The sequence below is a fragment of the Pipra filicauda genome, unplaced genomic scaffold (assembly GCF_003945595.2).
Source record: "Pipra filicauda isolate LSUMZ 115617 unplaced genomic scaffold, ASM394559v2 scaffold114_size2234877_pilon, whole genome shotgun sequence".
NCBI lineage: Eukaryota > Metazoa > Chordata > Aves > Passeriformes > Pipridae > Pipra > Pipra filicauda.
Window position 1 is genome coordinate 2,022,127 of NW_024103596.1, and position 69,395 is coordinate 2,091,521.

Consider the following 69,395-nt stretch of genomic DNA (forward strand, 5'->3'; position numbering starts at 1 on the left):
TATAGGCTCTGTCTGTTGTCTGACTACATGAAAGCCTTAGTGTAGGACCGTTTATTCCCTCTAGCTCCCTTGTAACCACAAGTTTTGTTTTTTCTATCTGTACCTTACTTACAAGTGGGACAAAATACTGTGGGAAGGGCTGGCTGATGCTGCCTGGGACAGGCTTGTCCCTGAGAATCACCTCCACACAAGAATGGTAGCAAGCTCCAGCATAGGATAATGAAAGCTATTTTACTTTCTCCCTGTAAACTTACTGTTCTTTATACACATGATGAAGCAACAACTTTAAATGTTTGCCTATGTCTTTTTTTTAACAATCAAATAAATACTAATCTGGAACATCTTAGCACAGAGTGACATAAATTGAGTGGTCCAGAAATGGGGCTGCTGCTGTGTGGGTTAAACAAGTTCCAAGGTGGCTTTTCAGTCACTAAAATCATAAAATCTAGAAAGAACATCTGTGCCCGACAGGCAGATTTCTGTAGTCCTGCAAAACCAGAGCCACTTTAGAATTCTGCAGAGCTTAAATGAAACACTCTAAAACTTTAGAATGAAAATACAGAATTGAAAATTTCATTTTATTGAATGAGACAAGGAAAAAATCTACAGGAAATGAAGTGTTCTAGAAGAAAACAGAACAAAATTCCCTTTAGCTTTTTGGGCAGCCCCGCCCTTGGCAGACCCAGCCCAGGTGCTGGCAGGCTGAATACACTCCTGTGCCCAGTAGCCCAAGGAGTGCCACTGAGCCAATGGCCCCTCTCCTTCTGTTTTTGGGATCTGGAAAAAAGGCAGGTTTTGTCAGTTCAGCAGCGCATCACTGAGAGACTAGCCCATCCTGGAAACTGAAGGGGGAGCAGGAACTAAAGATAAATCCCAAGGCAAAACAGCAGGCACCAGCCCAGGCCATGTACCTGCCCTCATAGCATAGCTATCCCTATTGGATGAGTGTTCTTCCCATCAGCAGGAAGAGTGTGCTGCAGTGTTAGCAGCCTGTGGACCTGCACCCTTTCCTGCACACCCCACTGGAAGCTTTGTGCTGCCTCCCTGGTGTTAAGCTGGAGCAAAGAGCCTCAAGGTCACTGTAGGAGACTTAAGATTCCACACACCCGCTGTGTGCTGCAGGGTAAAGACCTACCTCCCGTGTAGTAGCCATGGGCATAAAGGATTCTCCCAATGATCCAGGCGATGCCAAGCCCTGTGGCAGCCCGCTGGAGAGAAAGGAGAAGCATTAAAGTTTTGGAGACTTGAGCAAAGTCGTGCAGGCAGCAGGTGCCAAATCTCATTTCACTACTGCCCTGAGCCAGACCACGGGCCAGGATCTTGGAGGCAGCTGCTGCCCCAGGTCAGGAAGTGTTGCAAACTTCCACCTTGCCTCTTAATCTATAGCTGGCTCCCATTTTCCAGATGTGCCTATGCTGCTTCCTTCCGTCTCCAAAAAGGAGTATTCAGGAAGGACCAGGTTTGTCTTTTAGGGGCAAAGATAAAGGTGTTGGCCTCTCCCACACAGCTGCTTCCTCCTGAGTTGTCTATATCTTTCAGTTAAAAATAATCCAGGCTTTTTTGACCTCCTTTGGCAGGGCTTGGAAGAACCAGGCAGGGAGGGATGGAGGGACCCTTCCCTCTTGTGGACCGGAGGCTGTGAATGCTTCCCTTTTGTCCAGCAAGGCACCCTTAGGGGAAGGAAAGGGGTCTAGTAGCTGCAACAGCAGTAATGAGTTTATTAAATACCTGTGATTCCCCTGCACAAGTACATTTTTAGAGGGGGCACTGCTGTGCTGTGGCCAGTAAAGGGGCTAACTGGGCCTCCTGCCCAAGTCAGGCAGCAAGAGCAGAGTTTTGTCACGCAGACCTGACCACAGTGTCACTTACCGGGTGGTAGATTCCACCGGTGGCTAAAAAGAACAGGAAGGCGGGATAAACTTCCAACCTGAAAATAAAAGTGAGGAGGTGGTGTTTGTGCTCAAGTTGCTTACAAAGAGGAGACTCCCAAAGGGCAGAAGCTGCGAACATCCCCTCCCAAGGGCTCTTTGGGCCTGTTGTGAGTCTCTGTGCTCAATGCTGTGACTGAGGAAAGAAGGAATCTGAGCATGCACAGGCTTTTAGGGGCTTTCCCCAGCCTGTGCATGTCTCCAAAGGCCACCCACCCACTCTTTCAATTTTGTGCCCTAAGCCACAGCTAAACGCTACCCAGGAGTTGTGTCTCCAGCACCCCTCTGATGTGCTGTTGCAGCCTCTCCACAGGAGCAGGGTTGACTTTGGCCTCTCCCCAGGGAGACCCGGGCAGGCTCTTCTGGAAACAAGATTCCTTGTGTCTTAAGATCCACCCATGGAGGCAAGTTGCTGGGAACTGGGGAAGAGGAGGCTGCTTCACAGCCCATCTCACAGTTTAAGGCACAGGAAGGAGCCAGTACAGCCTTTCTGCTAAGCATTACAGGGCTGTGTGCTGTCCTCAAGTGCTGAGCCTGAACTGGAGCACGTGGCAGCTGCACCTCTGTAGCTGTGGGCCCTGCCCACAGCCCTGTGTGTCTCTAGGCCTGTGTTCATACATGTTACTCACGTGTTCTGGTGTGCACGCTGGATGCAGTTGAAGATACGCCCGTTTTCAGGGTCTGTGCTGTACATGGTTGGATACTGCCAAAAAAATAAACCAGCAGCAAAACATGAGCAGGCACAGTCTGGGCTTGGAGCCTGTTCTCCAGCACAGGGAGTGTGCCCTGCAGCACCTCTCTCTCCAGGGCTGCCTGGGTGCTTGCTGTGGCAGGTTAGAGCCTGTCTCCTGCCCCATGGCCCACAAAAGCTGTGTTGAAGGTCACTGCCTTCCTCACTGCTGGAGCTGCTGCCTGGCTGCAGAGGCTTCCCCAAGCCTCAAATCCAGCCCTCTGTGCACCACGTGCAGTGGGAACATTTGCTACAATCCTGACTTGATGTAGTAGGAGTAGGATCACCCCAACAGGCACCTGGGGCTTTTTGCCCATCCCTGCTTGCCACTTCCGTGGTGAAAGAGCAAAGGAGCTCGAGGGTTTGTGCTCGAGCCAAGTGACACAGCAGCTCTGCGTGCAATCGCCCTGACTCACAATAGGATTGGCTGACCCCACCCAACCCACAGCCCTGCCTGGCTTAGAGGCTCCTCAGTGGATGCTGAGGGAAGGTCACCTTGAAACACTTCCTGTGACAGGACTCACATCCTCCCCCTGACTTTGAGAAACCCTCCCATCACTTTTGTTCCACTGACTCCTTTACCCCCCCCAATGCTGCATCAGCCATATTTGCAGCCATGTGGTTTCTTGCCCACTGATGTTGCCAAGCTGTCTCAGCTTGGTGCCAAGTGCCTGATGTCCCACATCCTGAGCTCTGTTGTGCTGTCTGGAGAGCCATGACAGCTCCATCCCTTCGGCATCTGTGTGGTGGGGCAGGAAATGTCAGCAAGTCACCCCAAAAGAAGCAAGGTGTCACCTAGCCTGTCTGCAGCACCCCCAGCAGACAGGCTCCGACCTCCCCATCCCCTCAGCCTGAGCACTCACGTCCACATTGTACTTCTTGCGGGCCTTGCCCACCTTCACGGCGAGATGCATGACCAGGACGAAGCTGGCAGCCCCGGTCAGCATGACGTACCCATACTCCTTGGAGAGAACAGCCATCCTGGTGCTGTCAGAGAGAGGGAGCAGATTAATATTTTGGGGTGTGACTGGAGAATTGGCAGCGTACAGCGCATGGATATGCGTGCGTGGAAGAGTTGCTGAGCATGGATCCAAGACCTCCCAGCACGGGAACTGGCTGAAGGAAGAGAGAAATGGTGAGTGGGGGGATTTTCAGCTCTTGGAGCCAGCTGGGCATTAAGCAGCACAAAGCAAGAGCTTTCTGCACAGTTCTTGTCAAGCAAGCCTTAAAATCACCTAAGCATTAGTGGGAGGCGATGTCTAGAGGACACTAGTCCAGCCTGTGGCTCTGAGCAGGACAACAGCCATCAATGTGTCCCATCAGCTCTGACTGTGCTGGTTGTGTCCCATCAGCTCACACAGTGCTATGCTGCAGGGATACTCAGGAGACAGGGAGAAAAAACTGATTGCTCATGAGCTAGGGGACCACCTTCCAACCCCAGAGCTGAGGGCCACCAAATGAAGTCAGGGAACACACTGGAAACAAACCAAGACAGGTGTTTTCTCATGCAGTGGGAACCAGACCTGTGGAACTCCTCGCTAAGGCACAATGTGAATGCAGGCAGTCCTCATAAATTCAACAGGAAACTGGGCAAGCTCTGGGAACAAGAGGTAATTTGGACATTATGATACAGAGAAATACAAACTAGCTCAGAAACCCCCTGAGCTGAAAGGAGCTGGGCTACATAAATGGTTATTTTGTACCATTAAGGTGAATACTAATAAACCGCACCGCAATGGCAATAGTAACCTAACCTTTTGGGTAAAGAGGCACTGGCCAGATGAGCAATGCTCGACCCCACAGCTCCCAGGAGCCCTCTCAGTCACAAATCAGTGACCAGCCCCAACAACACACAGCTGCTGGCAGTTACCAACATCTGCACAAGCACCTCTGCGGCAGGAGATACCAGGGCCTTTGTGGCTTTTGTTAAACAGTTCTGTGCTTCCTCAGGCAGCCTGAGACAGAACCATAGAGCAAGAGGAGCATCTTGCAGCCTCTGCCATGCTGCCCAGCATCGCATGTTCTCCGTATTTCCCACTCCCCATCCTGCCATCAGCCTGCCCTGCTCAACACGGAGCTCTCTGGCTCCCTCCCAGCACAAGAGAGCACAAGGGTCCTTCCCCACAACCATATTGCACAATTCCAGACCTCAGAGTTTTTCTGGGTGACCCAAGAGGGTGCTGCATGACACAGCTCAGCAGAAGACAGAAGAGCACCAAGATAATTCCCTCTCCAAACCAAACACCAGTTGGCGCCTGTCTCCAGATGGCGACTGCACGACTGCATGATATAGTGAGGTTTTGGTGCCTCCTGCTCTCTCCCCTCAGCACAATCTGTCAGTGGGGGGGGAAAATAGGCCACCTCAGAACCAGTGCAAACAGCCTTCCTGTCACAGCAATGTTGAGCTTTATTTCTCATTTGGATGGAGCAAGGTGAAGACAACAGCTGGCTTTGTCCGCATGAAGTTTGGTAAAAAATTATCAGTAAGAACATTAAAAGCCTAAAGTAATAAAGAAAAGTCAGCGGCATGCGCCTGTAATTGAGGTTAGCGCTTGATAGAGACACACTGAAAATAGAACATGTTCCCACCTAGTAGAGCAAGTTGATGGTCACATTTCCCCCTTTAAATTACAAGGTTGTTGGAGAACCAGGCATTTTATCTTCCAGCATTAGATTATATCTGGGGGTTTATCTTGGGAGCAAAGAGCTCAGCAGAGCATTAAGCCAGTTGAGTCATAAAGTTGCTATTCCTACACTAGTGGTATAAAAGTGTACCTCAAGCCTTTACTCTATTGATTTGGAGCCATATAGAGCACTCCAAAGTCACCCAGGACCTTCTACCTCTCCCATGATCGTTTCCGGGTTCTGGTGCCCGGAGCGTTTCTGAAACCTTTGTCCCCAGCTGCAAGGGCTTTGCTGACATGCACCGTCACGGGCACAAGACTCGATTTCTACTTTCCATGCAGCGATGTTTCAGGCTGGAGCCACACGAACAAGAGATTGTGGAGCACGACAGGGCACAGAGCGGGAGCAGTAGTGCTCTCAGAGGTGCTTTTACTGCAGAATAAGGGTTCTTACAAGTTTACCATAACACTGCAGCTACTGTGAGTCAGCAAAGCGCATTAAGGCTCCTCGAGCAGACCCACGCGCAGATTCTGACAGGATTTCCCGTTTTAATCTCAGGCTTTCCAGGCTTTCTCTCGAGCCAGGAGAACCCTTTGTCGCCCCGTCCCCCCGTTCGCTCCAAGGCTGAGCCCTCCCAAGCCAGGCGGGGCCAGGCTCAGCCTAACCCGCCCGTGCAGGGGGGCAGGCAGACCCCCGCGCCCTGCTCGTCCCGCAGCCACCTTCCCCCGGAACCTCCCTCGCGTGGGAGGATGTCCCCGGCGCTTCTTCCATTTTCCCCACCGTCCATCGGGACAACCTGGATAACCGAGCCCTGGGAGCATCCCCCCCGTCCCCACGACCCCGCTGCCGGGGTGCCCGGCCCCGCACTCACCCTGGGCGCGCTGCGGGACAGAGCCGGGGACTGAGCCGGGAACGGAGCGGGAGCTGTAGCGGCAGCGGGAGCGGGGCCGGGCCGCCCGCAGCACCGCCCGCAGGCGGGGCCCGGGGCTCGGCCAGGCACGATCAGTCTCACTGCGAGAGAAGAGCGGGACAGGGATCCCTGTGGCTCTGCAGAGGGATTTGCCGGTGTCCCCCGGCAGCTCTACGCGTGTCCCTAGCACACGCAGACATCGTTATCCCGCAGCGCTGCCCTGCCCGCTCCTCGCCCTTTTCGCCATCCCCATTATAGCTTAGACAGATCTCAGCTCTCGTTCTGAGTCTACAGTTTAATGGCTCTAAGTTTGGTAATTCGTACGGTGCTTGCTGAAATCTGCTTTTCCCTTTCATTTCACCAGACCCTGCTAGTGCCGGACGGAGCAGCCAGTGTTTCACGCGTGGAGATGCCATGCTTGGTTGTGTAAGCAGGTACTTGCCCTGGCAGTTCCCAGTGCTAGTGATAAGAGGGAGCTTGCTTACATCTCACTTTATTCTGGTCTGTAGATGCAATCCTGGCATTTTGACATGGACACACAAGCCATTTCCAAGAATACTTGGAGAATGTGTAAGCAATATTTTTTACTTAAATCCTATTTTAGGGTTATGTGACACCAAACCAGAGCTGGACTTTCCAGTTCTGTAAATGTACATAATTCAGTGGAGGACGTACAGGGGGTCTGGCTGCAGAGGGACAGAGGGTTCTTCTGCTGTCACTGGTGTAATGGGGAAGAAAGTAGGAACCACTGGGCTCCTGGGCCCCTAAAAGTCCTGGTTTTAACTTCTTTGCCTTTCTACAGCAGAAAGTTCTTGGATTCCCTGGGACTCCAGTAAGCTTTCTAGGCTGGTTCCAGTAAGCTCTGCTGGTCTTTCTGGCCAGGAAGAAACTGGTGACATCCCTAACTACAGCACAGTGCCATGGCCTTTCCCGTATTTCAGTCAAGCCAGTGCCTATGTCCCTACTTTTCTGTGGTCTCAAGGTAAAGTAGGAGTAGAAATGCCTGGCACTGTGCACACCTCTCACTATCCCCTCCAAAATGAACATTTTGCCCGTGTCCTGGGTCCCAGTGGCAGAAGAAAAGTGGAGGTAGTAGCAAAGCAAGTGAAAGTGGAGCGCAGAGACTTCCTCCTCTTGCAGTGTTATTTCACTTCCAAAAAAAAAAAAAAAAGGCATTTAGAGTGGGACATCATGTGGGAAATCAGGCAGGAAGGGCCTGCCTTTGGTTCCCACAATGGGAGTTCAGAAGGGCTGGTCCTAAGTGGCTGTTTCTTCTTCCTCCTCCTCCTCCTCTTCCTCTCCCTTTGAAGCATGGATTTTGTAGATAACAGCACAGATGCCGGCCAGCCAGGCTGTAATGGTGCCAGCAAGGAATATGCAGAAGCCAACGAGGCACAGAAAGACGTAGTCTGTCTTGTGTAGCTGGGTCAGGCAGGTGAAGTGAAGCTGTGCCTCCACTGCCTGCATCCTCAGGGCTTGCAGGCCTTCTGGGGTGTAGCAGGTGATGTTGTCAGCATCTGCAGAGGGAGAAGCAGAAGCAAGACTCTCCAGCCTGTGTCTAAAGCTTTAGTGAACAGGAGTCCTGCTAGAGAAATGGTGGAGAAGTTTGCTCAATGCCTGAAAAATGTATACACACTTCACACCCCTCTGTCTCAGTGGCTTGGGCGAAATCTGAACAGCCAAACTCATGCTAAACCCATGCCAAACCACAATTCCCGGGTTGCCAGAATGATTTCTGTGGTGTTGCTTCCACAGGAAGGTATTGCCCGCTGGATTATGGCACTGCAGCAAACTGCTGTCCCTGCACTGCTCATCTCTGCTGATTGAGCACTTTCATCTTCATGTGAGAGCACTTGTGTGTGTTGGTTTTCTCATTCTCAAACACATTCTGAAGTGAAGAAGCCTAAATTATGCTGGAATAATGAGGCTGCTGCTCATTTGACAAGTAGGGTGGTTTGCAGTTAGGCACAGCCTTGCCTACTTTGTGAGAGAGGCAGAGGCAACTCATCAATGATTCCGTTCCACTGAAATAACAACTATGCCCTGTCATATTGAATACCTGCAGTGATAAAACAGGTGCTGGCTGTTCCCTCTCAGGCTAGTGAAGGGTGAGTGTGGTGCCTTATAGAAGCTGGGTGTGCCCTCAGCCATGGCCCTCTCCTTCCTCTGCAGGTTTGGAACCCCCCAGACACTGTGCTGGACACAGGCTGGGCACTGTGTGGTGCACAGGATGGAAGAGCCTCAGGGAAAGGGAGCAGTGGAGGGGAATGAGCCACGGGAGACTTATATCCCATGTTGTTATATTGTATATGGCTGAGTGACATCACTGCTGTTCACAATGATCTCACTAATGGTCCTGGGTAAAACTTGAGAGCTCTTATCTCTCTTTTACTCAAATCCATCCAAACTTGGGCAGCTTTGTGTCAGCCCCCAGGCTGCACAGATCCAGCTGAGCCTAAAACATGGGTGCACAGGCATTCGTGAAGCATCAGTAGCTTTTTGAAGGCCAAGGTGGGGATCTTCTTGCAGCAGATTCCAGAGCTCTGTCCCCGTGTCCCTTTGCACTGGATCCATCAGCTCCTGGAACAACCCTCATTTTAGGGCTGCCTTTCCCTGCCCATGTATTTGTGATACAGGGTGTCCATCCTGTGCATGCTTTCCAGCAGCCCTCCTGGAGGCACACAGCCTCCTGTGGACTCTCCCACAGCATCTCACCAGGACAGAGCAAAGCTCAACAGAGCAGGGAAGTGAAACAGCCTCATCGGCTTCCTTGGTTTCTTTGGATTTCCCGTTTTCCAGAGCACAGGGTAGGGATCTATACTCATACCTTCCAGTCTTTGCTGTCACTGCCTTTCCTGCTCCTACCCTCTCCAGTTGGCTTCAATGAGCTTTAATCTCCTGTTGCAGGGTTCAGTGGGTTATCTCTAATCTCACTGCGAAGAACTGTACTTTATTACAGTGTTCCATAATTGCTTGTAATCTGTATGTGGAAAAAACCCACTTTACTGCCTATAGGGAGCTTACTACATCTAATAAAGACATAGAGATGTCTTTAATTTGGTTCTTTCCTAACACCAGCACCCCTGGTTTGTGCAACAGCACAAGATGGAGCCCTCAGATGACATGCAGTGGCACAGCCCCATAAACTGAACTTTGGGCCAAGATAACAGAGGGCCCTCTCCGTTCCACACAGATCTGTGGGAGCAGGGAGGAGAGAGGTTCTGCTCACACAGCCCTCACCTGGAAAATGAATGTTGCTCTCTGTCATCCAGGTGATGAAGTCCAAAAAGGAACAGTTGCAGTGCCACAGGTTGTCACTGAGCCCCAGAAACCTCAGGTTGGGCAGGTCCCGGACGGTGCTGGTGTCCAGGAATGTTAAGCCTGTCCGGCTCACATCCAGGTGCCTCAGCCAGGTGTTGTTGGCAAAAGCATCCTTCTCGATGGCCACAAGGTTGGGATTGTCCGAGATTTTCAGCACCACCAGACTGAGGAGGTGTGAGAAGGTGCTGAAGGTGACCTGGGTGAGGTTGTTGAAGCTGAGGTCCAGATAAACAAGCTTGGCCACACCAATGAAAGTGAAATCCAGGTCATCCCCCAAGAGGTTCTTGCTGCAGTCCAGGTACACCAAATCAGCCAGGAAGCTCAATTCCACTGCCGGCAGGTACGAGACATTGTTTGCCGCCAGAATCAGCTGCCTGGTGTCCAGAGGGATATCTGCAGGGAACTCCTGCAACTGCTGCCCGGTGCAGTTCACTTCCAGGTACTGACAGCTACACCTGCTTGGGCAGTTGCTCCTCTCTGATGCCATCCCCATCCCCAAAAGAAACATGAGGCTCAGGGGCTGTGGTCTACCCAAAGGAGACATGGTTTGAGACATTCAAGGCCCCTCAGCCCTTTGGGGGCTGCGAGCTGCCCTATGAAAGCTGCGCTACCCTCACAGCCATGCCGAGGAGGTGTCTGGCTGCAAGGCTGTTGGGAAGCACTTTGTGTCCGTGTCTCATCTGACCCCTTGGCAGAGTGCCCAGCTGGAAACTGAGCCTGGTTTTTACATCGGCAAGTGTGGAACAGTGGCTGGAGCGTCTCTGCCAGGTGACACCTCCGTGATGTCAGTGGCATGCAGAAGCTGCCTGGTTTCGGGGACACTGCTGTGACCTTGCTGACCTGCTTCCAGCTGAGTGGAGGTGTGGCAAGCTGTGTGTGGGATAAAAGCACTGAAACTACGTAGGGAGAGCAGTGAACAGTGCAAATGTTGTCAGAAATGGTGTCACACTGCAGTAGGTGCTCACTGGTTACTGATTAGGAAAGAGCCCCGTGCAATGCTGCACTGGGTTGGCATCGTCTTATTGCAGGAGCCAGGAGGTTCTTGTCCCACCTGCAGTACTACGTCCAGGTCCAGGATCCTCGGCACAAGGAAGATGTGGACCTGTTGAAGTGGGTCCAGAGGGGCCATGAAGATGCCCAGAAAGCTGGAGCAACTCTGGCGAAGGAAGGGGACAGGATGAGAGAGCTGGGGCTGTTCAGCCTGGGGAAGGTTCTGCGGAGACCTCATTGCAGCCCTCCAGTACTTATCCAGGGCTTATGGAAAAGAGGGAGTTTTTACACAGGCAGATGGTGATAGGACAAGGGGGAATGGTTTTAAACTAAAAGAGGAGAGGTTAAGATTAAATATTAGGAAGAAATTATTCTCTGTGAGGGGGGTGAGGTACAGGTTGCCCAGAGAAACTGTGACTGCCTCATCCCTGGAAGTGTCCAAGGCCAGAGTGGACGGGGCTTGGAGCAACGCGGTCTAGTGGGAGGTGCCCCTGTCCATGTCAGGGGGGTTGGAACGAGATGATCTTCAATGTCCCTCCCAGCCCCAACCACGCTGCGATGTCCCCGCAACTCTCCGCTGCCAGCCGCGTCCGAACGCACCGCGCTGGCCCCGCCCCGCCCCTCCCCTCACGGCCAACGGCCGCCGCGGGGGCGGGGCCTCCACAAACCACGCCCCGCCCTCCCCGCGACGGCGCGGCGACGGATAGGGCGGGGGCTCCCTAAGCCCCGCCCCTCCAGCGGCGGCGCGGCCGCTGATAGGCCGGCGGGCGGTGCGGGGGCGGCGCGCGGGGCATTCAAGCGGCGGGCGGGCGGCGGCGCGGCCGTTGTGTCCGGGGCTCGGGCTGCGCCTCCTCCTCCGCCGCCGCCATGGAGACCATGACTTTCCCCCGCTACAGCCCCGACGAAATCATCAACTCCCTCCGCACGTACGTCCTGACGGGCGCCGAGGGCCGAAACCTGGTCAAGAGCGACCTGTTCGGCACCCCCAAGGTGGGTGAGGCGGCGCGGGGCGACTCCGCGTGTCCCCCCTTCCCCCCCATCCCCGTGTGTCACAGGGCGCTGCCCCGGCCCGTGTCACCGCGGGGTGGGTGCTCCGGGGTTGGTTTGGAGTCCCGGGGCTCTCCTCGCCTCTCGGGCCTCGCCAGGAAATGGGGGTGGTGTCATCACAGTACCTGGCCTGTCTTTCCTAGTTCTGTGGGAACTGGGTTAACATAGCGGCAGTGGTTGGTAAAGTCTCGTAGTTCCAACAGTTTGGCTGATAAATCAGTGCTTTAAACCGGCCCCGGCTTCTAAACCCGTCCCTGCTTCACCCTCTTTCTTCTTGTGTCGCTCCGACCATTAATGTTGCTGTTAATGAGTGTCCTTAGCGGAAGAAAAGTGGCTTTAAAGTGGAATTGGTGCCTCAAGGTGGCTCCCTGTGCTTGTGCCTGTGGAGGGAGGGGTCTGGCCCTAGTTGCTTAAGAAATGACAGGATGATGGTTTTTAAGAAACAAAATTGATAATGGATTAGAGCTATAAATGAAAAACTATTTGGCTTATAGGTATTTTCTTTTCCCATTTGTTTTAGTATTGTGATGAAGGGCACTCTTTGCTACAAGATTATAGTTTCTGTGACTTTTTTTTGGTGTCACTTGGTTTGAAAACTGCTCCATGAGCAACAATGTAATGAAAACTGGGCCTGGCATACATAGTCAGGGCTGTACTTGTCTGAGCTGCCTGCTGTCCCTTAAAACTGAATCATGAGCAAGTATTGCTTGAACTGCAAAATATTGAAAACTGAAACTTATTTGTCTTGGTGGCTCAGTGAAATCGACCTCCCTGTGTTAAAGGCTGCACTAGTTTTATGGCCTAGCCTGGGAGCCCTGAATAATCAAACATATGGAATACTGATTCATGTCCTTTCTTCCTGCAGCTTGACGTTTTACACCTGATTTACATGAGAATCCTGCAGAAGGTGTATGCAATCAACCTGGAGCACTTCTATGTGGTATGGCTGTGGTGGCAGGGTAATGGAATGTGAAAGGAAAAGAATATTGCTTTTAACAAGTGTTGAAGTTTCTCACTAGCAAATGGCAAGCAGCCTGGTATTTTGTGTGTTGTAATTGCAGCAATGGGAGCTTAGGAATTCTGCCTCTGTTGCAGAAAACTTGTGTGTGAAGTGCCATGGGCATCTGAGTTTGTGTTCAGGGCAGTTTCTTAGACAGGAGTGGGATTGCAGTACTGCAGCACAACCTTCGGCATGGCTCGTTAACCAGAGGTAAATGAACCTGGGAGCATCATCTGTGGGCTGTTGCTGAGGCCTTGAGAAGTTGCTTTGGTCATTGCTCTTCATCTGGATATTAATTTCAGCTCAAGATACCTGCAGGAATAATGGTTTTGTGGCTGTGCTGCCTCTAGGTTTGCTTCTTTTCTTTTTCCATGGAAAGTGGACTCCCTGCTTCACTGCAGGAACTAGTGGGCATGAAGAGGAGCTCACTTACCTCTGTAGGCTGTGATGACAGGCTTTGGAGAGCCCTCTCCTTTTGTGGTTAAACTGTGAATTTTGTTATTTGAGATGCTGAGGGTACCACAAAGGTCTGTAAAGTCCAGGAAGAACTGGACAAGCTTAAGAAGGGACACCATACATACTGAAAATACATACTGTGTCCTTGAAAGTACATACTGTGTCCTTGGGCAATTGCCTTTGCCCACAGCTGGAGGAGGTTGGACTGATCTAGAAGGAAAGTAAGTATTGCTTTTAATATTTGATCATCTTCATTCTCCATTAACTGTGAGAAAAGTAAGGAGAGGCCGATAACTCGCAGTGAACAAGGTACTTGGTCTTCTGTCTGTGTTAGGCAAGAACTGATGCCTGAAAATGAGAATAAATAGTGTTGTCTCATGGCATTTTTGGATATGCTCTTCCCTTTCAGTTTATGTGCACAAGGTAACTGTTCTTCACAGGGCATGACATTAGCTGGGGTACTGTATCGTGAGATTTAAAATATAAGAAAAATGTGACAGTGTACCACTACTTTCTCATTTTGACTTCCTCATAAAACAGTTGAGTGTGTCAATTTTGGCGTGTTTAAAGAAAAAGCTTCTTGCTGGTAGGTGTGTAATGCAGAGACTGTTGTCCTGCACCAGTTATGAACAAATGAAAGCAGAGTTTAGGTTGAGTTCCAGAGTTTGTAATGTTGCTGCTTTAGTTATTGTTGTCTTGTATGTTTTTCGGCCAAAAATGACACTGATTAACTTGATGACACTTTTCAGCCTTTAATATATGTTCCCTGTGGATGAGAAGACAATCCTCAGAGAGTGTAACCTATTGGAATTATCTTATGCTGTGGAAACCTGTGTAGTTTTTGTTATAATTATTCTCTACTTATGCACTGACTCTCTTTACTCTTTAGATGCCAGTCAACGTTGACATAATGTATCCACAGATATATGACGGCTTTCTACCTGTCTGCAATTTGTATATTCACATGTAAGTAAAAGATGCTGCATCTGTTCAGTTGCTATTTTTTGTGAAAGTCCAAGTTTTTAAAAGCTTTGGGGTTATATGCCTTTGTGCTGATGGTGATTCCACTGCTTGCTGGCTCTGAGCAAAGTGAAATTTGCAGATGAACAGGGGGCAGCAATATTTGATAGAGCAAAATTCCTATCTTGTAAAAATGAATGGGTTAAATAATCCAACCTCACCAAGCTGGAGCACAAATCCATACTTGGAATGGCTGGAGGGTCATCATTATCTAGAGCAGAAATCTTATGTTCCTGTTGTGTAAATTTGCTGTCTGAAGTCTGTTGGAATCTTGTGAGTGTTATAGACTTTAAGCTTTATTTCAGTTGTAAGGGGAGAATTGACTAATAGTTAGGTGTAGGAGTTCCCTAATTAAGCTGAAAAGTTGTTCTACAGGCAAGTATTTTGTCAATTGAAATATCTGAGATGCTGTAAGAATGCAAACTATTAATGCTGATCAGTGTGTGGAGTCCTGCTGTGTTACTCTCCTGAGACTTGTGCTTGCAGTGCAAATGCTCTGGGATGAGAGGACAAGACATGTTTTGTAGTAAATGGTTATGGCACAAAAGCTGAGTAATGGTCACCACAGATGAGGTGTGTCTTGTTTTCCTTGCAGGGAGCGCTTGCTGCCGGTGTGCCGGATTAATGATTTCCAAATTGCTGATATTTTAAACCCAAGTAAGCAAGTGCATTATAATTCTTGGGTTTCCTGGGGTGGTGGGTGTTGCTTGATATCCAGGTGCTTTTTCTTATTTGGCATTACCAGATGGACATCTAGTATGGTCCCTGGGTTCCAGCTCCTCTTCTGACCCTTGTTGTGGCCCTTTGACAAGTTGGTTCTACTGAGCAGTTCTTATTCCTTTTGTAGGCTGATCCAGGTCAATAACTGAGGGCAGTTTTAAATGCTATGAGTCTGTTGAACTGCTGATCTGGAGGGTGGACTGTGACACACTTAAAATAGTGTAAGAATAGATGGTAATGAAAATTACCCTGACAACTTTGGAACCCTGTAGGATTTCTTATGCTGATGCCTGTGTAGGAAGTGATTGGATTTTTGCTTCACCCTTTTAAGTACCCAGCTGTGGTGACTCTGCTATAACACAAACAACTTGAAAAAGATTGTTGTGAAGAACTCTTTCACTTCTGGATCTGTCTTGAATAAAACATATTTGTAATAATCTTTCACATTGCTTGGAATAAACCCAAGAAGTCCCTGCAGTTCAAATTGCTGCCTTCAGTTAGTCTGAGAGTTACAGAGGGGTTATCTCCTCAGAGTTGTAGTTCAAGATTGACACTCCTTCTCCCTGCCTTCTGTTTTAATGGGAGGCTGTGTGTTGACAGTCTTTTACCCAGGTGCCATTATTCATTTGCTGAATTGGACAGAACTGCTAAGAGTTTCCAACTAGCTTGGTGCTAGTTTTTGTGTAGTCTGAAATCTTTCCAAGGTGAGCAGGGGAAGAACTAATTTGAATTCTGTTTTGTAATTTCTGCCTCTTCTCTGAACTATATTTTGCCCAAGTTTTCATAAGCAATTGCAATGCATGTGGAAACCAGCACAGTGATATCTTGCAATTCCTATTTCAGAAACAAAGAGGACTGTTCGCTTCTTGAGTGGCATCCTTAACTTTGTGAACTTCAGAGAATTCCGGCGTCAGGTCTACTTGGAGTTACAACTGAACTATGTAAGGCTGGGTGCTGTGTTACTCCAGATGCCTATTTCAGTATAATTAATGTTAACCTGGAAATGGGAGCATAAAGGTTGTGGTTTAACTTCATGTTTGTGTAACATGTTGGAATTTTAAATGTAGCCAAGTAGTACAGGAAGGTACCAGTTACTACTTAGGATATTACTGAAAGGGTTTGTTTTTTTTTTCCAATAATTATTTGATAGTTTAGCCTGGTAAGTGAAGGATTGACACTTTGCATTGTTTTGAGAAAAGATGGGTGCAATGGTCAGTGGGCTGAAGCTTGAATTGCAGGTGGCTTCTCTTCTGGATATCTCAGCAGTTCAGAGATGCATTTCATGCAAAATAATGATGAGCAAAGCTAACAGAAGCTCAGAGAGAAGCTATATTCCTCTAAAATAAAAAATATCTGAATATTTAATTTGCAGAAAACAGCTCTGGAGAAACACCAGCAACTGGAGGCTGCGAATCGTGAGGCAGCAATGAAGCTGGAGAAACTGAAGTGAGTATGAGGAGTAAGCACCAGGAGAGGCACTACTTGACTTGCCTGTTCAGGCTGGATCAATGGGACAATGCCAGTTGTGTGAGGTTCAACAAGGCCAACCAAGTGTGGAGTCCTGCTCTTGGGACATAATAACTCTGTGCAATACCACAGTCTTGGGGAAGAGGGGCTGGAAAGCTGCTGGACAGAAAAGGACCTGAGGGTGCTGACCAACAGCAGATGAACATGAGCCCAGGTGGGCAAGAAAACCAGTGGTACCTGGCTTGTGTCAGCAAAAGTGTGGCCAGCAGGACCAGGGCAGTGATTGCTCCCCTGTGCTGGGCACTGGTGACACCACAAATCCTGGGTTTAGTTTTGGGCCCCTCACAACAAAGACATTAAGGGACTGGAGTGTGTCCAGAGAAGGGCAGTGGAGCTGCTAAGGGATCTGGAGCACAGCTGAGGGAGCTGTGGGTGTTTTTTCTCTGCAGGCAGAGAATAAAAATGAGTTTGGGAATATATGGCTGCTTTGAGAGAATCCTGTTATTTGTATATTGGGGACTAGGGTGAAACTTCTTGCTGTTACAGTTAGTTTGTAATGATGTCTTTATCTCTTCAATAGCTGTAGGAAGCCCATTTTTAACTTAATAGATGGGTAAAGTCATCTGCCTTAGTTATTTGACATGTTTGCCACAATCTCTGTTTCAAGCCATTTAGTCCTGCTGCCTGTGTCTTTGCACCATTAAGTTTTGTTTTTGTTTGTGGGTAATAGGATGAAGAGATGGCTAGTTTCCAAGATAGCTTTCAAAACAAAGTGTTTTTTCTGACAACTGCTTTTGGTGTGTGCTACACAGGAGGTTTTCTAGCTAGTATAGGTCTACCTTGATACGAGCTGTTTCTGTGGCAGGTAATATTATTCAAATTTCATAAATGAAAATCACCACAAAAATTGATGGGAGTGTTGTTCTTTTGTGCTTTGCTTAACGTGATCTTTGAACTTAGTCCTCTTTTGTGCTTGTACCACTTCTTGCCAAAATAGCCCTTTAGATTATGCTCCGAAGTCTTGCAAGCAAAGGAAAATAAGATGTATTAATTTGAGGCTGTCTTGCTCTGTTTACTAAATTTACTGACTGTAAACTCTCTGGAGAGAGTGATTGTTGTGTCTACTGTACTCTGGCTTGACTGTAATGATGCTGAAGCTGTGCAATATCTTTATTTCTCACTTAGCACCGTTCCAGCTGAACATCAAGAAGAGGTCAAGCAGCTGACAGAGAGCATTCGGGACCTGGAGCACCTGCTAAGGCAAGACTATCGCCGGAAACAGGTATCATCTTGTTATATATTTCTCTGAAACGCTGCTATGACTTCGAATTGTGGCTGTTCCTCACTTCTGTTGATTTTGTTCCCTTACCTGTAACATAGAGGGTAAAGGAGACTTTTCTGACTTAAAGGTCATTGCAACGCAGTGCTGTGTCTGGCCCCTCTTCATTTTGCTTTAAGGAATGTGAAACATTCTTGAAATCAGACTTGGGGAATGCAAAAGTATATTCGGCTCTTTCTTTTGGAAATTACTTGGGAGATACCTGTGTTACTATTTGGAACTGTGATGTGTATTTTTCCCTTTGTTTTCTATCTGAATTTAGAGAATTGGAACAGGAGGTGAGCCATGGCAAGAAATGAGGCCTAAGAAGGGTTACCCAAGGGAATGCCTGGCAAAAACAGTGGGGTTAATTGCAGGGGTAACTTTTCAGCAATGGAAACTTGCCTCTAAGGTCTCATGTGTAACCTTTTCAGCTTCTTTTGGGGAAAAAAAAGCAATAATCTGTGGTTAGGGTTTTTTATGTCAAGTCATGTCTCTACTATTAATATTATTAACCATATGCTTGACTTCTATATTATTTGGAACTTTAAATTAGATTTTTTTTTTTTCCTGAAGAACAGGGCATCTGTCAAAGAAGGTTGTGGGGGTATAATAATGCTAGAGTCAGTAGGAATAGAGGTAGTCAGTCTTATCCCTGTTCCTAACTACCTACTGCTGGCTACACCCCTCATGCTCCCAGTGGCATTTGCAACAACATCCTTCTTTCCTGCCTTTGAAGTCTTATAGACTCCAGTTTTGTCTGCTGGTTATGACACTCCAAAGGACCCATAAATGGGATTTCTCCTGTAGACAGGTCTGATAGAAAGGTAAAGCAGGTAGCAGTTGCAGAGATGCTTATTTAAAGCTTGTTGCTTTTTTAGACAGCTCTGCAAGAAGTGATTTCACAAAAGAAGATGGATATTGCTGAGAGTACCCGAAAACTGGTGAGTACACCTCTGTGTAAGTGCAGGATGTAGCTTCCATCTCAGATAAACTAATAGATCACCTCTCTTTCTAGGATAAAATTTTTCTTGGAGGTAGGTAACTTTCAGGTGGTGATCAATTAATTTTCTAAAGAAAATGACTCAGCTTAATTTTTCCCTTCCATGGGAGCTTTACTGCAGAAGCTGGTTTTGTCGTTAACTTTAAATACACATCTCTACAATGTCAAGCTCTCTGTGTTCAGGAAACTGATAAAGGGCAAGAAATCTGGACTTCTGAGAGGCCATGGGCTTACCTTAAGTGCACAAAGTGGGCTAATGAGGCAGGACTGACATCATTTGTGGAGACAAAACAGGAGGTTTTGAGAGGTTGCGCAGGAAACTTTTTGTTCTTCTACTAGGCTAACAGAGCTGGCTCTGAAACCCTCCAGTGACTGCCTAGGTGAGGTATTCTGAGGGAGAGTTGCTAGTAATACAGCAGGCTGGATGGGGCTCTGAGCACCCTGGTCTGTGGAAGGTGTCCCTGCCTATGGCAGGGAGTTGGAACGAGATGATATTTAAGGTCCCTTCTAACCCAAACCATTCTAGGATTAGCTGGCAGACTCCTTGTGGAGTACTAGTTAACTGCAGTTCGTGTGACTTAGTATTTGCACCCCTGTAAGCAAGTTAGGGCAGCAAAACGGACTGTTATCTGCTTTGAAATGTTAATGCTGTATAGAGGAATTTATTCTTAAAACCTCTTAATGAGGAATGACTACAGAGCAAAGAACCTGTCTAGTTATAAGATCCTGGCAAACAATGCTATACAATTCCTCTTTGTTCACCTAATTGCTAATATTGAAAGTGTGTTTATCTTGTTAACCAGAATGACCTTAAAGTGGCTATGGCTACTTTGAAAGAAGAACAAGAGCAGCTGAAATCAAAAATTGTGGAGAGTCCAGAGGAGCTGAAAAATTACAAAGAACAGATGAAAGAGACTGTTAAGAAACTGAAGAAATCCAAGGTGAGGTCTCCCTCTGTCCACACAAGGAGGTATTCTATTAGAAAAAACACACGTTTTACTGAACTGTCATCATCTAGAACTGCTTCTTGAATGACATGTAGTAAAACATCAACAGAACAGTTGTTAGTCCGAAATGAAATCATAACTTCAGAGAACTGAAGGTTCATAATGGAGTTGGTTGTTTATTTTTGATTTTTTGTTTGTCTGTTTTTGGGGTTTTTTTTTTTGCTTGTGCTGGTGGCTTCTTCTTTTAAGCAGGATTGCAGTCAGTGCTACTTTTTCCTCAATGAGTAATTGTTTATTCGTGAGGCTAGATGTAGAACTCTTGAATCTGTAATGTACCTGTCTGGCTGTTTGCTCTCAAGAGATGACAATATTTGATAGCTCCCAAATGCCTTTGGATTTAGAATATGTGCTTGGTAATGGTTCTGTTATCATTCACTGTTTCTGGAATTGATGGCTGTCTCCACTAGTATGCTAATCACTGAGTTCCCTTCCTAGCTTTTTTTATTTTATTTTAATGTCCAGTCTTTTAATTTTTGTGGTTCATGATTGTTCATATACCTCTTTAGGTACTTTTGTTCCAAAGGTGTAAACTTTATTTCTGTAATTCGAGGTATCTGCTCTTATGATACTTTATGAAACTCTGATTTTACCAGTATAGAATTTCTTCACTGTACTAGTTAGTTTGGTGTAAAACACTGTGATTCCAAATATGTTGTTGTGTTTGTTTGTTTGGTTTTTTTTTTACAAAATTAATATCTCATTTCAATAACTGTTAAATGTTACTTCTAGTGTCTGGTAAACAATGAGGGTATGGGTATAAAAGTCAATATGCTTTAATTCTATATAAAATAACTCCAAAGCTGTTTATTAATAGTCTTTTCTCTTTAAAGGAAGAAATTACTCAGAAATATGAGAGTTATAGAGACTTAGTTGAGATTCTGCCATCGTGCCAACTGGAGGTGCAGTTATACAAAAAGAAGATGGAAAGACAAGGAGCAAATGTGGAGAGACTGGCCAGTGTATTATCAGAGGTTTGTATTATCCAAAATTACATCTGATTAGGGTGAATTTAATGTCTAAGCAAGACAGGTGATCATCAGTAGATGTCTGTACTGTGAAAGTTTCCATCTCTCCTCTTCCCTGTAAAGAAGGAATTTGGAAAACTTGAAAATGTCATTCTTTATAATGTCAGTAAAACATTGCTGCTGCTTTGCCGTGTGGCACTAGCTAATGTACTATGCACTAGCTATTGACCACTTTGAATAGTCAAAGCCTTGGTTGCCATAGAAACCTGACCTAAAATAGTTTGAACTGTCTTGGGGTTGTTGGTAAGAAATGATGGAAGAAGAAGAGTGAAATCGAGTTTCTTCTGCCTCGAGAGTGGAAACTAAGAGCAAAAAAATTGCTACTTCAGGAAGAGTCATGTCTTAAGTGCCCTTACTAATATTACTAAGGCAGACATTCTGTGATGAAGTGTTTGTCACAATACAGTACCTTGCTATTTGCTACTTGGTTTTGGGAGAATGCAATTGTTAGGAGCATTTGAAAAATGCTGTGCAGTCTTTTTGGGTGTTTGTATAGCATGTGTTCCAATTACCCTTGGCAAAGAGTTAGCAGAAGTCACAGTAACTTCTGAAAGTCATTTTAAGTAATGGGATCTTGTCCATTTGGATGTATTTATAATCAGATAAAGAACTGGTATTTCACTGGGAGAATGAGTCAGCAGTCATATTTCCAAAAAGCAGCAACCTAGTTCTAATCTTAGTACGCTAACAGGGAATGTTATCTTGATTATTTTTCCCTTATTGAATTTATTTTTGTCCTTATGTACTCCAGGTCAGAAATATTGAGGACCAGAGTGACAGTGCTCAGATAGAGCTGAAAAGGGTGAAGACAGATGAAATGTCCCTAAAGAGACTGGTCACTGCAAAACGTGAGGCGCTGGCTACGATCGAGCTAAAGATACAAAAGAAGCGTGAAGATGTTGAGCAGCACAAGTGCACTGTGCTTGAGTAAGGATGAGTTGATGTTTCTGCCTGATGCTCCTTTATGTCTTCTTTCTGTGCTGCCAAAGTTCATGTCTGGTACAAACACACAGCTTAGCAGTAAGAAGAAAATGAGCAGTGTGGGACAGCTTTGTATGAAGACCAGTGATGCTTCAGGCAGGGACTTGGGGTCTCAAATCAATAATTGCAATGTGACTTGACAGCAATTCTTTTATTGGAGCACTAATTTAATTTATAATGCTTATTCTTGATTCTTTTATCTTCTTAAAGAGAATGTCACATTGGGATAATTTTCCAACTTATCAGACTTCAACAAAGCCCCATTTGCCTTTCATGAATTTTTCATAATTTCCCTTGCCACTTTTGCTCATTATCAAAGATGTTCGAGACCCATGGGGAAATGGGGCTCTCATCTTGGAGGAGCATTATCCTGACATGATGCTTCTGAAACAAAAGGAAAAGTGTCATTTGATCAAAGCCTCTCAGCCCCTCTTCCTTCCTACCGTATGCTAAAGGCAGGTTGCACGGCCGTGTTTGCAGCACGTCAGTCACTCCTGCAGCAGCAAACTGCAGCCTTGTAAGGTCGTGGCTTCACTGTGAGATTAGAAGAGCTGAACTGTTATAGAGAATTTATTACATAACAATTTTTCTTTTTTTTTTTTTTTTGTACATGGATAGAAAAGGGAATGTAGAAAATTATTGGCTGAGTAGATTAACTGTGACAGAAGAGAGCTTCTTCCACAGAGCTGAGAGAGTCAAGGAAGATTTAGTCATGCTTAAGGCTTGTGTGGTCTGTAGAATGGCAGAAATATTCCCAGGCTGCCTTTGCTCCCTATTTAGTGTGTTGTACCAGCTAAAGGAGATTATTTGGAAGGAAAATAGGTTGGACATTAGGAGGAATTTCTTCACAGAAAGGATGGTTACAAATTGGAATGGTCTGCCCAGAGAGGTGGTGGAGTCAGTGGCCCTGGAGGTACTTAAGGAAAGACTTGGTGCCCTGGTCTAGTTGTCATGGTAGTGTTGGATCAGAGGTTGGACTTGATGATCTCAGAGGTCTTTTCCAACCCAACTGATTCTGTGGTTCTGTGATAAAGAACGAAAATAATATAATCTAATGCTTCTTTATGTCAAAAGTTGCTGCTGATTTCTGGTTTTAATGTGTTAGGTATTTCCATTGAGTGATAAAATTAGATACTTTGATAAGCAAGAGGGGAAGGGAGGTGACCTTAGTTTGAAGATAAGAGTTTTTTTGGTGAATAAGAGAATGTGTCCTGACTGTTCCCTTGAGGTAGGAAGGTGTAAGTGGGCTCTTGCTAAGTACGAGTTTATTTCAGCTATTCTTTACAGAAAGCTGTTGCTACACTTCCAGCTGTATTTATTGTACAAATGCTTAGGGCAAACTGGTAGGTGGGTTTTGCACTTGAAGTCAGAGTAGATCCCCTGTTCCCACACTCACCCTTTGCTGATGATGTGGCAGCTCAGCTGGAGCTACTTGCATCTCCCTGCATGCTGGGGAAATATTATTTGGTCCTTGAGACACAGTGGAATGATGGACTGGAAGTTGCAGGTAACAGATGTAGATGTATAGGATTAGAGTTTGGTGGGGTGGGTCTAGGGCTAAGGAAAATGTGTGACATCCAGTTATGCTGAAGCATCAAGTGCAGCTGTGTTGCTTTTAACCTGCATCACTCCAAGACAGGAAGGCAATGTCCAGCTGCCTGTTGGGTTTGCTCCACTGAGGTCACTTGAGTTGCCTTGATTGGCAGCAACTGAGGATCTTCAACATCCTCCTTTAACTCCACTTTGAATTTCCCTTCTTGTACCCAAGTTGTTCTAGTTTAAAAATTGGATTAATTTCCAAGCAAGTAAGTTCTATACATTGTTTCTGGAAGCTACTAGTTTCATGCTCCTAAAATGAAAGCTTTGGTCCTGGTGGGGTTAAGCTTAATCTAGGAGTCAAATGGCTCAGTACTAACTTTTTTCTCTCACCTTTAGATATTGTAACAAAGTCCAGGAGAAGAGAGGTGCTGTATATGATAAAGTGATGGCCATTCACAAGGAAATCCAACAGACGAGGTACAAAATTGAGGAGCTGAAGGATAATGCTGGGAAAGAAGCAATGAAAGCCAAGGTGAGGTTTCTTTACTCCCTCCCCACAAAGGAATCCTCTTTTTGGTAAAGAATCAAAAGTGATTTTTAACTTGAGCTGTGTACATAAAGGAACAGTTACTGTAGTATGGGCAGTACAATAATCCTCTCAACAGCCTCTCTCAAACACAGGACCACTTGCCATATCACAAATACTTTCTTCCTAGAGTTTTATTAAGATGTCTGTCAAACTCAGCTTTGGAAAGAGGCAGAAATCCTGATGGGTTGAGAGTGAGGGATCACAGTTTGCCTGTAGCATCTCATCCTATCTCTTCATTACTGAAGTACTGTCCATGCTGGGAAGTCACAGTGGCAGAGACCTTGGAGACACAGGTTAACACAGAATGGGGCAAGGAGTGGTGTGAATACTGGGCTAGTGATGTTTGCTTGATCATCTTAGTGTTGTAACCACTAGAGTTCCAACAGAATTGCAATAATGGGATTTTGTTTGTGGCTGCTCTTATTTTTCTGGTTTAACTCCCCTGTGTTTTGTGAGTGCTGCTTCTTAAGCCAGGGACTAGATACCTCTGAAATCACTTGAGTCCACAACATCACTCAACATTTACGCTTGATAAGGATTTAACTTTGCTGATGGATTTTTTTTTTTTTTCTTCTTTACCTTCCCCTTCCAGGAAATACACCTAAGTTTGAAGGCTGCATTGGAGAAGTGTCATGAATCTCTCATTAAGACAGCGAAGAGTTTCGAAGCCTCAAGAAAAGAGAGAATTGCTGAACTAAAGAAAGGGCTGCTTAGCATTCAGTCTCCTGGAAGTAGTCACTAAGCCTGTCTGCACTTGTGTTCCACTTTCATTATGTTTGTCCTCGTACCTGATCTCAAGAGCTTGTGCTTTGCATGGGGTGGATAATGATTCCAGGCAAAAGCCAGCTTTCTCAAAAACCATGTCAGAACACGTTTAGCTTTGTAGGCAGATCCTGATGTCATGAGCTCACTAGCATGGATAAGAAAACACTCAGTTTCTATTGTTTCAGTCAGTACCTGGTTTTAGTGGTAATATTGCAATTCTTGCTAACCCCAAATTGCTCAAGACTTTAGACAGAATCCTAATTTTTGTAGAAACTGTTCTGTAAGCTTTGCTCTGGGAAGACCTGGTGCCTTGGTGTGGCCTGAATGTATGGACTGCTCAAGATAAGTTAGTAACAGGTGATACTCCACTGCCATTACTCAATTAAGATGAAATGCTAACAGAGCAGTAGCATCCATGTAAATGCCAAGTTGCTCTCATGACAAGTATTGGTAACTGTAAACACACAGTAGTATCATTTTAGTTAACAGTACAGTCCCACTCAATCCTTGAATTTATTTCTGCTCTGTGGGGTATTGAACCCCCATCTGTGTTTATTAAAATGTCTATGTTAGGGTTCTTAGTTCTCTTAAAAGTTTTAGATTGATATTTTGTACCTTAAGTTGTGATGGCACCCAGTGTGCCACAGTGGTTTTAATTATTTTGAAAAATGTTCCTCTTTACAATATTTGATAAAAGGATTAATCCTTCTTCTCTTGTCTCTTCCTTCTCTACTCCTCTAACTGACTGGGCATAACATTTCAATTGAAATACTTTGCTTTGTACATTTTTAGGAATGTGTGCTACACAGCTTTTTATGATGGAAGGAGGAGGAGGAGGATTCAAACCATCTTTCTAGTTTTGATTCTTCTCCATCTCTTATTAACTAGAGGTGTTTGCAAGTCAGTCAGGGACAGCAGGTGATCCTTGCTTCTAAAGCTCTCACTGAGGCATCAAACCCTCCTATGGTTTTGCTCTGAGGTTTTTTTCCTTGCACTGTAGCACAGAATTGTTTAGATTGGAAAAGCCCTCAAAGACTGAGTCCAACCATTAACCCAGTACTGCCAACCCCACCACTAAACCGTGTCCCCAAGTGCCACAACTACACTTTTAAATACCTCCAGGGATGGGGACTCCACCACTTTCCTGGGTGTGAGACATTTCAGAGGAAGTCAGTGTTAATCTGCAAATTTCAACCTAGTAAAAAGCTTCTCATAGTTTTCCCATTTTTGTCAAGGATAGTCTGTGTGATAGGTGTGTGTGTGTGGCACCACTTTGTTTTTAAGTGAGCATACTCTTCATCCCAACAGTTCTGTTGTGTTGTGCAGAGTTTAGGGAAAGAGTAACTGCTAAGGTGGTTGATTTCTTCCAAGAGCTGAAGATGCTGAGTATGTAACAGGCACAGAAAAATTCTCTTTGGGCTTCATGCTCTAGGCCACATGTGGAATAATTACGTTTTGGGTATTGTACTTCAGAAGTGAGTTTTAAATGAGTATCTCCTCTTGTGCTGTGTATTAAAACATTGTTCTTCACATGCTCCACTCCTTTGCCATAGCATGGATTCTAGTGTAACATGGATACTATCCATGGGAAGGTGTGGCTTCTCATTGCAGTACTTACCAATGAACTTGATGCCTGTGCAAAATGCTGTGGTAATTTCTAGGTATCTCCAGCCTTACAGTACTATGACATTTAAAGACAGATGACTTCATAAAGTTTTCCCTGAGCTTTCTTGTGATATCCCTGCTTCTCATGTCAGTCTAGCCTATATCCCAGCTTGACAAGATGCTGGAAGCCAAGCATTTCTTCTTTTAACTTCTCTGAGAATTTTGGGGTGTGACTTAACTTTTTTTATTTGGTGATGCTGTAGAGATTCAAAATGGTATTCTATAAATATTGCAGTAATATCTCCTTGCTCATAAATACTGTTTGGAGGCTGCACTCCACAGCCTGGATATTGCAGCAGCTCTTGGGAGATTCCCAAAAGCTTCCAATAGATACTGCAAGGGATTACTCCAGCCAGCAGATGAAGATTCCTAGGCTGGAGAGATGATGCTTGTGTATCCCAGTGACCAGGAGTTTGCAGCCCAAAGAAAAAGCTGGATTCTGGTTCCTGCTCTCAGGAGTTTTGCAACTCTGCCTGTTGGGTAAAATAAAAGGCTGCAATTCATGAAGAAAGAAAACTATTGATTCTCAGGGACAGTTTTTTGTATTTCCAATAGGCTCTTGTGCCTTCACAGCCACCTGTCTATTTTTACCTAAAGTACTTATAAATAAAACATAAGCAAAATGTATTTTATCTAGAGATAATTGATTCCTAGGTGTGAGTCTACTGCTGCTTTTCAAAAAACTTCTATCCACCATGAACCATATGGCAGTGAGGGGAATTTAGTGTGGCCTGAAGAGCAGTGAAGGAAGGATGGCTTTGCTAAGGCAATACAGCTCTCTTTCCCTCAAGAGGGCAGTGTTAGTCAAAATTTTCTTGGTTTTTTTTTTGTTTGTTTTATTTTCTTTTTCTTTTTTTTTTTTTTAGTTTTTCTGTCTATAATACTGCTTAAATGTGCAGTTTTTTTTTTTTGCACATGCTTAAGTGTAATACATAATATACGACATAAATTGTAGCACGTTTGCATTGTACTGCTTGGACTGGCCACACTTGTTTTGAATTATGTTGAGTTACGAGCAGTATTCTGTAAGCAGCTTTTAAAAGAATTTAAACCAACACTGGTATCTCTGCAAATAGAAAAAGTAGTAGTAAGATGGGAAGTGTGTGTGAAGCTTAGATTATGGCTTGGCACAGCAAGTGAGCACAAAACTTGAAGAGGCTGTGTGATACCTTTTCCCCACAATGCTGCTGCTTTCCCTGGGAAGGAAGGAATCCTCTTTATCACTCCTCTGTTTTGCCTTTACTCCAGAGCGTGGCTGCAAAGATCTTTAGAGCTCTGTCTCTGAAGCCTGATTTCTGTTAGGCTTTGGGTGAGGAGAGCGGGGCTGGGTTAGGTGAGCAAGGTTTGTATTTTCACCTCTGAGACCCTCTTGCTGGGGTATGGGATGAGCTGGAAGAGGAGCTGATGTGCTGGCCACTTGGTGGGGATATTGGCTCAGAGAGTGGCTGTGGATTCATGTTCCATTTCTGCCACGCGAAGCCAAAGGAAACTTGCTGAATCTGCGGGTTCAGGATCACAGCTTTGCAGCTCGACACTCATATATTCTAGGACTGGCCAGGACCAGGTAAACTAGAAGTTAAAACTTACTGGCATGTTTCCACCTAAGGATATGACCCTTTTTGCTGCCTGTCCCTGATGGACTTTGCCCTACAGTGCTGCTTTTTGGGTTTGGTCTCACTTGCTACATGGAAGGTACATGAGTGGAGCTGTTGAAATTTGGAGGTAAACACTCCAGGCAATGCCTTGGGTGAGACAGGTCCTTACAAGTACCAAAACACAATCACTAGAGGTGGATGTTGTTGACTCTCGGAGAAGGGAGGTTGTAGATGTGGGGTTTTTTTTCACCGAATAAAGCCTCAGTTTTATTACCATGAGGCTTTTGTCCCTTTTTCCCCGAGCAGAAAAGAGAGCAAGGTGTTTAGGAGCACAGTTTCTTAATGGGTAACACATCACGCAGTACTTACTGCAAAAAAGATTTTGGAGGTTGGGACAGTGATATTGTGAAAGGCAATGCACTGAAAAATGTACTTGCAAAGAAAAATTGGCATTAGAGGAAAAAAATGTTGTTTTTGCAAGCTGCAAGTCCAACAGGAGAGGACTGGGCGAGGCCAGTGTTTGTAGAAAATGAGCAAACAAAAGGAGGGAAAACCCAGGTTATATTGAGGTTTCCATAGCAACACAATACTTTTCCTGGAAAACTCAAATGATGAGATCTAATCTATCTGCTATTTAACTCTTGCATGCAGAGCCCTCTCCTTTCTCGACCTACCTGTTCTCCTTCACAGCACCCTCTCTAGTGACGAGTGTGCTGTCACTATGCCATAGTGGTCTCCGTGGGGAATGATGTCCCTGGGACACAGCTGTTCCTGTTCTGTTCCCCTGTTCCAAAGCACATGCAAAAGGAAAACCTTACGAGGCAGCTTGTGTGTGATGAACTGTGTGTAGGAATGACTTGCCACGTGTGCTGATCCTGGGGAGCTTCAGTTCCCTGTAGATCCCAGAGAGGATGGGCTAAGCTGGTACTGGGAAGTGGTACCTGTCAGGCAGGTACATTGCTGAGGTGTTCCACAGCCTGCAGGGTTTGCTGCATAAGGATGTGTTCTCCATGGAAATGACGCAGCTTAGCGCCTGTCTGAGATCTGTGGAAAACTTTCTGCAACCATTTGGAGAGTTCATCAAAGCAGCCTGTTTTTAAATTTGTGCCTGACTTAAATTTATACCTAGTATTCTGCCAGGTGAAAAGCCTCAGATCTGGGGAATGGAAATCCTTGACGGCACAGGAGGTTTCTTGTGGAGAAGGGTGGAAGGGTGGCAGCTTCTACCTGACAAAAAGGACACCTGAGAGAATCGGTAGCATGGCAAAAATCCATGAGATTACTATTGATCTCAAATACGTAGAAAGGAGCATCTGTTCTTTGTTGAGAGAAGCAGAGAGAGTGGATGTGAGAACCCTCCTGGTACAACAGAGAGGGAGTGGATTCTGTTCTTCACCACCTCCCCCTGGCAGCACCACCCTTTGCTCCATCCTTGCCTCTGCTGTAGGCCCTGGCAGGCAAAAGGGGCTTGTTCTTGTAGGGATAATGGAAGAGGGGGAATTGCCTCCCTTTGTACCTGAGGTCCCCTGCATGGTAAATTATTACAAAGAGAGGGTGGTAAGGGAAGGCAGGTATCTCAAATGGTACTGAGTATCTTATCACAGAATCATGGAATGGTTTGGGTTGGAAGGGACCTTAAAGTTCATCCAGTTCCACCCCCTGCCATGGGCAGGGACACCTTCCACTAGATGAGGTTGCTCAGAGCCCTGTCCAACCTGGCCTTGAACACTTCCAGGGGTAGAGCATCCACAGGTTTCTCTGGGCAACCTGTGCCAGGGCCTCACCACCCTCATAGGGAAGAATTTTTTCCATACATCCAACCTAAATTTCCCCTCTGTCAGTTTGAATCCATTACTCCTTGTCCTCTCACTACAATTCCGTGAAATTATGTATGTGTATTTAACTGTATCTGGGGTGGAAGAGCTGCAAAGGAGTGAAACTTGGATACCAACTTGCAAGCTGCTCTTTTACCCCTTGCTAACACAGTACAAAAACTGAGGGCACATGAAGATTTGGGGAGACTTCTACTTATTTCTGGGAACCCCCCTCTGCATTTCTGTTGGTTGAAGCTGGAGTGCTGGTCAAGTGCTATGGCCTTTGTTTCTGCTGCAGGTCTTATGACTGGGGGTGCAGTGCTGGGGTGTGTGGCAGATGTGCAGAGTGGGATATTTTCAGTCCCTTTTGTTAGACCCACTGCTTGGGTGGCCCTAAGTGAAGCAGAGAGAGTCCAAACCTGTGTGATCTCCCTGGTTCTGTGCTGCCTGATGGCTTTGGGGGGAAAGCAGAGCCTACAGAGTGGTGTACACTGGATTTCTGTGTGTAGATGGGTGTGTTACAGCCTTGTAAAGGCCCTGTCAGTGGCCAACCCCTGCAGTATTCAGCAGAAACAATATTCTGTTTAATTGGTGGGCTTCATGGTTTTTTTCCTCTCTGACTGGTTCTGTTATTAACCTGTTACTGCTTATCGAGCCCTGAAGATTTGTGGATAGAAAACAACCATCATTACGATATTTAAAAGAAAAAAACAATTTGCAGGTGTTCAAAGAGCAGTAATCCAGGTACGTGCCAATAAATAGGAAGCAGTGCTTTAATATCTCTTAACGAACCATCCCCCATCTTTAAACATTTATTATATTTCCTCCTATTTCTCCTGACAGCCACCTGTTCACCTTGTGACCTGTTTGTAAAAATCTGCACACCTTCTATCAGAGGGATACACGCACTTACAAACTTCTGTTCTGTGGGCATTAAGTAAATTATTTCTTTAAGATCATATGGCAGATCTATAATTAATTAAACCCTCCATGATATTAGCGCAAAATAATTTAGCCTTTCTAAAAAGGTAAATGTAATTTGCCGATCTGGTATTTGGAAGAATGCTTTCCCCAAAATCAATTCCTTTAGTTTCCAGAGAATAGAAATGAGAAGCAATCTCATTTTAATTATATCTCTTTATTGCTAACAAAGGAATGATTTATGCAATTAAATTAACTGGCTAGAAAATTATTCTCAGCTGGGCTGTCCTAATTCTTTGCTTTCTGAATTGCAGGCTCTTACACTTCTCTATGTAGATTAATTTTTCTGATATGCAAACAATGCTCCTTGTGTTCATTTTTAACATTTTTTATTCACAGCTCCCCTTTTCTTAGTGTCAATGACATGAGTAATATTTGTGCACTGCTGGGCTCTGATTCAGGCCTTTTTATGTAGAAAGATTGGGAAAAAATCTTTTCTTTTGAATCTCATTATTGCAGAGCAAGGTTTTGAAGTTTTCTTATCTATTGCTGAGAAACAGCAGCGGGAACATGGAGCGTCAAAGGATGCAAACTTTTGAAGGAAAACGTATCAGCACTGAGGAGACAGGTGAATTTACAGTTAGTGTTAAGTAAGCGTTTTTAATGTATTCCTCTTAAACCTCTGCCTTCTTGCATCCAGGCAAAAAGCTGAATGCAAGGGGGGAAAAAAATGAAGGCAGATTTATGCTGTACACAGACATAATAGGGAAAGAATTTGGGGTTTTATTTTTACCTGGGATTACCTTGCAGCGGCTGGCCAGAACGTTAGCGAGTGATATTTGGGCTGAGGGGAAAATTACCGTGTAACAACACATTGTGACCATGTGCCAACACAGCCTGACATCCTCTGAATGGGGGCATTGGTGTAATCTGCTGCTTTAAACCAGCAGTGAACATATTGCAGAGCACGTGTTGGCTCTGTCTGAGCTGTCCTGCCCTGTATCAGTGGAGATGTGTCAGCTGGTCAGGGTTTGCTGTGCTGGCACTCTTGAGCTGCTATCAGATGGCTTTAAACTGAAAGAAAGTAGGTTTAGATTGGATGTTAGGAAGAAATTCTTCACTGTGAGGGTGGTGAGGCGCAGATCAAGCTGCCCCATCCCTGGAAGTGTTCAAGGCCAGGTTGGACAGGGCTTGGAGCAACCTGGTCTAGTGGAAGGTGTCCCTGCCCATGGCAGGGGGGTTGGAACGAGATGAACTTTAATGTCCCTTCCAACCCAAACCGTTCTAGGATTCTATGAAACAAAATGAGGTTTTTTTCTGGGTTGGGATCCGGTGATTTGGGCGTGGAAAAGTCTGCGCCACTGGGATTCTGAAGGCTTTTAAAATGCTATAGGAAGGATCAAGCCATGATGATTTGGATAGGACAAGGAAGCACTATGAGAAAGGGAATCTTTCTTCTGGGCTGTGTGGCTGCTGGGTGGGTGAGTGAAGGGTGGTGGATGCAATGCCTATTGATTTGCAGTTGTTGTTATCCTCGAGGACACCACTCTAAAATCAGCACAAACTGAATTTGCTTAGAAAGTGGGATCACACTTATTGGAAGAACCTTTCTCAAAGAACTGTTGCCCTTGGCTTACTGTCAAAGAATGATTTTTTTGTTTTAAATTTATTATTATTATTTTTGTTTTTTTTTTTCCCCTAGACCTGCAAACTCTCTGCACTGGGTTCAGTTCTCCTCTGTGAATACCTTGGCTCATACAGGAAAGAATCCCTTACAATGCCTGAGGAAGATGCTGTGGGGTGTGAATTTACCAGCAGCCTGTAGAGAAGGCTTTGAGTTCAATACTATCTAGGCTGTAGGAATGGCTAGAAATCAATAAGATGAAATTCATGACAAATGCTACCTTTAGGGAGGAAACATCTGATTAAAAAAATGAGAAACAGCTGCCTAGGCAAGCAGTACTACAGGGAAGGGTTTGGGTTCATAGTGAATCACAGATAAGTGAGTCAGGAATGTGCCTTTGAAAAGAAATCTTCCTGGAAGCATTAATAGGAGTGTCATGAGCAAGTTGTGGGGTCGGAGGAGAGATATGACTACTTCTCTGTTTCTTGCTGAAGGCTGGCAGAATGTATCCAGCTTTGCAGGCTGCATTTCAAAAGCCAAAAATGGGAAAGAACTGGGAAATCACGATCTGTGGGATAAATAATGACAAGTCTTACAGAGGGAGAAAATTAAACTTCACTTACAGCAGGGGAAAATTAAGCTGGTACCAGGAAAACCTTAACCATAATTTTCAATGTTCACCTATCAGCCTGCCAGAAAAAGACCTTGAACCCACTGGATGTGCCCCTTGGTCCCCCAACTCCACCTGCTTTTACTCTTAACTCCTGTTAAGCTCCTGTTCCCTGCTACCTGTTTCATTCTACTTTGGTAGCAAATTTCAGGGGCTGGTACTGAAAGCTGCTTCTAGTGATGACCAAAGGAAAGGTTTGACTTCCCAGTGCCAGAAATCCTTTTGGAACAAGCAATGTGTGTGTAAACATACAAGGAACAGAGCAAGCAAAAAGGTGTGCTTGTAGTGGAAGGCAGTGAAAGATGAAGAAGGAAAATAAAATTAAAAAAACCCAAACCCAACAACAAACGAAACAAACAACCACAACTGTAAAAAAACAAACAAACAAAAAAAGAAACAAAAACCAACCAAAACAGAAATTGTCTCCTTTCATCCAGTTGATGGCATGTTGGATCAACTATCTTAGAAAAGGGTATACTGGGACCACTAGAACACTTTAAATGGTGGTCAGTGTAAGTTACAAAACTAGATCAGTCCTTTGCTTTATCCTGTTGAAACCAGGGAGGTGAGGGCTGCAGCACCAGGAAATGTGCAGTTGCAGGTACATCTCCATGGAGCCACCATGGGAGGGGAGAGCTGGAGAAAGCCTTCAAAATTCCAAAATGCTGGGAAATGCAGAAGTTAAGGTCACTTCTTACAGGCACAGACGCATAATAGTAGCCCTGTCCATGACAGTGACAGTTTCAAGGAGCCACTCCAGAAGGAACACTGTTACAATCTGAATTCTGGACTCTCTGTTCCTTAACAAAGGAAATAAGAGTGAGTTCCCTCCACATCCTCTAATAGAATTAATCACCTCTCCATGGACCATTTCCCAAATGTGCCAGGATTTAATTTCACAGCGAGTGACATCCAGATGAAAAGCTGTGTTTGGTAACGTGGGGGAATCGCTCCTTTTGTAAAGATCTCTACTACAGGTGGCCGTTGTTCCCTCTGCCTTGCTTGTTGATTTATCCTACAGAGCTGGCTGCCTGGGAATGCCTTTCCACTCTGGGATAAGATTCAATGCCTTATGAAGATACTGTAGATGTGTTCTCAGCAGGTACTTTTCTTCCAGATGAGGTGCTGTTCAGAGAATAGTAAAGCAAAACTGGTTGGAATGTGAGAGCCTTGTCCATTTGCCCACAGTTTCCTTAAAATAGAAAATCACTAGAAAGGCCCATTTTGCTACTGCTTCATACTTTTCTCTTTGCTGTTATGTTTTGCCCAGAATTTTGTTTTTGAAATCTAGTGTCTTCTACTTTTATTTCTGCTGAGGTTCTCAGGAAGCAGGATCCAGTGAGAGATGGAGCTTGGACTTGCTATAATCAGAGTAATATTTGAATAAAACCAATTTTCATGGGGTTTTTTGTTTGTTTCATTGTATAACATTAAAAAAATTAATGAATATTTTAATAGGAATTAAGCAAACAGTTAATATTTCATTTTAAGTAACATACTTTTGTTGATAACCGACTCTGGACATCTGAATGCTGAACTCGGAAGTTATTCTGGTTCACTGCACTGAAAGAGATGCAAGTACTTGGAAAGCTTTATGTTGACCTTGTGTCTTCATTTCTCCTGACTTTTCATTTCTAGTCTTTCCTATTTCCCAGTAAATTACTGAGAGATAGCTCCTAGCTGTATCTTGCGAGCAGCAGAAGAAATGAAGCAGTGTAAAATATAGATAATATATACTGAGCAGTCCTGTATGTAATTAGACTGCATAGCTGTGCACGTCTGTGCTCTGTCTCATTGCATTTCAGAGAGAAACACTGTGGAACAACAAGCTCAGGGGTTTTACACTCTGGCCTTTTATAATCTGTTTCGTTATTCTTGTCGAGAACCAGTTTGGAGCTGAACGATCTTAAAGGTCCTCTCCCACCTGAACTGCTTCTATGATGATTTGTGTGGCCATTGTGCCCAAATTGGCAACACCTGCATTGCCTGTGTGAAAGACAAAAGCCAAACAGCTCAGTGAAGGTATTTGTCTCTGAATGTCATGAGGTTCCTCCAGCACACAGCTTGCCCTGCTGTTTCGGTGTCCCCCACCTGCTGAGATGCTCTGTGCCATCATCCTGGTCCCAGTGTCCATCCCTTAGGGATGCCACTGGTAACAGGCCATCAAAAAAATCACCTGGACTTTGTTCTGCTGATCACCAGGCCCAAATGATTTTACACCCATCTTATTTGCGCCCGCCCTGAATTTTGTTCTTCCCCTTTCTGATCCAAATGAACTCTTCCTGCAGAAATCCTGGTCTCTAGAGCTATCTTGGCAAAGACTTGGCCGCTCCATTGATTCTAAAGGGCTTTAGCAAAATTTTAGATATGCAAATAATAATAATAATAATTATTGCTGGTAATAACAGAAGCGGCATGGGATTTCTTTATTTTTTTTTTTTATTTCTCTGTCCTCTTCAGATGCCACTTTAATGCAAATCAAACTTTGCAGATTGTGTTACCTATTGAAAAATAGTTTCAATTAGAAATTCAATTACACTGTCTTGGGGGGGATGGAACTGACAGTTTCTTTGAATTTTGCACGTTATAGAGGGCTCCAAAGTGCCATAAATCTGCTAATTGATTTCTGTACCTGTAATGTTTGATTAGGTGTATTTTATTGTCTTCTCAGTTTTAATTAACCCCAGGCTTGTCAAAATGCTTCCACTGACAAAGGATATATGATGAACTGAGATAAACTCTATTAACAGAGGCTGACTTTTGTCAGTAATTGCTATCATGCCTGAGAGTTATTAGAAATTATCACACACAAAGAAACTGTACTTTTGGTAACAACTTTTATGGGCTGTTATAAATCTGTTGATTGCCCCCTACACAGAGGAGATAAGCAACTGTGAATGACAAGGGGTCCGAAGGAAGATCAATCATTTTCTAGGTGTCTTATAAATATTAAGAGTGACAAAATGGGAAGAGTTATGAAGTCTAAGTGCTGAAAATTGAATGGATGCTAATGCACCTCTATCTGTTCCCATTAGGGATTGTGAGGGCTGTTGAGACAAGGGCACAACCACCTCGGGATGCTCTTGGTTTTGGTGAAGCAGAACATCTTACCTTGGAGCTCTGAAGGCAAACCTGACAAACCATCTCTTAGACAAAACAGGAGAGAAGGGTTAATGTCTTCATTTTTAATAATGCACCCATCTGTAAGGGCTTTGTTTATGTAAGGTCTTTAGATAGAGATGTATACAGACTTACACAGGAGTCTGTACATAGATATTTTTGGGTGAACTGCAGCTTCATCTGTTGCAGATCTCTGCCCTTGTCTGGACTCTGGCCTTGATATTTGTTTGGAGTTCTGTGTGAGTGGGGTGTTGATGCAGGTGCAGTCCTGTGGACACAACTGAGATCACACTGAGAGTATCAACAGAGCAGCAATTAAGCCACACAAAGTTGTAAAAAAAAAAAAAAGAGACAAACTTTCTGCGAAGTATCTGTTAAAGTTGATGTAAATACTTCCTAGAAACACCAATACAAACCAGTTATTTATAGTTCAGGTGATGTTTGTAAATTTTTTAAAAATATATATATCTCTAACTATATCTTGGGTGAGCACATACAATCCTCAGGAACTGCAGAGACCTTTTTCACTATTTTCTGCCAACTTCTGTGCAAGCTTTGGACAGTCTTGGCTGCAGCAATTTCGAAATTGCTTTATAGATCCTGTCTTATTCAAAATAGTTATTTTAGCTTGATTTTTTTTTTTTTTAATCTACAGCTGAGAGGGTATTTTAAACTGTCCTTTATTTTCTTAGCTGCTTTTTCAAAGAATTATCACAATGGCTTACAGTACAATTGTGTGAGTGGGCTTGGAGAAAGGAGGACCAGCGTAGAACTTTCCCAGGCAGAGCTGTTTTATCTAATAGCATTAGGATATTTAGCTTATTAATATTTTGGTGAGCTTTTAAAATATGTCTGGAGCTTGCAAGGTGTGGATTCTCCCTTTTCTGCCCTAGCTTAGCCCAAAACTGAGTTGGCAAAGTGAGAACTATCACTGATTTCTGCAGCCTGACAGAGGATCTTAATGCTGGACTCCTGGCACAGCATAGGAGGGATTTCCTATGGGATTCTCCCCTCTCAGCTGCTGTGAGAGTGGGGAACTCCAGCAGCGCTGAGAGTTGTGATCTGGCTTGATGTTTTGTGGAGTATCAGAATAGTCCTGGACTTTCCACAGCTTGTGATGTGGGAATTGTGAGTTGAGACCAGCACAGGAGGGAGAGCTAAGGATGCCCTGCTTGGAGGAGCTGTGGCAGATCTTTTAGCCTTGGTATATTGGGAATGGTTCTGCAGGCTGGAATGTTCAAACTGATTTGCTGTATGTGGTATCTGAGTGCTGCCCCCAGCCTTCAAGGGGCAATTGGTAAGTTTAGGAGCTGCACCCTCCTTCTGGTTTGTCTTGGTTACATAGCTCTGTGCAAGAGATTCCATGCAAGCCCTGTGTGTGTGTCTGTGTGTGAGTGCACATATATCTGTATTCCCTCTTGGGGTATGCTGAAAACAATCCATTTAGAAACCAGGTGTCCTTGTCTCTCTTGGCATCTGGTTAAATATCAGCCAAGTAGGAGAAGGTAAATCCTAGGCTGCTTTAACAACTGCTGGGGCTGTGAAGCCCTGGGCTCCATCTGATGGGATTTGAAGGTCACGGTGGTTGCCCACGTGTGAAAGATGTGTCCTTATTCCCCATAGGTAAAACAGACCAAAATGATCTATCTGAAGGTGTCCCTAAACTGAGCTATGAGCTGAGACATCCGCGCTTCGGGCTGCTGAGAGCAGAGGTCGCTGTTGAACTGGAAATGGAGCCCCTGCACCCCTCCAGGGCCACCTTCTTTCTATTGTGCCCGTCTCCGAACTCGCTCAGTAATACCTCAGGCTGCTTTTCCCCTACAAAAAGACGGTGCTCTCAGAAGCACAGCACTAGGGGCTGAAGAGGTGCAGCCGAAGGAGAGTGCAGGACAGGATAGTTGAGCTCTATTTCTCTGCAGTTCACTCTTGCCCTGCATTCCTGCGAACACATCCTGCAAATAACCTTAATCTGCAGCTCCTCTGTTTCGTTCATTCCTGGTCCCCAGCACAGTCTTACCCATAGCAGAATTCCCTTCGTTTAGCCCTGGTGACTGTCTATGAAAGGAGAAAAACTTGATCTGAGTAGCAGCACTGCAGGGAAACCCATTTTTATTTATTTATTTATTTATTTATGTATTTTAATGGGCTAATTGAGCCCCTTTTGGCTGTTCTGGAGGTTAAACTACTGCTGCTACACACAGGTTGCATTCCTGCAGTGGGGTATCATCCTCTCCTGGGCAGGGCTCTGGCAGGAGGCACAGAGCTGAACACTGGGCCCAGCTGATCCTGACCTGGCTGTGAGTGTGTCTGCACTGAGTCCATTCCCAGACAAGGAGAGCTGGATGGAAATGCTCAGCTCCTTTTATGACTCTCCATAAAATCCCATAGGTCTCGACTTGCTGCAAGTTGCCCAGGTGAATTCACATCTTATGCCAGCATTCCTTAGTGCCTGAAAGCACCTTGGCTTTTAACTTCATTTCTTCTCTCTGGAGAAAAAGCAAATGAGAGCTTCCAGCAGAGACTATGGATGCCTGTGCCTTTCTTCAGGAGGATGATCAGGAATGCTTGGCAAGGTGGGACATCCACGGCAGCAACAGCCTGGGAAGTAAACAAGCTGTGCTTCACATCACTAATTCAGTATTCACAGCAGCCTGAGATCCAGCAGTGTGTTCTCAATTGGTTTATTATGGTCAATACTTATTATTTATAGATATGAAAGAGACAAGATCTGAGCCTTTTGATGTTGTAAATCGATACAGATCTGTTCACTCCCTGAAACTACAGTCTGCAGGGCCACAAATCCTTAGTTAAAACTTCAGCCTTTTGCCTAGACCTGTAAACTTCTTTAAACTGAATACCTTCATCTTGGGAGAACCAGGGCTTTCATTAGTCTGGCCATTCCAGTACATCTGGGAATAAACTATCCAGCATAAGGCACTATTTGCCTAGGAAGGTTAGCATGGTGTGGTTATTTTGGCAAATTCCACGTGGATAGCCAGGACAGTCACCTGATATTTGCGTGGACTCGAGCTGTGCCACCCTTCTCCTGGAAGCAGAACTCTGCATTCACACAGTGGGAGTGCAGGAAACACCGTGGTGCCTGAGCAACTTGCAGCATCGTGTAATGTTACTGCACAAAAGGTCTGAGTTAATGATCCGGTTGATCTACAAGTCAACTGCATGACAATAGAAATTAATATTCACTGATGAGCCAGACTGAGAGGCCTTGAATTATTTTTTTCCTCTCTAATGGTTTTGTGTCAAATCTGTGGTGACTTCGTGTACCCGTGCATGGGTCAGGGGATATCTGGGGGTAAAGGAGCATTTGATAAACTTCCAGACGATCCTGCAAAATGCAGTGTAAGAAATCTTGTGTGAAACTGTCCAGGTACTGGGCTACTCTGAAAATGTCTCCTACCACCAGTGATGAGCAGATGGAAAAGGAGATTCCTGATCAAATGTGCCTTTGTTTAGGGGACAAAATACAAGTAGCTAAGGCCAGATTCTGCTCTCTTTTGCTTCTGACTTATAGTCAGCTGAGCTTGCACCGTTGTAAAATCACAGTGAGAGAAAAGCTGTTCATTATTAAGGGGAGAAGGTGGCACTTTTCTCTAAATTAACTGATTTGTAGTTAAAAACAGGCTTGCTCAGTGAAAGCTGCTGGCTGTGGCAAGTCCCCTCCCTGCAGCAGGAGGCTTCTGTCTAGCACACTGGTGGCCAGTCAGACTATGTGTTTAACCCAAAAACCCTAGTGTTAATCACTTGTTAATCACTTACTTGATACACAGGTGGGTGTTGGCTGGCTGAGAGCAGTTCCTCGACACCTGGACGACTTCGGACATCTGTGCTTTTAAGGTTTTTCTCCTTCCTCAGGGTGGGCTGAACTAATGTCCCATGCTGTGCCTGAGGGGAGAGGTTCCACGAACAGTTCCCCATCAGCCTTGGGCCACGTGGGGGATGAGAACCTCTAGGGACCATAGAATCGTTAAGGTTGGAAAAGGCCCCTAAGATCAAGTCCAGCTGTTAACCCAGCACTGCCGTGGTCACCACTGAACCATTTCCCCTGTCCACATGTTTTTTTAATAATTTCAGGGATGGTGATTCCATCACTTCCCTGGACAGCCTGTTCCAATACTTGATCACCCTTTAGGTGAAGAAATTTTTCCTGATATCCAACCTAAACCTCCCCTGGTGTGACTTGAGGCTGTTTCCTCTCGTCCTGTTGCTTGTTACCTGGGAGAAGAGAGCAACCCCCACCTGGCTGCACCCCCCTGTCAGGTGGCTGTGAGAGAGTGAGAAGGTCCTTCCTGAGCCTCCTTTTCCCCAGGCTGAGCCTTCCCCTCTCCCTCAGCCACTCCTCATCAGACTTGTGCTCCAGACCCTTCCACAGCTCCATTGCCCTTCTCTGGACTCGTTCCAGCACCTCAGTGTCCTTCTGTTCATAAGCAGCCCAAAACTCACCCAAGGATTCAAGATGTGGCCTCACCAGTGCCTGGAAGAGGGGGGGCAATCAGTGCTCTGGTCCTGCTGGCTACACCATTGCTGGTACAGGCTAGGATGCCCTTGGCCACCTGGACACACCTGGGCTCACATTCAGCTGCTGTTGACCAGCACCTCTGGTCCTTTCCAGCCACTCTGCCCCCAGCATGGAGCACTGTAGGGTCTTGTGACTCAAGTGCAGGACCCAGCACCTGGTCCTTGTTGAACCTGAAGGATGCACTCTTCCTCCCTCCTTGTGCTGAGCACATCTTTTTCTCAGAGAAAACAAGGAGATGAGCTTGTCTGATCTCTTTGTTCTGCTGCTCAGCATTGGCAGGGACTGGATGTAGATAACTTGTCAAAGGGTCAGGAATACTGAGCTCCTGGCCCTGCTTTCTGCTCTCCGAGGCCCAGTAAGGTCTGTGACATCCTCAGGCTGTCCCTTGCCTGCAGCTTCCCTTGCAGAGCCAGTATTTAGCAAAACTCCTCTAATAGCCTTTATGCTCTTAACCCAATTTCCTTCAAAACTGCCATATGCTGTGAGCTTTGGGAGGGATTAAGAACATGAGAAGGCTGCTCTTTTAAATCCCACGGAAAGGAGGAAACATGGCATTTTGAATGCCTGCAGGCAAGGAATAGAGGAATCTCATCACTTTGGTTTTGGGGCAGAAAAAACCCACGTGCCCTTACCAAACTGAGCCTGCCTCCCTCAGCAAGCATTTTTGCTAATCAGAGGAAATGTTAGGGAAGTCTCACTTGCTGGGGTTTTTTTTTGTCATGTTGGGTGATGCTCTGAGATGCTCCTAAAACTTGTGAAGAAACAAGATCACGCAGAGGATTATGAGCTCCAAGGAAGAACCAGATGCTGCAGAGATGGAGTTGAGCCTCCCGCTGAGTAACCACTTCCCTCCATACCAGCAGGACATCTATCCCAGCTGTTAGGGAGACTTTTGGAGGGTGCTGAGCCAGCCAGGTGCTGTCTTCTGAATCACTGCTGTGCCATGTGATTGGAGTTGGTATTTAATTTGGGAGTCAAAACACCTGGTACTGGAGGTGGTCCTTCAGGCTGGGCAAGATAAGACAGACTTCATATGATGGGTCAGAGGCAGCTTCCTGGCAGCTATGCTGGCGAGGTGGTGATTCCATAGTTAGGTTTGGAGGGTCTACATGTGATAGGCTCAACCTTTACAGGGTTTGTAGGGTTGTGCACCCTCCACCCATGGAGTGGGGCATCCTCCTTGTCGGATGGCTCAGTGCTAATGTGTGCTGGTCCTCAGTCTGGATCAGCATGTGAGGATCTGGTGGCTGCCAGCTGGAGATAAGTCCTGCCTGGGTCAGTAATGGGAGCACTGCCCCGTGGCCAGAATGCCTCCATGTGGATGAGAAAGAAGAGTCTGTCTCTATAGCTATGGGTGGACTTCATGCAGTGAAGCTGAAATACCAGAAGGTAGGAATTTCTTATGTTTGCATACATGGTCTGTGCACAGTGCATAAACAGATTAAAACTGGATGAACTTTTTCACCTGAAACACCTGCTCTTTGTTGTTGTGGTTTCTGTAGACCTGTGCAGGGGGTGTTGCATCACAGCACTAGGGTGATGAGGGAAATGGACTCTGTCTCCTCCTTTGGAGGTCTATAATATGAGTTATTCTGCATTTAGAGAGTGCCTGACATCCTTTGTTGCCTCTGTGGTTGAAGGACAAAGTGCAGTGATGGAAACAGTTCTGAGAAGCAAGATCCAGAGGTCAATTAGTGAATGAGCAGGGATAAGAAAATGGAGGTTGAAAAAGAGTCAAAGATATTTACAGCCTGCATGGCCTTCCCTCTCCTGGTGCTTTATTTTTAATGGCTTGCTGCTTTTACCTCTCTTTGTTTAATGAATATATTGCTGAGTTATTGGAAGCGCAAACTGCATCCAAAAGCAGGACACTCAGGGTTTATTATATTCATATAACTCAAAAACAGTCAAATTGATTTTTTTTTTTCTCCCCCCTCCTCCTCCACCTCATTTTTAAATCCTGCAGCAGGCTTAGTGGTAGTGACAGGTGTGAGACTGACAGCACTGGAGATGAGAAGCTGTGCTTAGGTAACAACCCCGGCCGTGGGTGGGGGGACAGCACCCTCTCCTCCTCACCTGGTGCCTTCTTCCCCTCCAGCCACCTCTCCTTGTGGCTTGGGGCAGATGCAATCCTCGGCTGGCTGTTTTATATTCTGTTCCCTGCTGCTGGAATGGTTGTGGTAAGGGAATGGCTGTGGAAGGCCCTGTCCCTTCCACCCAGTTCGCAGCTTGGCTTCATGCCAGCATGGTCACCTGCTCCCACAGGGCAGGACAGTGGAGGTAGTCACAGCACAGTGTGAAACTTGCACCTCTGCAAAGCCTGTTGGACCTGGAGATCCTATGGTGGCTTCAGCCCCCTCTGGGCTGTGGGGAGTGAGTAGCTTGTGGGGAAAAAAAAAATTGAAATTATTTCTTTGGGTGGTCTTTTTCTTTAAGCATCTCTGAGAGTCTCCAAGTAATCACTCAGTCTTGGTAATATGTTCTGAAGTGGCAGAGGGGATATATTTGGTATCTCTTGCCCTCTTTAGGGCACTTGTGTAGACCTGTAGCCTGGCTGCCTTCTGTGGGGGGAGTTCCCTTTGCTGGAACAGGGATGGAGATCGCAGCAAAGTATAGGGCAGTTTTGGAGCCACCATAGCTGCTGGAGCCCAGGACTTTGTCCTGTGGCTACCCCACCTTGCTGATGGGAGTGCAGCACTGGTGGGCTTCAGGGGCACCCCTGCCCTGTCCTCCCAGGAGGGAAAGTGGGCTGAGGAGAAAACAAAGGGGTAGGGAGATCTCTGCTCCTGGAGAGAAATAAAGGAACCCACCCTCAGTGTGAAGCAGCGAGAGGTTTCCAGCTCAGCCCTGGTTAATGAGGGCATTTTGATCTACAATTGTTGACTGCAGAAAGAGCCTCCCTGATATAGGGGGAAGGGATGTCCTGGGGGAGAGGGTCGCTGAATATGCATGGCCCCGGGTCTCTTTGTTTAGCTGATATCTGACTATATTTATTCTTCTAGATTACACATTCTGACTGCGGAACAAAGGGCTGGCAGGAGCTGCTCTCTTGTGCTTAATAATTTGAGTGAATTTACATTTCAATGCAGCCCTGCGCCACTTCCCACCCCCCATGGAAAGAGCAGAATTTCCCTGTTGCGGGGAGGGGGAAAAGAAACTCCCACCCCAGTGGCCAGGCTGGGAGATTTATTGAGATTCCTCTCTGAATTTATTCCTCGCGAATCCTGTACACGTGTGCCCACCCGCCTGATGCAGAGATGTTTTCTTCCCTGCCACCCCACTCCACGACTTGCTCAGCGAACTCTGCCTGCCCCACCTCCCTGCTGAGCAGTGTGATTCATCCTCAAGTAATTAACCATCAGCAGTACAGAAAGTACCTGGCTAGGCAGAAGTGTGAAAACACATCTACACCTAAGGGGAACCGAACCGAAGATTTCCAGTTTGAGTGACACCCAGGGAGCTGCAAAGTGACAAAAAGGCAGAGTTGCCAAAACTCCCCAAATACGGTCTGGTTTCTGTGCAGTGTCCTTTCTACTCTACTTTAGGGCCTGAAAGTGCAAAAAAACATTTGCTGAGTCAGTCAGTCACGAGGGGTGTAGAGGTGGCAGTTTTTCACTTGCCTGTCTGACCAGGCTTGGATCCCTGCCTGCAGCATGTGGTTTGACCTGTCTGGCTCATCTCTTGCTTCTCAGGTGAATTTTCCCTGTTCTGCATCTCCAGGCTTATCTTTGAGTATGATTTTGTGTCTCTGCATAGCACACTCATGCACACAAGGCCCGGGGTTCCTGTGTTAGCTGGCACTCACCCCTTACTGAGCCACAATCCTGCATTTTAATATTAGGAGAGCTGCGTACTTTTCTCTGCTTGTCTGGTAATAACTTTGCAGAGACAGGGACTTTATATGCTGACAACCTCAGCGTGCTACACTGCATTTGGGTCTCTTACCACTAGCTGCTCTGCATTAACTCATTGTAACAAATGTTTAACAGCTCCTCATTGCTATTTCAGAGGACATCTCTGCTTTTCCTGAGCCCATTAGGAGCTGGGCTGTGAGGCCACCAGCACAGGACTTTGCTGGATGGGATTTATATATTGAGATGTAGGTCAGTTAGTACCTTTCTTCCACTTGCTCTTCTGTGTGGTGCCCCAGGGTATCGTGTGGTGCAAAACGAGATGGCTCTTGAGGCTGTAGGAGCAACCTTGGACGTACCTGAGGCCAGCAGCAGCCTCTTCCAGAAGCTCATTCCATCTGAACTGGCTCCTTTGGGCAGCCAGAGGACAGGTACTTGTGTCTCTAATAGTTTTCTTGCCATCTTTTCCCTTCTTTCTGAGCTTGTGTGGGATATGTGAATTCTTGAGCTGAGCTGCCAAGGGTCTCCATGTGGGAGGGAAGCCTGCTTCTAGCTAGCTCCAAATGTGTGACCAGTGCCTTTTAACACGTTCAGTTCGGGCCTTCATTGAAACCTGAGCTGCAAAAGAACTTGGAAATGGGTTTTATAGCTCTTTCACTAGTTTTACAGTGGAATGTGTCAAGCTCTCTGTGGATTTGTGTCCCTACCTCGATCAGAGGTGAAGCCTTAAGGGGCTCTGCAGAAAGCAAGGCAATTATCCTAATTTAACCAGTAAGAACTTGTGCATGTGATCCTGCTCTTACTGATAACCTTCCTAGGTGCTGGTGTTCTGCAATGCAGAATGCAGGAAAAAAACGTTCAAGGAACATGGTAAAGAACCAGGACCTTGCACTGTGTCCTGCTCCAGCACAACAGAGGGTGTTTCCTGCCCTGTGGAGCTTCAGTGTAAAGGGTGAAACAGTGGGTGGTTGTCAGCAGTTCTGTCTGAAACGCCTGCTGGAGCAGGTAGCTGTGTTGATTTCAATGGCTGGATGTATACATTCATTATTTTTCAGTCGTTTTGCATTGTGTACATGCCCAAATGTGGAAACATACATATGTATGTTCCATATCGCACACATATACACAGTCTGTAATACACATGAACGCAATGCAGCATTAAATCAGGGGGTTTTGCTTCTCTTAATTACCTAATTATATCGTTTTTTTTTTCTTTTTTTACATTCTGTACATCTTGGTTTTATCTGAACTTTACAGAAGGTGTAAGCAATACACATCTTGTCACATCCCATTTTCACACTAGCGCTGTTGCTGTATGAACCATTGCTAGAAATAAAACACGACTAGAATAGTCAGCCATCTGTCTGGAAAGCACATGCGGTCCCAGATGGCAGCTTCTCTCCCGCTCGCTGGTAGCAGAGTCCTCTGTCTAAGGAACACGGCAGAAATGTGTAACAGTTCAGTGGGGATATGTAGGACGAGTGGTCCTCCCCCGGGCTGGGGCCGAGGGCCCTCCAGCAATGGAAAGGGAGGGAAACTCTGAGCACGGAGCCCATCCCTAAGGGGGGCAGGTGTTCATCTCCTGCCGAGCAGAGAGATCAGCTCGCTCACAGCAACCTCTCTGCGCTCAGCTCTGTGTGAATGAGGTTCCTCACCCCGTCTGTCTCTGCCTGTGAATATTCCCTTGCAAGGGTGCAGCGGGGAGCAAAGGGACAAAAGCCCACAGAACCCTGGCAGGGGAAGCTGGAGGGAGGTGAAAACTCATGAGCTGGTCTCTCTGCAGGACTGTTTGTAGGAGAAGTGTCCTCGTCCCAGGCTACAACTTCCTCACGAGGGGAAGAGGAGGGGCAGGCATTGATCTTTTCATCATCACCAGGGATGACCAGTGACAGGACCCAAAGGAATGGCCTGAAGCTGTGTCAGGGGAGGTTTAGGTTGGATGTAAGAAAAAATTTCTTCCCCCAGAGGGTGGTTGGGGTACTTGAACAGGCTCCCCGGGGAATTGTTTGCAGCACTAACCCTGACAGAGCTTAAGAAGCATTTGGACAGTGCTCTCAGGCACGTGGTGTGAGTCTTGGGGATGGTCCTGTTCAGGGCCAGGAGTTGGACTAGATGATCCTTGTGGGTCCCTTCCCACTCAGCACATTCTGTGATTCTGTTTGTCTCCTCTGTAGATCTGGGTACTTGGTTTGCAGGCAGGTTGGCCACCAACAGCTGACACTTTCCAGCCTCCAAGGCTCTCAAACTCCCTCACAGAAAGTCTCCCTTAAGCAAGGAGTTGCTCTGTATTGTTCAGAACAAATGCAGTGTGGTGTTGTTGCCTGCCCACAGTTGGTGCCCCTTGTGAAATCACAGTGTGGGAATGTCTTTCCTGCCAAGAGGTGAATAGGCAATGAAGCACCTCCGCTTAAGCAAAGAAAGCACGGTCATTTCTGCTGGACTGGGCATCCAAGGGTCGCTTTCACTGGTCAAAATGAGCAGAAAAAACCCAAGAATGTGAAAAGCACCAAAGTCTGGGAGTGACTTGGTGGGAATGCAGCTTCCTTATCCTTTGAACTTTTCGCCCCTGCATGCAGTTTTTAATCTGGCCTGCGGGAGGGATAAGGGATATCAGAACAGGTTTCTACAGAACTGAGGAACAATGAAGAAATAATCACAAAAGGAATGACAGCACCTGGGAGAGGCACCCAAAGCCATCAGTCTGTTGGCCGTGACTTTCTCTACTGCCTTTAGAAGAGTTGAACAGTGGTCTCGTGAAACAATTATGAATTTCCTTATCTCTTTATCATTTTGCTTTGCAAAAACATCTCCTTCCCGGGTTCCAGTCTTCTGAAATGTCTTTCAAGCCTGTCTCCATTTCCTGACAAGTCTTTGCACCTTCTACTGACTTTTTAACCTCATGATACCTGTCTTTCCACCAGGAGGCTCATGGATGTGGTATTTTACTGTGGAGGTTGGCATGAATCCTTTTGTACAGGGTGAAGCTGCTGTGGGCTCTGTGGCACCTTCAGGAGACAGGAGAGTTGTGGTTCAGACCAAAATGCCGTGGTGTTCTCCATCTGGATATCGACCAGCTGTGTGCTCTCTGTGCTGAGCGAGGGCTGGCAGGGAGCCCTGTCACCGCCGTGGTGCAGCAATGATGGGGTGTGTGGGAGGTGTGATCAGTGGGTTTGCCCTCTAATGCAGTGCTTCCCTTGGCAGGGACTTTGTGGGAGCACCAGGGATGCCCCAACTTGTGTGGCCACTGGAGCTGCTGGTTCCCAGCTGTCCCCTTTTATAGAATCATGGCATGGTTTGGGTTGGAAGGTACCTTAAAGACCAGTTAGTTCCAACCCCTCTGCCATGGGCAGGGACACCTTCCACTATCCCAGGTTGTTCCAAGCCCTGTCCAATCTGGCCTTGGACACTTCCAGGGATGGGGCAGCCACAGCTTCTCTGGGCAACCTGTGCCAGGGCCTCACCACCCTCACAGGGCAGAATTTCTTCCTAATATCCAATTTAACTTTTGCATTCACATGGTCAGGAGGAAAGACAGTGCATCAAGGAAAGGTCCTGCTGAAGCTCTGCAAAGGGTCAGATTATTTTGCAGGCAGGATAAAAACAACTGCTTATTCCTTCCTCTCGGAAACAATTTTGCCTTGGCCCAGCTTTTGCAAAATGGAATTAGAAAGCCTTGCTGAGCATTGGGAGCTGGCGGGAGCCATCACTCAGCCAATTCATCATAATGGGAGCCTGGTATCTAATAAGCAGGTAATAAATGTGCTAAGTGTCCACCTTCAACTTGCCTGTGTGCCTCCCCACCGTGGCAGACCCTGGGCTGCAGCTGCTGATGAGGAGACGTCACCCAGGCTGATGAGCAGATGATGCCAGGCCTGCTGGAGCGATGCCTGTCTGGCTTTTCTCTCCCAGCCACAGGCATGGCAGAGGAGAGCACAAGCTCTGCAGGGCAAGGTTAAGGGGAAGCAGGTTAAGGTATGAAAGCTTCATCCCATGTAAATCAGCCCTGGAGGCAGTGGGGCCTGTCTTATTTCTGCAAGTCAGGCAGCAGGTTGTGGTAGAGAGTGGGTAGGGTTTCGCTTTGTCGTGGAAAAACTTTGCGTCTTTGGTTGAGGTACTAAAATTGTGATCTTTCTGGTTTTCAGTGCATGAGGTGATGGAGAAAGGTCAGCTTGATGGAGGTGCTTAGGAAGTACAAGAGAATGCTGAGTCAAGAAAACAGGATGATGCTCCCCCCCTGCTCTGAGAAAATGGGAGCAGGCTGTGGTACCACAGAATCCTGGAATGGTTTGGGTTGAAAGGGACCTTAATGATCATCTAATTCCCTGCCATGGGCAGGTAGAGCTTCCACTAGACCAGGTTGCTCAAACTCCCATCCAGCCTGGTCTGGAACACTTACTTCCAGGGATGAGGCATCCATAACTTCTTTGGCAGCCTGTTCCAGTGCCTTACCACCCTCTGGAACGGGTGATACCAGGAGGATTTGGGCCTAGAATTGAAGTCAGAGAAGCTCTAGGGAAGCCTGTGTCCCAGGGAATTGCCCACCCCCACAGCCCCTGCTGTGCCTCAGTGAGTGGCTGTCCTTGATGCAGGAGTTGGGTGAGGACGTGTGATCGTGGAGGAGGTGACAAGTCCAGAGGAACAGATCCTTCCTTGACCTCAGGGAAATGTGATCCACCAGGGAAATGTGGATCCCAAGTGGCAGTCAATGGGGACACATGGAATTGCAATGGCCTTTGATGGCATGAGGCAGGAGGGACTGGGCCATTAGAGTGATCTCTTTGGTTGGGACTGGAGATAATTCTGCCTGGAAAAGATTGCAGGAAGGGCAAACAAGGACTCATTTACATCCTCAAATTGAGAAAGACCTGCTGGGACACAATCTCTGGGACCACCTCCTGTGGTTGACAGCTCCCTGTGCTGTCAGTCTTCTATCCTTGCTGGGGCTCTTCTGAGGGCACCCACCAGCACAGGGGCGATGCTGCCCCTCCCTGGTGCTTGCTGGTCCTGCCTGCCTGGGCTCCGAGCAGGAGGTCATTCCTGCGGGGACCCGCTCAGCAAAACGGGGAAGCCCGTCCCTATTTGTCACTGAGCGCTGGGGCCTTGGAGGTGAATCAGATGCTCTGTATTAATAGATCTAATCATGGCAAGCCTTGGTCGTGCTGGATGTAGCAATCTGTTTCCTGGCTGACAGTGGGCTCGCCGCGAGCAGGAGGGAGAGAAGGAGTAAGAAGCCTCGCCTGCCCCCCAGCTCGGCAGGGCAGGACCTTGGAGGTGGCTGGAGGGAGTTTCTTTTCACGAAATGGGAGGGTGAAATCCTGGTCTCATGTTTGTTGGTGGCAAATCCGATGGAGCAGATCGCAGCCAGGCTCGTTTTAGTTTTTGGAGAACTTCCCGTGCTTCCAGGACTGGGGTTTCTCCTTTTCTTGGTGATCTTTAAAGAGCTCTGCTGCTCCTTTTAGCTCTCTGGCATCCCCCAGTTTTGCATTTGTCTTCCTTGCTAGTGCTGTAGTTGGTGCCAGTGCTGGCTGGTGTTTCAGACCAGCCTGAGATCAATAGGGGAGCACTTGCAAAGCATCATATTAATTGAGTCTTATGCTAAGAGCCCTTGTGCTATTGATTGTAACAGTAACTTCAGCTGGAATTTGGGAAGCACTTACTTGAAGTCGAAAAAATGAGAAGAAAGCAGAATGCTGGGTGATTGGATTGACTTCATTTCCAGCGGATTACACTGCAATAATTGTGTATGTCCAGTCTGCTTTCATTACTTGTCCCTCTAATGAAAGTACCAGGAATGCTTTCAGATTTCAATATGCAGGATTACAGGGTTTGCTTGGAGCAAGCACCAGAGTGCACTGACTGGGAGCAATATGAGAGACTTTATCTTAATAACCGGCAGAAGATACCCACTTGCCCTGCTGTCTGCCCCATTCACATCCTTTTCTTTGCTTTCCTTCCTCTAAAAAAAGGAAACAAAAATGCCAATTACTGACTGAGAACATGAATTTTTCATTGACCTCCTGTAATTCCCCACAAAGCTGAGGAGCCTGGAAGGTAATGAAATGAGATTTCTTCAAAGAACAAATGAATGAGAGACTGTCTGAACCGAAAGTGAGATGAGGGCATTGTCAAGGGCCTGACTTTGGGGTGAGGGAAGGACAGGGATGCTCTGGGGTCAGGAGGGCTAAGAAGGGATGCTGCTTTTCCTTCCAGCCCAGGAGTAGCCCTCTCTGCAGAGAGGTAGCAACTGCTGAGATTATGGGATGGTGTGGGATCCCCTGAGGGGTTGGGGCAACCTTAGTGTTGGAGCGTGCGGGGCTGTTGTGTTCTGGCTTTATTGTCGTTGGTTTTTCCCTCTTCTTTTCTGACATACAGTCTTCCACTTTTGCTCTTGGTGTGGGTTGAGGTACCCCAAATACACCCAGGCTGAGGGTGCTTTGGCTGTCAAATGTCAAATGCCATGTGTTGCAGAGATCTTTGCAGATGGTCTCTCCTTGCTCACAGCCCCAAGCTTGGGGTCTTGCCACCCTGCTGGGGCTTTCAAGGACTCTTGTTGTTTCTAATATGCTGCTTTGAAATAACCCAACAAAACCTGCTCTTAAAATAATTTATTATTTTTTTTTTAATAAAGGCTCCCCCCACTTTTTTTTGTTTGTTTTTTAAAGATGCTGTCAAATTGCACTTCTTAAGATTCATGGTGGATCTCCTCTGCCTGACTCTATTACCCAATTTAAATACACAACAGCAAGAGGGGTTGAATGCCACTGTGTTAACATGGTGCCAGAGACCTCTGTGAGGTTGTTTGTTAAAAGCAAATTGTACCTGTTAAGGGGCTGGGAAGGGGAGCACAGCTGCTGTTAACTGCTTTACCAAATTGACTCTGACTCATTCGTTTCAAATGAAAATTGAAATGCTTTTGACTTCTTCTTTTTCTTCCCTTTTTTTTTTTTTATCCTTCCAGTGGCAAATTTGCTTTACTTAACGCTAAGTGGGGATCATTTCTTGTGATTACTGAAAAATGCATCATAACTTTTGATTACGCTGCTATTAAGGATGCAGAATGGCAATTGCTGCTGCTTGCAGAGAGGGAGAGAGAGGAAACACTGCTGGAGGAGCTGGTGTAACCCTTTGCTATGCTGAGGGCTGTGGAGAAGGTGTAACTGCAGCTGGTCTGGGGCCACAGGGTCGTGGGGCAGGACCTGGGGGTTGAGTTTGGGCTGAGTGGAAGTGAACACAGACACAGGTGACCTTAGAGGGATGCAGTGAGGGCTGGAGCATCACTGAACTGCCATGGCTTCCCAGAAGTTTGCGTTTTTCAGGGGTTAATGACTCTCTCTTTAAATGAAAACACCTTGGGGAGACTGTTGTTTGGAAGAAGGAAACATTTTAGGGGATGGAGAGGGAATGTTTCTAGCCGCAGGATAAAGGACACACATCCCAGGGTTGTAGAGACCCTTCAGTGGGATGGATGTTTCTGACAGGGGAATTTGGATTTACAGTGGGAGAATGGTGCAGACAGCCTGGGAGATGCAGCAGGAAGAGGGATCATGGAGTGCTCAAGGACACCATGTGCAGTGCTGGGAAACTGAGGCAGGGAAGACACGGTGGGAGGGTGAATTGCTTTACACTGCAGTGTGGTTTTCAGCAGCTAAGGCTTGACCTCAGGATAAGTGCCAGTGAAGCTGATGAGCTTACTGGAGGTAATCCCCACTTGGATGGGAAAATACACTGTGGGCCACAGAAGAGAGCCCTTTCCTGGCTTAGGAAAGGTGTAATCAATGTTTTTCCTCCTGCTACTCTGCACAGGGTCTATAAGGAGAGCATGTGTGGACTGGTGCAAACGTGTGTGTCCAACGTTGCAGAGGATTTGGGTGGTTACTTGGCTTGGGAGCCGAGTAGAGGGGGTTTGGCTCTGCATTGTCAGCCCACAGAGGGATCACGGCAATGAGGCAGGGAATTTTTTGTGGTGGGTCACTTAGATACATTTCCATTTGCAGCCCTTTTCCAAGGGGTCTTATTTCACTGTTTTTTCTGCCTCTATTGTAGCTCTCTCAGGGCACCAGCAGCTCTCTGTGGCCGCTTTAGCCTTGTTTTTCTACTGGGAACTACGTTTCCCAGAGTTCCAACTCTTAAAGGGCTGATGTGCTGTACCGGGCAGTGCTGAGCTGCCTCTCAGGAAACGCAAGAACAAGAAGTGTTGGAGCCGAGGCTTTACTTAATTAAATAGCAAGCACGGAAGAGCAGCCATAGGTGCCATTTGTGATAGGTTTGGAAGATGAGGCTCGCTTAAGAATAAGGGAAGGTTCCATTTCTTCTTCCTGCAGTCCCTGTTGCTCTGGGGAATGCTGTGGGCAGCTGCAAACAGCTGGTTCTGTCTCATGCCTTGAAACAGCAGAGTTGTTAGTGGGAGTGAAAGGATAGGCTGGATTTACAATGCTGTGTTTGCAGGTGAGCTCTGTGAGGCTTTCAGCACACTCTGCCCTAGCAACACTTGCCTGTGAGCCTCCTGGAAAGAGGAGCAGCACTTTGGTGGTACTGCCAGGCTGGAAAAGTTAAAGATGGACAGAAATGTGTGGAATGATTGGAAGCAGAGATCAGCCTGTAGAGCTACAAAGGGAGAAATGTAACAGCTACCAGTATTGATGAGACAGCCAGTGCCCTCCATGGAGAATTATGATTTCTGCTTCATTTTCTTCCTCTCCTCCATGCACCAAACTGAGCTTGATAGCAAAAGAGATGCAACTGGTCCAACCAGTGAAATCAGGTTACAGGAAGGGGCCTTCCTAGAAAACATTGGCAGCTGTGTGGGTTGGATTTCTTGGCTAGAGAGCACTCGAGGGATCATACCTTTACCAGCCTGTCCCCAGTTGGAGGGGATCTAAACCAGTCCTTGCAACCCACCAAGTAGGGACTGGCTTTGTCTTGGGAGAACAAGGATCCTTATGGGTTGAGGCTGTGGCTTGGCACGTGCACTGAAGGTCAGCCAGTCTCAGCATTCCTAAAAGTATATACATACAGACATACATACAAATATGCATATACATATATATGTATATGCATGTGTGTGTATATATATATATAAAATACATATATATATTTTTTTGCTGGCAGCTGAGATAAAAGGGATATAATGAAAATGTAAACGAAAAACTTTACAGCAGGCATGGCCTGACAGAGGGAAGATTGATATCCCGTGATGCTTTGTCTTGATGAGACAATGAAAAATAACCACCACGGCAGCTGTGTCAATATCAGACTTGGTAATGCACCACTAGCTGTGGGTTTTTATTTAATCCGCTTTGCTTTAAGATGATAACGGTTGTTACTTTTCAATGCCTGTCTGTCAGCACCCTGGCATTGCAATATTCCTCCGCAGCTTTGCGAGCGGGTTTCATTTATTTTAAAATACCATTTCACACACTGCTGACTTTTAACAGTGTTCCATGTGAGTTTGGGAGATTGAATAGTGACAGAAACAACACTTTTTATGAGAATACAGAATATTAAAAATGGGGCACAATATACAGATGGCAGTTTTCACTACAGCTTGTTTTTTTCCCCCCAACCTGCTTCTGCTACTCGGCTTCCCACTGAATGCATTTGTAGTAACACCATAAATGTCACTTTCGCTGACTGCCTTTTGGCATTTTATTTAAATGGGAATTCGGCGGTTGCTGCTGCTGCTGCCGCCACTGCACTGAGCTCTTGTTTTGCAGGAGTGCCACTGTGCACACTCCTCTTGCATCCGCTGCATTTTCCATCACTCGGATTCCAGGGGCTGCCAAAAGAGCGGCCCCGGCTGTGTCAGAGTGATGGTGTGTGTGGATCTGTGTGTGCACACCTGTGTATCTCTGGGAAGGTCACTGAGAGCCATCCAAGAGTGGTTCCTACGGGGTGAAATACTTTTCTTTCTGCTTGGCTTCTCTAAGACTCTTATCTTGCCAGCAAAATGCAAAATGGTTTGCTGCGGTGATGGCACCAAGAGGCAGATGATATCTGGAGTTAGTAACTCTTGGTTTCTTGGTTTTAACTCCTGGGGCTCTTTTGGCTGCTTTCTGCCTAAAAATCTGGCTGCTTGCTTTAGCTCAGCTGCTGTGGTGTTGAGGGAGCTCTCTCCCCTCCAGGTTTCCTGGGGCAAGTAACACTAAAACCTTCCCAAAAGGTGATACAGTCAGATGACAACTCCCTCTGTGGGCCTGGCTGCTGCTCCTGTAGCTGTGCAAATCTCAAAAAAATCTCCAGAGCTTGGTGCCTAAAGAACTGTGATGGGTGACAGTCCTTGGCAGTCATGATCTCTCTCCTGTCACAGGGCTGGAGACAACTGCTGGTCTCCCAGGTGCTTTCCTGGGGGACCATGTAGTCTGAAAAGCAGCAGGGAATGGGGTGGGTGAACTGAGGACTTGCTTTGATTTTTTGCCTCCAAAATATTTGTGTCTCAGAGCGACTGGAGATTACCAGTGATCTTCTGAATCATCCCTCCTTGTTGGGAACAAACAATTATGATGGCTTTGGCCTCATTGTGGCCCCCGAGGGAAGAGAGTGAACTGCTGCTTGTCCCCTGGGTGCTGTGGCTCACCCTGCTGCCTTCAGCTCTGCTCTCTCCCTCTCTTGCACACCAGCCTTTTGGGCTGTGATTCTGTAAACACAGGAGGGTCTACACCCATTGCCATGTTTATTCCCAATCAACACACAATTCCTTCAGCGTGGGGAGGAAAAGCTGGTACAAGTCTTCTCCTTGTTTTTCTTACTCCTGTTCCCACTGCCAACAGTCCTACTGATAGTCTGTGACAACTCCCTGTCCTCGCTCTCCCACGGCTGTGGGATCAATGGGTTATGCTCCTGCCTTCATCTTCTGATACTACAAGACACCAGAGTGTTTTTGAAGACGTGCAATTGCCTGGTTGCTCCTGTTCTTTGCATACCTTTGGAAATGTCTGAGCCTCTGCACATCCAGGTTGGAGCAGTTTGACTGAGTTGTAGGGAATGCTTGTGGCAGAACCAGTAATCCTGCACCTTTGTGGACAGAAAAAATGTTTTTGTTTGAAAGATGGAAATATTGATTTTTGATTAACATGGGAAAGGAGGTAATGCAAAATTTTTTGGGGTCTGTATTTGTAATTTTGAGAAGATGGCTGGTTGCAGGGAAGTTTTGCCCAGAGAAGCTGTAGATGCCCCATCCCTGGAAGTGTTCAAGACAAGGGTGGATGAAGCTTTGAGCAACCTGGTCTAGTGGAAGGTGTCCCTGCCCATGGCAGGGGTGTTAGAATGAGATGATCTTTACTATTCCTTCCAACCCAAACCATCCTATGATTTCTTTGTTTCCTACCTGTGTACCCCATAGAGGTCCTTGACATCACCAAATACTTCATAAAGTTCTTTCAGTGTTTTGGAAAATTATATATCTGGGATTATTACTTTCATCTCTGTGAAATGCTTTTCTTTTAATCTTTGAGCAGGAGGTTCATTGTACAGACGTACAAGGCCGTTACATAAAATATAATGACCTGAGACACTATTTTCCCACCCTTCCTGTAATATTTTTGCTGTTACAGATTGTGTTGCTGCAGGACTATGTGCACCTGCATTCCTTGAGCCCTTCTCGGAGGCTGGAAATTTGTCCTTCTCTATTCCAGTGGGACAAAGCTGCTATTTCTGGCTTTGTAGGTTGCAGTGGCATCAGACCTGCAAGTGGTGATATTTTAATGTACATAAAGCTGTTTTCCAGTGCAGGCTGAATCTTCTCCCCTCTTCATCCCGAGGGAGTGTGTAGCAGAGGGTGGGAGGAGCAGGATGAGCCATTACTGAACAGGTTGACTTTCTAAAGAAAATGTGAGCTGTTTGAAAATGCTCCTACATGTGCAATGTTCCAGGCAATCCTGGGAGATGGATGAGCAGTGAGAGCGCAGGTGAGGCAGGCAGAGGCACAAGAGAAAATGCTGCTTTCTTGTCTCTGTCCCAACAGAAATAATTTCCACATAAATAGCACCTATCTGTTATTTAACACTTAAATCATCAAAGTGTCCATCAGTAAAGGGCTCTTTTGTGCTGGATGCTCAACAGATGTAAAAGTGTGCGCATGGGGAAGCATGGAGATGGTTTATGGCTCCTGTTTTAGGGCAAGGAGATGGTGCAGGTGACCTTTTCAGAGCCCTTAAACCCCATTATCTATTCATCATCTATTGCAACGCCTCGCTGTTGCACAAAGCTTCTACATTTCACCAGATCTATGGTCTGGTTTCCTAGAGTGAACTTGGGGAAGCTAAACTTTCCTCCTGCTGTCTGTGTAAAAATCACTCAACTACACTTGTGTACGTGTTGGCACTGTGTAAGTCATTAATAATGTTGTATTTGCATGCCCTATCAAGAAAAAAATAATAGTGTGCCTTTAGCCTGATCCCTTTTGGCTTCTTGGACACAAGGCAAGATGGATAACAGGGGAAAAAAAAAAAAAATCTTCATTATAAGCCTGATGCCAGCTCTGCATGTTTTGGCTCTACTGTAGCATTTCCTAAAAATATTACCTTTTTCTTGTTTGTTTATTTCCTGGAGCCACAGTGTTTGCCTAGTGCAAATGGATGCCAGTGTTAATTTAGTGTTTCCCCAGCTCTACCTGGCATGGCTGTGCCAGGGAATATTGCTGAACTCCAGAAAGCCACGTGTAGTGTATGACTTGCTCCTCGCAGCTCCAAAGTGACTCCTTGACAAGCAGTATAGATTAATTAATCTGAGATGAAGAAAGGAGGTCCCTTTAATCCCTCTCCCTCTGAACATTTGTTTGCTGTGGGGCTGGCCAGTGTCACTTCATGTGAAACAAATGGGGCCGTGTGCTGGGTAAGGGGATGTTGTTAAAGCTGGGTGAGTTATGGTGACGTGGGAATCACAGGTCACATCTGTGCCTCCACTGTGCACCAAAGGAATGTGCCTTTCCAGTGATGGACAGAGTGCCTCGTGTGCCCTGGAAACCTGTCTCTTAACTCCCAGTGGCATTTTTTGAGCACTGTGGAGGCAGGAGGAGCACCAGACAACAGGATTTTCTAGGACAAAGTAGAAGGGATGCTGAGGCATCTCCTGGTTTGAGCTCTCTCCATAAGGTGCAACTTACCTGTGTGAGGTGCTTATAATGGATTCTTGGCATTTTATAGGTGAACACAGTTTTGCCTTTCATGCACAGACCCCGTTTCAACTCTGAGGATGCTCATTCTCCTTGGAGGAGCCATGGCAAGTAGCAGAGAAGTTTCTCCCTTTGCATTATTTCTTCAACAGGAGGAAGTTTTTTTAGCACAGAACTGTTAGTGCCGGGGTGGTAGGTTGGGATTTCTGGAAGGGAGGCTTATCGTGCCTTTCCGCAGCAATTCCTCGGGTTGTGGGTACAGGAGGACCCTGACAAGCTTTGTTCAGCACTTATGGCCCCTATCTGACAAACACCATGTCTTGTGCAGTGTTCAGGCTGTTTCTGCTTATCCATTCCAGCCCCTTGACATACTGAGTCCCACGGGTTGTTTTTTCCACAAATATAATCCAAGGCTATCTGGAAGTCCCAAACCACTTAGTGATGGTGGCAGCAGGAGGGACAGCCAGCAAGCTCTGCACAGAAGAATCATACCTTTCACACAGGTATGGAGCTGTACTGATGGACTCTGGCTTTTTGGGGTGATCAGAGGGCATTTGAGCTTTCTGTGGTGTTTCTCCAGTTGTATTTATTTTGATAGCATCATCTGCCATGTGGTCTTGGTCTCTACTGTGTGGCACTGACAGTGTCTTATCAGAGTGACAGCAATCCCTGCTTTTCTTGAAGATGATGATGAAACCTGCTGGCTGAGGTGGATGCAGAGTTTTAGGATCTCAGGGCAGTGACTTGGATATAAGTGGCCTCCACTAAGCTGGATAGTGAGGTGATGTCTGGGGATGCAGAAGGGTTTGTGGAAGAATGTCCTATTTGATGACTCAGAGCTACAGGGGCCAGGAGGACAATTCAGTGTGCTCATGGGAATGGATCTGGGATGGGATGTGATTCTTCCCAGCCCCCAGGCTGGGAGCTGTTCTAGGATTTCTAGGGGGCAGGAGGTGGCAACCTCATTCCAGGCCTGGTGCTGCAATTGCTGATTTTACATCTCTCACTTATACTCCTAATTTTGCTTGGGCTATGTGGACTGTAGGTGTCAAGCCTTGTACAAGGGTGAGAGAGTTGTGAGGAGAGCCCGGGGTTAATGGTGGGTGGTCAGTGGGCTGGACAGGCAGGATTAACCCAGCTCCTGCAGTTTCCATTCATTGTGTTTGCCAGGTAAAAGCACAGTAGGTAACTGTGCCACAGGTCCCCAGCCCTGAAGAGCTGGCAGATCACCTGCACCGTGGTCCCTCCACAGCATCTCACCCCTCTCCACGCTGTCACCACTGCAGTGTGTGGGCAAAGACAACCAGCAAGGGTTCAGACCTGTAGCTGGGGTCAGTAGCTTTCTGTGCAGAGCACTGAATACCACGGGGAGTTTCCAGCCTTTCCATCATCTGTTGCAATACCGTGGTTATTATGGATAGCAATATGGGTACCTGGAAGCTCTTTCGTGGCAGTTGCTGTTTCAGAGGCTATTAAGCTTGCAGCTGAACACCTCTTTGTCTAAGCTAGCGCCTAATCTTTCACATGACAATATCTTTACAGCTATACCCATCTGGAGTCTGAGTCAAAAATCAGATTCACTTTCACTTAAAACTGCAGATTTGGAGAATTACACTGTGTCAGCAAGGGGAGGGGGGAGAGATTTTTGCTGAGAAGATGAAGGAGATACCTCCTTATCTGCAAAAGGATACAAAATGGTGTGCTGGTTTTGGCTGGGATAATTTTCTTTACAGTAGCTGTGTTTTGGATGTGTGCTGAGAACAATGTTGATGACAATGGGATGTTTTTGTTACTGCTGAGCAGAGCTTGCACAGGGTGAAGGCCTTTGCTGCTCCTTGCACTGCCCGACCGGTGAGGAGTCCAGGGATGCACAAAGAATTGGGAGGGGACACAGCTGGGACAGCTGGCCCCAACTCACCCAAGGGATGTTCTATACCATATATATGATGATATAAAGTTGGGAAAAGAAAAAGAGGGCCCATTTGGAGTCATGGTGTTTGTCTTCCCAAAAAACTGTGTGATGGAGCTCTGCTTTCCTGGGGATGGCTGAACATCTGTCTGTCCATGGGGAGTGGTGAATGAATTCCTTGTTTTGCACGTGTGGCTTTTTTTGGTTATTAAACTGTCTTTATCCCAACCCACAAGTTTTCTCACTTTTACCCTTTCAGTTCTCTCTCCCCCATCCCACCAGGGGAGAATGAGTGAGAGCCTCGTGGGGTTGAGTTGCTGGCTGGGGTTAAACCGCAACAAATGTCAGCATTAATCTTTGTCAGGGAATATTAGGAGGGATAATGGTTTTCTATGTAAAAAAGAAAACCAAACAAACCAGAGATAATGGACACTTATGTGAAAGCAAATGATCTATGATTTTTGTGCATGCTGGAATCCGGGTAATGGACTACTTGCTCAGATGTCTTCTTTTAAGTTCATTAACTTAGTTCCACCCTCCACTTGGTATTTTAATATATATCCTAAAATACTACTTGCATTTTATTTCTATCCCCGTGTTTCAAAAGCTAGAACAGCTTAGTTCATAGACTTACAGAATCGTTTGGGGTGGAAGAGATCTTAAATATGATCTTGCTCCAACCCCCTGCCATGGGCCAGGACACCTTCTGCTAATCCCAGGTTGCTCCAAGCCCCGTCCAACCTGGCCTTGGACACCTCCAGGGATGGGGCAGCCACAGCTTCTCTGGGCAACCTGTGCCAGGGCCTCACCACCCTCACAGGGAGGAAACCTTGAGTTATCTCTTGCTTGAGCCCTGAGTATTAATATGATGTGGAGGATGAAATAGAGGTTCACATATTTTCCATGCTGCTCACTGCAGAGCTAGGAAATTACTAACCTGACACCTTCCGTTTGTCTCTGCGTTTTCAGTTGTGTGATGCTCCCTGCCAAACAGGGTGAGTTATGGATGGGAACTGCTGGGGTTTTAATCTTTGGTGCTGTGTGCTGTAGGCAGTTTTCAAAGGGCTCCAATCCTGTATTTCTGAGAGTTTTGCTGTTCAAGTAGGGTTGTGCTGGAGAAATACACCCCCCTTCAGCTGCCCTTAGACTTTTAAGTCTCGTTTTTTCCCCAAATATTCTTTTTTCTTCTTTCTTTCTTTCTCTCTCTCATGCCCCGTGATCCTTCAGTTCCACCCCCTCCCACTCCCTGAAGCAGCCCGTTGGAATCCACAGTGATACTCCTGGAAGGAAATGTCTGTGTGCTCCAGGCACAAAACTGTGGGGGTGCATAGCTGGGATAGCACTGGAAGATTGCAAACAGTTCCTGAGTGTGAATAACTCTCCTCCCCTTTGTGGGTTCTTTTTCTAGATTGATTGCGTTCAGATTTCTCAAAAAGAAAGTGCATCTTCCCAAATACAGGATTTCATCTTCCCACTTGATCATCATTCATGAATCCTGTTTTTTCTTATTTTTGTTGTTTATTTAAATTATATTAATGCGAAAAATTTCTAAATGGTGTAGCGAGGTTTTTTTTTTTTTTTTTTTTTTTTTTTTTTTTCCTTCCATGGCTCTATTTGTATTGGAAGACAACTTGTAAAATGTGATGTGAAAATACCATCATATTTTCTAGTTATGTTTTGTCCTTCTGGCTCTGTGGTGACCCTCTGACCAACTAATATCCTCAGTCACTTAGATATCCTCATTATAACCATTAGGTTAAGTGCTGAGGAGAAAATGTATATACTGTACCTTAAGTTTCTAATCACAGAGGCAGAGTTTAGATTGGTGCTATCTTTTTTTAATGACCAGCAATTCAGTTTCTTGGATGAGGTAGTTAATTGGTTCTTTATTGTCTACAGCCTCAGCAAAGCTTTTTTCCTCTCGTGTTTGTGAAAACCACTTATCCTCTATTTTTAGTGTTATCTTTTTTTTTTTTTTTGAGAGAGAAAATAGTAAAGTCTACAAAATGCATGTGATTTTGCAGGGATTTAGAATTAAAAATCACTTTCCCAGTGCAATGAAACAAACATCTGTGAATGAATCTGAAAATCCAGCTGAGCTCTGAGTCCTAGTTTGAGAAGAGGGGCCACTGGGGGTTACATGGGAGAATGAAATTTAAGGAAAATTCAACTGGAGACTTTCCATTTGTTGCTGGTTTCAAGGACTTCACAACCACAGAGGTTAGAAGCTCATAATTGTTCTTTAGCACCTTTATTGTGGTTCTCATGTGTTCACTTGCCACCAGCAGCTGAAGCTGGGAAAAACTCCCTGAAATAACTTAAGAAAAGGAAATAATGAGGATTTAGGAATATTGCATGAGGGACCTGAACTTTTATCTGTTTGAGAGTGCTGGGGAACTGTTGTTTCACGGATCTGACCTGAGGTGCCAGGGGAATAAGAGATGTTTGTATACATGGAATAGCTGCAAAACAAGCTGTTTCTTACTAAAATATGAGCTAGAGAGTCAAGCTGTGCACTTAGATGTGGGTACGGTGTGTTGGCTGTCCAAGGACAATCTTGTAAGGAAGGGAACCTGCAGTCAGATGAGCTGAACATGACCTGGTGTTCCTGCAAAGCTGGGGAGCTGAAGGGAGGCAGGGACACGCCAGTTAGTGAGGGTGATCCCACTTTAACGCCTCAGTGTTGACCTTGGAACTGGACAAACTGATTTTCTGTGGGTGGAGGAGGAGGGTTTCAAGTGTTGAAGTGCCCTTTTGAGTGAGAAGGTGATGCTGGGGACGTTGGTTCGTTATGGGCTGCTGAGGGCAGGAAATGCCAGGGCTGCACTCTCACCTTCTGGAGTGGAGGTTGTTTTCCTTTTTAATCAAATTGAGGCCGTTCAGGTCTCCTTTGAGCTGTGGGTTCCAGCCTTGAGAAACTTATTCCTTGTGGGTCACTAATTTTGGGGAGGAGAGAGGCATGACATCTCTCCCCTGGGAGTTATGGTAGAAAGGTCACGTGCAAAACAGAGAGAAACGTGTTTGTTTCCTCTGTCAGGTAGTCATTTGGGGTGATCCCTCCTGTGCTCATTTAGCACAAGTGTGTTTTGGTGGTCAATCTAGCCCTTGGAAGTCTAGTCCTATATTAAATTTTTGGAAAGAGCCACAGCTGGTCTTGTGTTCCTGCAAACACAAATGCTATGGAGAAAATATAGTGAGTTGAGGAAAAAAAAATAAAATTAATCCAAAGCCTGGAAGGACTTAATTTGCTAAAAATATTATTATTGGTGCAGCAGATGGAGGGAGTCCTTGTAGTTCAGTGAGTTTGTCTCAGAACTTGTTCATAAAGTTGGTTTAGAAGAAGCTTTTTACAATGAGGGTGGTAAAACACTGGCACAGGCTGCCCAGAGGGGTGGTGGATGCCCCATCCCTAGAAACGTTCAGGATCAGGCTGCACAGGGCTTTGAGCTACCTGGCATAGTTGCAAATGCTGTTTCTGTTTGTTGCAGGGGGGTTGGACTACGTGGCCTTTGCGGGTACCTTCCAACCCAAATTATTCCATGATAATAAAGTGATAATGGAATCAGTGCGAGACGGGGGAAAATTGCTGCACGGCGTAGTTTTACAGAGAAATAGTGTGAGATGAGGTGTGTTGTGAAGCATCAGTGTGCTGGGGCAGGTTTTGCAGAAGGCAGTGTGCGAGGGGGGTAGTAGAAACCCTGGAGGGGTCCAAAAGCATTCGCAGAAGGAGCCTGGCTGACTGAGTTGCCTGCAGGAGTGGAATTGCTGCTCATCCTCGTGTGCTGGGCTGGCACAAATGTGCAGAGGAGCCCCATGTCCTCCTGCACTGCTGGAGAAGGGTCCCTGGAGCTGAGGGCAGGTCTGAGCCTCGTAAGGGAGCAGCGATGACATGCAGAGGACCTGCCTTCCAGGCAGACTGCTCCCAGTGTGGTCTCTGTAGGAACTTCTCTTTGCATATGCAAGCCTGGGGTGGAGAAGCTGGTTTGCAGTCATTCTTAGCCCCACGGGGAGCTATGAACACTTATGTTAGCTGTGCTTACAGCACGTTATTCCTTAGCTCTGCACTTACACAGCACCACTAAGCACCTGCTAATGCTCTGGAGGATTTTTAACCGTGTATTTGATTAAATACAAATTGAGCCAGATATGCAAGGAAAATGTGGCTGTAGCCACACAAAACCTGTGTGTCTTACGTGGATTTTTTGTATCCAAACAAGCTCCTGGGGATAACATCACATTTTCTACCTATGATTGTCATTGTTGAAACAGGGTAGGACAAGTGCCTACTCCAGGCATTAAAATTTTTGTTGTTGCTTTACAGGGGTTAAATAAAAGCAAAGGATGTGTTTCCTGATCATGGGCAAGTCCCTCTGACTTACAGCCATGAGGGCAAGAGCAGAGCCACTTACATTTAGAGAGCAGTTTATAGGAGGAGCACAAGAGCAATGAAACAGCTTTGGACTCTGCAAGGTGCTGATGAAATGCCTCCCTTGCACTCTGTCCCACTGGGATCTGCTTTCACAGCTACTGTGTAAGTTGTTTGAAAATCCTGCTGGCTTTGTTGAGGCTTGGGGCAAGGTACATGCCAAGGCCTGGTGGCCCCAGGCTCATAGGGAAAGGGGTTGTTTCAGTGGAAATGCCCAGATGCTGGGTTCACCTTGTTCCCTGGGTTCTGCTGAGATGGGAGGTACTGGTGAGGCTGGACTGGGAATGTTTCCCCTGGGAAGAGGCCACCGAATTGCGTGTGAAGGCCAAGGCAAGAGAAGGGCATCGTTCTAAGTAAATTGTCAGCCGCCTTTCTGTGTCCTCCCCTCGCTCCCGCTTTCTCCTCACCGACATATCAGCGATGTTTATTAAGAGATGACAAGTCTATCAGGCCTCATAAGCAGCCTTTCACAAGGAGGAGATCTTATATCCAGAGAGCATCATCAATCTTGTCTCTGCTCTGCTCTTCTGAGCAGCTGATAGCGAACAAGGCTCCATCCTCTTCCCCCCTCCTTCCCACCCCTTTCCCTCTCCTCCCCTTCACCAACCCTCTGCAGCACAGCAGGAGCCAGCAAAAGAGAGATTTGATTTGCATAAAGTATTGCTGGTAAAGAGAGGGAAGAAGCAGAGAGAAACACAGTGCTGCTCTGAAAAAGCAGCCCCCATTCCTGGATTGGGGGTGGTCCAGGCATGCAGGGTAAAGTGCAGCATGACCTGCTGCCCAGGCAGCACACAGCTGAAGGCTGCTTCATTCTGGGGGGGGATCAGCACTGAGCAGGGTCAGTGGGTAGGTAGGGGGTAGAAAATACTCTCCCTAACTGAGACTAGTGCTGTGCCAGTGGGGCAAGGTGAGGAGCAACTCTGTGGTCCAGCTGTGTCCTCATGAGTGTCTGTCACTGCTGCCCAAGGAAGGGCCGTGCAGGACCTGTTACCCAGAGAAGCTGTGGCTGCCCCATCCCTGGAAGTGCTCAAGGCCGGGTTGGATGGGGCTCTGAGCAACCTGGTCTAGTGGAAGGTGTCCCTGCCCATGGCAGGGGGTTGGAACAAAATTATCCTTGAGGTCCCTTCCAACACAGGCCATTCTGTGGCTCTTTAATCTCTACAGCTCAGTGGTATCTGTTGAGAGCTGTGGCTGTTACCTGGGAGCAGGGGCTGCTGGGAGAGGTATCCCATGCAGGGCAAGTGGGTAGAGCACATGTGCTATTCTTTAGCATGTGAGAAGAAGGATCAAATCCAGGGAATAATATGCAAGGAGTCAAATCCCGTCTCAGAGCAGGAACTTTAGTTTCTGTTTTACAAAATTCATCCTCCCTTATAAGTAACTTTTTTTTTTTTTGCACGATGTCCACACTTTTGACACTTATGGTGAGCTGATAGATTGGAAAACCAGGGTTACCTATTCTCCCTGAACAAAATTAGTTTCTAGTTATTCCTCCTGCCTCCATTTTCCACTTCCTCTTTTTTTTTTTTTTTTAAATTTTTAAAATTCCTTTAATCTCTTCTGCTTTTATCTGAAGCCCCTGACTGTCTAGGATTAGATTTTGTGTCCAGATCCAGTCCTGAACAGCAATGATATGTTAAGAAAAGCTGCCCAGTGCCTCTTTACAGTCTTCTTCCACAGCTCTGCTCATGCTGGCAATGCCTAGATCTCAGGGGAGAAGACATGGATTTACTTTTGGGATCTTGTTATGTAGCATAGTAGTGAGCTTATTCCACAAAGTTTTTTGTTCCCTGGTGTTTCCAAGAGTTTTGCAGCGGTGTTTATGACAGAGAGAGGGGGCCGAGTGATCTGTGGGGGAGTGGGTTTTAGCCTGTGGCAGCTCTGAGCTGAGCCTCTGTGTCCTCAGCTCCCTGTCTCCCTTTGCAGTAGACAGCTCCAGAATCACCTTTATCAAATATATATATATAATCCCCCACCAAGGATTTAGGCTATCAGGCTTGCAAGTGTGGGACAAACGTTGACACATCATCGTTAAAAATGTTGCTAAACCTTGCATATCTGATGTGCTTTCTTTTTTAAACTAAAAACTGTAGACAGTACCCCAGATATATATAACCAGGATGCACCTCACCAAGTTTTGCCTAGACAGACAGTTTCTGACTGAAGATGCCTCAGAAGAGCTGGCAATTTCAAGGAGTTCCCATTAAAACTTTATGACGAGAAATTGAACACAAACCTCACAGAATATTTAAAGCATTAAAACTAACCCGGTGTGAAATTTCCCACCGATCCCTTCAGGAGTACGCGCACTTCCAGAGGAGGTGGCAGGAGTTTATGCTCCGTTTTAAGACTCCTCGAGCACAGCCCCAACCAGGATGGCACAGAAACTGCCTGTGTTAACAGATCCCCATGGGACAGGCAGTGGAGAGAAATACGAGGCTTTCTTGGAGGCATTTGGAGTCTGATCTCGCTCCCTGGAGCTCGGTGGGAAATTTGTTAACGCGCAAAGTGCCAGCTCGGGTGTGATGGGGACTGGAGGGTGCAGGAGGACTCTGCAGCTTGGGGTATGTACCTGTGCCGTTGGCCCCAAGCTGCCAAACTAATCTGGCTTGTATTGAAAAAAAGAAAAAAATAAAGGCTGAGGTAAAGAGTTGGGAAGAGGAGAGAAGGAGGTGGCAGAAAATGTCTCTCAACTGAGAAAAAGACTGTTAGAAAGGAAATGATTTACCGTGTTAATTATTTAGGCATGAAGGGATGGCAGGAGTTGCACCAAGATCCATTTGACTCAGTCTGGTGTTTGTGGTGGCTCCAGCACTGTGTGTTTTTGTGGAAGATGGAGGAACTTATAGAGCAGGCAGCTGTGTGGGGTGACTTAGCTCCCATTTGCTCTGTCTTTCAAAAGGTCATTTAATGCCCAAGGGTTTATGTCCCTTCCAAAATTCTGTAGCATTATGATTAGGTGTCATTAAACTTGCTTCCTGTAATGTGCCAATATTACCCTTTGAATCCATACGCATTCCCCTCTTGTCCTCTTCCTTGGGAGCAGGGAGGGAACAGCCTGGCACAACTTGGACAGTGCTCTCAGGCACATGGTGTGAGTCTTGGGGATGGTCCTGTGCAGGGCTAAGAGTTGGACTCAGTGATCCGTGTGGGTCCCTTCCAACTCAGCATATTCTGTGATTCTGTGGTCTTTCCTCTGCCTTGCCCTGCCTGCACTCCCAGGATCCAAGGACAAGCCGTGCCAGCACTGCCAGCCCAGGTTTGCTGGCTGTGCTGGGGAGACAACAACTGCTGCTCCAGGTTTTGGTTTTATGAGGTCTGTATTTTCCCAAAGGAAACTGCTAGTTAATAGTAGACCCTTTGGAGGCAAAAATACTCGTTCCTGGCTTTGTGGGAAGAGCTGGACCTGCTGCAACCTTGCAGCATCACTTCACTGAGAGAAGTGTGCTGTGTCCCTCGCTGGTCCCCCTGTTGTGGCTCATCCTGGGCCACCAGCCAGGAGGGCAGGTAGCACTGAGGGGAAAATAGGTATTGCAGGTTCTCCATCACCACTGCAACTCTGTTTTGGTGTTAAAGTGGCTTCACATGCTTCATGTCTCTTCCCCTGGAGGAAATGGGCTCAGAGCATTTCTTAAGCCCATGCAGGACTGGGCTATTGACATGTCCCTCCCTGCTTCTTTGCTACTCGGGACATTTAATTCCCTGGGCCAGGCTTTTGCTAGGAAGGGACTGAGGTGGCTGGAACGGGTCACCTTTTGCTGCTTGGGTCCATGCTGGCAGTTTCTCTGTCAAACAGGCTCGGTGGCTCAGCCCCCCTTGGGCAGCAATCCGTCATGGAGGGGTTTTCCAACCTCCTTGTGCATGCATGGCTGGGAAGATGGGCAGCAGTAGGTTGGGAGAATGGAGCTGGAATTACTTTCCTGTTCCCTAGGATTGACAGGAGAGGCTATTAGAGATGCATGTGGAGAAGACCTCAGCCAAGTTGTCTTAGCCTGTAGACCTTGCTGTGTCTATGCTGCTGCAGTTTGCTTTCCCTGGCAGCTGCATGGCAGGAGGCTGTCCTGAGCCATGGAATGGGGCTCTGTGGACCACAAGGAGACTCTGCCTCACATAAGCAATGTCTGAGGAGCATGTGTGACTTCCAGGAGACCCTGGATTTTGTGGAGTGGTAGATCTCTTGGGGCACAGTGCCTTTTTTTTTTCTGGGAAGTGCCACTGCTGCAGAAATCGGTCCTGTGGAATCCTACAGTTTTTGTTTTGCTGCCATCAATGAGAAAGGAGTGAGAGTTTGCTCCGTTACTTCCGTTAGCTCTAAAACACCCATTGGCTCAGGAGAAAGCCCCTTCCTGCTTAAAAATGCCCCAGGAATGAGAAAGCCAACGTCTTGGCTGGTTTTTTGCTCTGTTGCTGAAGTTTGAGCACAGCACTGGGGCTTAAAACACCACCATGGCTGTGGCTGTGCCATGGCCGATGGGGCCCCTCAGCCATTGAAGAGCTTGTGGGAGCATTCCTCTCTCCTCCCAAACGCTGTGACTCACATCTGACCGCGGAGAGGAGCAGCTGCAGCCTCCAGGAGAGCCCGTAATGAGGCCAGGATCTCCAGCACGGGGCCTGCTTTCTGTCAGCTCTTGGAGGAGACCGCGGGTAATTACCTCTCCTGTCTGTTCTTCTCTGCTGCCGGCTTCGCTTCAGGTTCAAACGCTCGCTGACAGGGAGAAGAGTTTTCAGATGCATAATTTAAAATTCTGATGGCATGTTGTCAGGTCAACATGCTGCAACATGGGAAGAGGTTTTACATCCTAAGGACTCCAGTGTCATTCTTGGTTACGCTGCTCGTCTGGTGCTTTTTTACCTGTTTGAAGCGTGCGTGGTGGGTGGGTTGCTGGCTGCTTTTGGGTTTTCCTGCAGTGGGGTTGTAGCTGTGCATGGAGTCCTCTCACCAGACCTCTTGAGGTCTGTAGTTGTCGCCTCAGTCTGGTCTGATGTTGGGAATGTTCTGTATTGGGCTGGAAGAGGCAGGAAGAAAGAAGGCAGAGAGGAAAATAGCTCAGGCTAGAGATCACTATAAATTCCTGCAACCCTTCCTTTACCTGGTGTTAATAGCTTTACAGTGGCGAAACCTTCTTATAAGGCTCAATCTGATGTTTTATCAGTTGTTTTTGTGTGCACAACCCTGACTTAAGATTTAAGTCTGTGCTTTAGTTTGCCTCTGTCTACAGCCTGTGCTCCCAGTGCTGGGTAATGTACCTGTTGTTCGAAGTAGCATCAAGTGTGAAGGGCCTTACCTGTCATCAGAGAGAAGGATCCTGGTGGTAATGTCTTCACCTGCCTTTGGCAGGGCTGGGGAAGGACCTTTGGCCATGTGAAGTGTGTCTTGCACTCCTTGAGGCAGCTCAATTGCCTGGATGTCTTGCACAGCTTTGCTGGAAAACAAGCCTATTCAAATAGCAGGACCTGGCCTTGTTATGGATTGAGAGAAATGTTTCTTGCTCTGTGCTGCCAGACCAAGGACCTTTTTGTGGGGTGACTGTGTCTCCTGTCCTTTCTTTTGGTCTGGAAGGGAGCAGTTCCTGACTGTCCCAGAGTGACTTGAGCTTGGTGAAGGAGTGGCACAGACCTTTGGAAGAGAAGGAGGAGCCCTGGTGTAGACAGATCCAGAAACAGCTGAAACAGATGAATATTTGAAGCTGGGAGGGGTAGGGTGGGTTTCTGTG

General features: G+C 46.4%; 3 protein-coding genes across 7 annotated transcripts; 1 reads left to right on the plus strand and 2 right to left on the minus strand.

Moving 5' to 3' along the window:
• Nucleotides 1-551: 551 nt before the first annotated feature.
• Nucleotides 552-6,324, minus strand: MGST3 (microsomal glutathione S-transferase 3). Its single transcript, XM_027740614.2, has 6 exons — nt 6,155-6,324; nt 3,522-3,645; nt 2,558-2,631; nt 1,870-1,927; nt 1,136-1,208; nt 552-777 (listed from the first exon to the last, which is right to left on the minus strand). The coding sequence occupies exons 2-6, from the start codon at nt 3,636-3,638 to the stop codon at nt 650-652; spliced, it is 450 nt and encodes a 149-aa protein (XP_027596415.1). The 5' UTR covers nt 3,639-3,645; nt 6,155-6,324; the 3' UTR covers nt 552-649.
• A 1,031-nt stretch (nt 6,325-7,355) lies between these two features.
• On the minus strand, nt 7,356-10,873 carry LRRC52 (leucine rich repeat containing 52). 2 transcript variants are annotated; one of them, XM_027740610.2, is made up of 2 exons: nt 9,434-10,873; nt 7,356-7,710 (listed from the first exon to the last, which is right to left on the minus strand). In XM_027740610.2, the coding sequence occupies exons 1-2, from the start codon at nt 10,068-10,070 to the stop codon at nt 7,451-7,453; spliced, it is 897 nt and encodes a 298-aa protein (XP_027596411.1). In that variant the 5' UTR covers nt 10,071-10,873; the 3' UTR covers nt 7,356-7,450. The 2 variants fall into 2 exon arrangements, with proteins under 2 accessions (XP_027596411.1, XP_039240215.1); XM_039384281.1 differs by having other exon boundaries at nt 7,607-7,778.
• Nucleotides 10,874-11,309: 436 nt separating this feature from the next.
• NUF2 (NUF2 component of NDC80 kinetochore complex) lies at nt 11,310-25,150 on the plus strand. 4 transcript variants are annotated; one of them, XM_027740672.2, is made up of 13 exons: nt 11,310-11,494; nt 12,417-12,491; nt 13,897-13,973; nt 14,623-14,684; nt 15,591-15,688; nt 16,120-16,193; nt 17,400-17,496; nt 18,414-18,476; nt 19,339-19,476; nt 20,373-20,513; nt 21,319-21,494; nt 23,484-23,619; nt 24,269-25,150. In XM_027740672.2, exons 1-13 carry the CDS (start codon nt 11,372-11,374, stop codon nt 24,416-24,418), a joined length of 1,410 nt encoding a protein of 469 aa, XP_027596473.1. In that variant the 5' UTR covers nt 11,310-11,371; the 3' UTR covers nt 24,419-25,150. The 4 variants fall into 4 exon arrangements, with proteins under 4 accessions (XP_027596473.1, XP_027596475.1, XP_039240300.1 ...); XM_027740674.2 differs by lacking the exon at nt 14,623-14,684 and having other exon boundaries at nt 13,897-13,919; nt 15,646-15,688; XM_039384366.1 differs by lacking the exon at nt 12,417-12,491.
• Nucleotides 25,151-69,395: the final 44,245 nt, after the last annotated feature.

Bases quoted from the DNA above. Each gene is read 5' to 3' on its own strand.
- MGST3 (XM_027740614.2), bottom strand. From the start codon at position 3,638: ATGGCTGTTCTCTCCAAGGAGTATGGGTACGTCATGCTGACCGGGGCT. The intron at 2,632-3,521 runs GTGAGTGCTCAG...TTTTTTTGGCAG, and splicing joins GCAAGAAGTACAATGTGGAC to TATCCAACCATGTACAGCAC. The intron at 1,928-2,557 runs GTGAGTAACATG...TTTTATTTTCAG, and splicing joins CAGCGTGCACACCAGAACAC to GTTGGAAGTTTATCCCGCCT.
- LRRC52 (XM_027740610.2), bottom strand. From the start codon at position 10,070: ATGTCTCAAACCATGTCTCCTTTGGGTAGACCACAGCCCCTGAGCCTC. The intron at 7,711-9,433 runs GTGAGGGCTGTG...CTCCCTCTGCAG, and splicing joins GAGCAACATTCATTTTCCAG to ATGCTGACAACATCACCTGC.
- NUF2 (XM_027740672.2), top strand. From the start codon at position 11,372: ATGGAGACCATGACTTTCCCCCGCTACAGCCCCGACGAAATCATCAAC. The intron at 13,974-14,622 runs GTAAGTAAAAGA...TTTTCCTTGCAG, and splicing joins TGCAATTTGTATATTCACAT to GGAGCGCTTGCTGCCGGTGT. The intron at 18,477-19,338 runs GTGAGTACACCT...CTTGTTAACCAG, and splicing joins CTGAGAGTACCCGAAAACTG to AATGACCTTAAAGTGGCTAT.